Source organism: Vigna unguiculata, chromosome 3 (genome assembly GCF_004118075.2).
Source record: "Vigna unguiculata cultivar IT97K-499-35 chromosome 3, ASM411807v1, whole genome shotgun sequence".
Taxonomy (NCBI): Eukaryota; Viridiplantae; Streptophyta; class Magnoliopsida; order Fabales; family Fabaceae; genus Vigna; species Vigna unguiculata.
The window spans coordinates 13,781,000-13,853,088 of record NC_040281.1 but is presented as its reverse complement, the minus strand read 5'-3'; the positions used below and the strand labels follow the sequence as shown (position 1 = coordinate 13,853,088).

At 35.4% G+C, this 72,089-nt stretch overlaps 3 protein-coding genes and 2 long non-coding RNA genes across 7 annotated transcripts; 2 read left to right on the top strand and 3 right to left on the bottom strand.

Moving 5' to 3' along the window:
* Window positions 1-1,329: 1,329 nt before the first annotated feature.
* Window positions 1,330-1,702, bottom strand: LOC114176881. Its single transcript, XR_003603083.1, has 3 exons — window positions 1,668-1,702; window positions 1,489-1,568; window positions 1,330-1,366 (listed from the first exon to the last, which is right to left on the bottom strand). It is a non-coding gene; the product is annotated as an uncharacterized LOC114176881 (long non-coding RNA).
* Window positions 1,703-17,371: 15,669 nt separating this feature from the next.
* Window positions 17,372-18,595, bottom strand: LOC114175051. The gene has a single exon (XM_028059805.1). It carries the CDS (start codon window positions 18,593-18,595, stop codon window positions 17,372-17,374), a length of 1,224 nt encoding a protein of 407 aa, XP_027915606.1.
* Window positions 18,596-27,589: 8,994 nt separating this feature from the next.
* LOC114175288 lies at window positions 27,590-30,418 on the top strand. Of its 3 annotated transcripts, none has more exons than XR_003602810.1 (3): window positions 27,590-27,664; window positions 27,749-27,926; window positions 27,993-30,418. It is a non-coding gene; the product is annotated as an uncharacterized LOC114175288 (long non-coding RNA). The 3 variants fall into 3 exon arrangements; XR_003602811.1 differs by lacking the exon at window positions 27,590-27,664 and having other exon boundaries at window positions 27,690-27,926; window positions 27,993-28,126; window positions 29,880-30,418; XR_003602809.1 differs by lacking the exon at window positions 27,590-27,664 and having other exon boundaries at window positions 27,690-27,926.
* A 1,966-nt stretch (window positions 30,419-32,384) lies between these two features.
* On the bottom strand, window positions 32,385-34,591 carry LOC114176388 (tetrahydrocannabinolic acid synthase-like). Its single transcript, XM_028061429.1, has one exon. It carries the CDS (start codon window positions 34,014-34,016, stop codon window positions 32,400-32,402), a length of 1,617 nt encoding a protein of 538 aa, XP_027917230.1. The 5' UTR covers window positions 34,017-34,591; the 3' UTR covers window positions 32,385-32,399.
* Window positions 34,592-46,238: 11,647 nt separating this feature from the next.
* On the top strand, window positions 46,239-49,143 carry LOC114175049 (ankyrin-3-like). Its single transcript, XM_028059802.1, has 3 exons — window positions 46,239-47,019; window positions 48,040-48,542; window positions 48,616-49,143. Exons 1-3 carry the CDS (start codon window positions 46,239-46,241, stop codon window positions 49,114-49,116), a joined length of 1,785 nt encoding a protein of 594 aa, XP_027915603.1. The 3' UTR covers window positions 49,117-49,143.
* The last annotated feature ends 22,946 nt before the right edge of the window (window positions 49,144-72,089 follow it).

Here is a 72,089-nt window from a genome sequence, read left to right as displayed (position 1 = left end):
AAGCATGAAATGCACTACACCAATTCTACTTCATGTAAATTCAAGAACAATGTTCCTCACTGTTTCGACTTTTTTGTGTTACTTTCACCTCACAGCCATGATTCTGCTGGGAAAGCAACTCTCACTATAATAAAACATAAGGAAACAATGATTTGCGTAAAACTTAGTAAATTGAATGAGAAAAGTGAAAGCAAAGAAAGTTGATACTTGTGTGAAAATGTTCAGACCCTTCTGAACAGATGCAGCTAGTACATAGATGTTAACAAAATTGAAATCATGATCTTCTGCATCCAAATTTGACTTCACTTCAAATTCTTTCGAGTCTTGGACTTTTCTTCAGATGGTCTTGTCCTTTCACAATGAGGTTGATCTTCCATGGCCATAGCTTCTTTTCTTTTGGCTTGACTTCTTCTGATGCTTGCCAAAATCTCACTGTCTTCCATGTTGTCCAGTGATGAAAAGAATTGCGGATTCTCTTTTCTTTCTTGTTCAAGAAACGCCCCGATAACCCTTCTCAATATGATATCAGCCGAATCTGTTGCATTTCCATGTTCTTTCATGGCTCTCGCTTCTTGTCTTTTGCTTGACTTCTTCTGATGCTCGCCAAAATCTCACTGTCTTCCATGTTGTCCAATGATGAAAAGAATTGTGGATTCTCTTTTCTTTCCTGTTCAAGAAACGCCTGGAAATTTGAATTTCCATGTTCTTTCTTTCCATTTCCACTTCCACTTGTATCTTTTTCCTCCATTTTCAATTCCACACTAAGTCTCGTAGATATCAGAATGTTTCATTCTACCCTACCTCTATGTATATATACATCATATATACTTCTAATAACACATCAAGTTACACTAAAAATAATTATCTGTAACTCTCTCATATTGTATTTTCACCAGTGCAGTAAGGGCTTTCTGCCCCGGTTATTTTCCACATTTTGTCTCGGGTTTGGAACCGAGACATATTGGGGCGAGGCCAAAAGGTACCTTTTGGCCTCGGTTATCACCCGAAGCCATATATCCAGTTTTATGCCTCGGTTGTTTCAAAACCGGTGCCATATATCCAGTTTTCTGCCTCGGGTCAGATAGGACCGAGGCCATAGGGTAAAAATATTTCTTTTATAATTATCATAGATCTAAACGAAAATCTGAAAATTTTAGAATCCACGGGTCACTCAAGATGCAAGCGACATACATGAACTGAAGCTATTCTATATTGAAATGAACTCAATAATAGATGTACAAGATCATCCAATCTAAACCCACACTTGTCAACGTTGTCTAATTGAGAGACCACAAAATCAAATTGACTCATCCCTCAACGTTCTATCTACTACTTGCAGTCCACCTCTGTCTGCTTCAGCTTTGTTCTGCAACACAAAAACAGAAGATATTAATTAACAAGTTCAAACATTGATATAACATATGACCCGTTTCAGTAATACGAAGATGCATAACATATATAAGGTTTTAATCAATCAAAGATATTTACCTGGCTCTCCGGTTCTGGAACCACACTTCGACTTGTCGAGGCTGAAGACCTAACTGCTTGGCCAAAGCTTGTTTCTGTTTCTGTAACCCCAATCGAACACGACAATATGAGTGATGATATTGAAAGTCATGATATTGATGCATGGAGGAAAATAATATTAAGAGGGAGATTATGATTACAGGATTGAGGGTGTTGTGTTGTTTGAAGCTTTCTTCAAGCAAAGCGGATTGTTCTTTGGTGAGCCTGAGTGGAGAGACGAGAGAGGCACGAGAGAGAGCGCGAGAGAGAGAAAGAGAGCGCGAGAGAGAGAGCGAGAGAGAGAGAGAGAGACACGAAATGGAGGTGCAGCACAGGGGACTCGTTCGCGTGGTGGTTGCAATGGCTGGAGGTGGTCGAAGGTGGTCGGAGGGTGTGGTGGCAGTGGGTGCAGCGGAGAGAGAGAGCGTGCGAGAGAGAGAGAGAGAGCGAGGGGAAGGAGTTGCAGAGGCGCAAGCGCGGGGAAGAAGAAGGGTTCGCGAAATTCAAACCCTAAATAAACCCTATGGCTTCGGTTGTTAGGGGAACCGAAGCCATAGACCCCCTTTTGGCACCGGGTCTACTTGGACCGAGGCCAAATAGCTAATGTCCAGCCACTTTTTGAGTTCCGGTCTTACTAGACTGAGGCCTATACCACTATTTGGCACCGGTTTTGGACGAACCGGGGCCTATACCCCTCTTTGGCTTCAGGTATTTGGAGAACCGAGACCTAAAACTTGGCTCTAATTGCAAAAATGTCACCGCGCCATTATATGCTTCGGTTCCTGGACAACCGAGGCATATAAGGCCAGGTAAAATGAGAATTCTGCACTGGTGTTTATTAAATATACTATGCACATATACGAACATATACATGGTCACACACTCACGTACGTGGATAACAAAAGCCATTCATATATAATATAGGTCTTAGTGATCAAAAGATAGTGCTGCAAAATTCAGATTTTGATAATTGTGAAAATTCAGATTTTATTTTCTTAATAAAATATTCATTTAATAACATTGATGCAGAGCTGCTAAAGGGTAGGGTGGTCATGTTCTACCCAAATTTTTTAAAATTTATTTATAATATATATATATATATATATATATATATATATTGGAAATTTTCAATTTTATTTTAAATTTTTTTAAATTATATATATCATATATTAGAAATTGGTAGAAATTAAATTTGATATTTTTTTAAAGCATAACATTTAATAGTAAATAATAAAACAAAATCAAATATAATTAAACATAAAAATATTTATTAAGATAATTTTAATTTTCTTTTTCATTGACTTTCTGAGTTTTGTATATTGTACTCATCATTCACTCTCACATGTCTTTTTTTTTGTTTTTAAAAAAAAACAGATATCAACTCGATATTGTTTTCATTTTTCATTTATTCTCTTCCATTATTGAAGAAAAAGTGTAATTCTCACATTTTACTTGACACTGAAATATTGGTTGAATAGTTAATATTATTTGTATGTTATGACATTACAAGAAAAGTCTTAAATAATGACTAATTTTGTATAGACCAAAAAGGTTATTAGAGACCAATGTCCTAAATAAAGACAAATTTAGATAAAATTCCTTAGGTAGTTAAAAAACATTGGTAATTAATGTTAATTATCATTGTAGAGACCAATTCATAATACAAACTATTTTTGTTACCAATTTATATAGACCAATTATAAATTTTGAAACTTTTTACTTACCAATAATTTAATTTTAGTTTATAAATTAGTACCTAGATTAGTCACTGTAGTTACTAATAATTTTTGTAATTATATATATATATATATATATATAGTGGCGAATCTTGACTAATAATTTTGAGAAGTCAAAATAATACACTCAAAAATTTATATATTTAATTATTATCACTAAATACATAACTTTTAGTATAATTGTAAGTGTAAAAAAAAATTGCGATCATAGATAGCTTCCTTTTTATTATTTTTAAAAAATGAATGTATTCTTTTATTCTTCAGCCATATACCCTTTAAAAAAAACAAAAATAGTTTAAGATTAAAAATAACATTATTCGAAGGAAGCCTTTTATACCCGTTAAAAAAAGGCATTCTATACCCGTTCCAAAATCAGTATAGATACCGTTGGTATAAAAAGTTTTGGCTTTTTATATCGGTTAAGTTCACACCCGGTATAATAACCTAAGGCTATTCTTTCTTCTCCTCACCTATATATTTTATTTATATAATTTTATTATATAAAATTATTATTCTCTATTTTGTTATTGGATTAACATTAATCAATAAATTATTTATTTGTTAATATCAATTATATTGCACATTGTTATTAATTTTATGGACAATACATAATTTTGGATTTCTGATGAATGGTTTGTGATGGGTTGGATTGCTCAGTGAAAGGTCTGTGACGAACTTAACTATTTAGTAACCTGTTGAGATGTCTCTGGTCTCTATTGCTAAGGATATAAAATTGATACCCCAATAATCCATTTTGAAGAGAGTAAGAAGACAAATAGTCAAATACATTCTTTATTTGAGCATTCAATCTTTTGACATACCCTACTAGGAAGAGAGTAGTATCCTTTCACACGCGCTTCAAGAACGACAGATAGATGAATCCTTTATTGATACCTGGTACACAATTCTTTTTGAACACATACTTGAATATACTGTATTTTGTATCTTAGATTAATATTTCCTTCAATTGGTATCAAAGCCTAATTAAGATAAAGATTATAGTTATTCAAACTTTTTTCAAGAATGTGTATCCTAAATTTCATAATTGTTCATTGTCTATGCATGAAAAATTGGAGATCTTAAATTTATCGTTTGGATTCAAAATTGATAGAGGGGTTTTCTTTCTAGATGTAATGGGATTGTACAATCAAATTTGTTGTGCGAATTTTTCTGTATTGCAAACAGTTTTTCGATCTTGTTTTCTTCCCTTTTTCGATCGATCTTTGTCAAAATTAGTTTGGGGGCTTTTGTGAACCGCATCACGTCGGTTTTGTGGCTAGAAAATTGGATCTTTCCGTTGATTATATCACTAGAAACAAACTGGGTCGGAAAACTGGTCTGGGTCACAATTTTGACTAGTCTCCATGAAGGCGATGATGTGCGGTGTGTGTTTCGCATGCCCACTCGTAGTGTTATGCGCATGGGACACATGAGGCAACATTTATTAGACAATTTTTTTTTTTTAAATAATGGAATTTCTACTCATTTGGTATATTTTTCTTTTTGCAATTTTGGGTACTTATAGGTATTTTATTTTAATTATTTTGTGAATTAAACTTAATTTTATATAACATATTGTTGGCTTTTTTGTGTAAAATTTTTTGTACTAGTTTTTGTAAGGCCACTTTTTTCTGTCCTTAATATCTAAGGGCCTAGCCTCATCTGTTGGGCCTAAGGGGTAGCCCGCACTACAAGAAAATTACATATTAGCGAGGGAATAATCCCTAGCGAATCCCTAGCTAATCTCTCGCAAAACGATTCAGCGAGGGATTAGCGAGGAAATAGCGAAGACACTATGTCGTAGCTAAAATATGGGTAGCTAAGTAGCTAGAGAACCACTTTGTCGCTAATCTCTAGCTAATCCCTAGCAAATCGGTTGTAGCTAGACCCTAGCTAATCCCTAGCAAATTAATTGTAGCTAATCCCTAGCTAATCCTTAGCAAATCGGTTGTAGCTAAATCCTAGCTAATCCTTAGCAAATTGGTTGTAGCTAATCCTTGGCTAATCCCTAGCAAATCAATTGTAGCTAATTCCTAGCTAATCCCTAGCAAATTGGTTGTAGCTAAACCTTAGCTAATCCCTAGCAAATTGGTTGTAGCTAAATCTTAGTTAATTCCTAGCAAATTGATTGTAGCTAATTCCTAGCTAATCCCTAGCAAATTGGTTGTAGCTAAACCTTAGCTAATCCCTAGCAAATTTGTTGTAGCTAAATCCTAGCAAATTTGATTGGAGCTAATCCCTAGTTAATCCATAGCAAATCGGTTATAGCTAATTCCTAGTTAATCCCTAGCAAAGTTGTTGTAGCTAATCCCTAGCAAATTGATTGTAGCTATTCCCTTGCTAATCCTTATCAAATAGGTTGTAGCTAATCCCCCGCTAATCCCTAGCAAACTAGTTGTAGTTATTCCCTAGCTAATCCCTAGCAAACTTATCCCTAGCTAATGCCTACCTAAGCCCTCGCTAATTCAACAATTTAATCCCTAGAAAAATAGTAGCGAATTGCATCAATCCAAAATATTCCATTCTTTTACTTGTACCTTATGAAATGCATTTTGACATAAATATAACATTAAGTATAAATCTTGCCAAACATTTTATATGAAACATGTCAAATGTTACTACATTCAAAATAATAAAAGTGATGAACATAATGAAAGTAGTCTTCACAATTGTCAACATACATCATTAAAATACGTCTTTAGAAACAAAAAAAAAAAAAAACATCATCATCTTCATATTTTCTTCTCGCCATGTTTCATGACAGACGGTGGTGAAGATATCTTTAATGCAGGAAATATTTGTGTCTTGAAAAACTCCATCTGTGTTTGCATTTATGTATGCATTTGTTGTTGTAAAAGCTTTTGCATTTCTACTTGTGCTTGCATTTGTGCTTGTATTTGTGCTTGTATTTGTGCTTGGAATTGTGCTTGAAATTGTGCATGCATATCTGCTTGTGCTTTCAACTAAGCTTGTACCTGTTGTGCATGTGCCTCTATTTGTGCTTGTAACTCTATCTGTAGTTGCTTTTGAGATTCAGTTTGTAAATGTAACTGTGTCTGCATTTCTTGTTGCATTTGAGACATTTGTGTAGCTATTGTCATGATTTCTTCTGTTAGAGGAGCATGATTTGGATTTGTGGAAGGACCTACAACTGATGAAGATGAACCATTCACACTGATGATGGCAAGTTCCAAGCTACGACCAATACCGTGAATTCTACCTTTCTTATTTTCACCTCCCATTTTCATCCATACTTCAGAATCAACTTTAGGATGCTTTGATACATCTTCTCCATATTTTTCTACCATAGCACTTTCATATGATTCCTATATATAGTAAATCAATCATTTTGTAATATAAGATTAAATAAGTAAATAAATTATCTTACATGTATACTTACAATGAAATTTTTTGCTTTATTGGAGACATATTGACAGTCTTTTCTTTTATGAACTTTGTTGTATAGTTCACCATAAGAAACAGACCCATTACGTTCCGCCTCCTATAAAATATATATCAAAATCCAAATGTATATCAAAATATATAATAAGTATGTTTATGTATATGATTGATGCACTAATCATATCCACCAAATGTTTACAATATATAAGTATTATTAGAAAGTCATAGATATTTCTACAAAATAAGAAAATGAATACCATCTTTTTCAAGTGTTGTCCAAAGCTTATTGACCCTCCAGTGTGCACCATAGCCTCTGGCTTGGCAGCCCTATTGTTTTTACCAGCAATAGATTTCTTTTTCCAGTCTTGTGTCATCCATATGTCAATTAAAGCATCCCACATCTCAGTCTTTATTCCTCTTGGCCCAAAACCTTTTAAGTCTTCTATATTATCTGAATTTGCTCTTTCTCTTGCCTTTTTTCTTGCCTTAGCTAAAGAGTCAGAATAGTGATCCATGCATGTTAAATTCCAAACCTTTCTTGCCATGCTATGATCATAATCTGATGCAAATCGGTACTTATTCTACACCAATACAAATTTATCAAAATTAATGATAATAAGTAAATGTAATATAAAGATAAAAGATTATAGTAACTTGCCTTAAAATCATTGAATAAGATTTCTTTCATATCAGCAGAATAAGTTTTCCATTTCTCAGCTGGATTAGGCATTCTCATCAATACTTCAGATATGATATCTCGAGTCACAGAATCAGGAACAAACCTTCTTCTGCATGTTCAAATAATCATTTTACAAACCAAAAATTAGCAACATTGAATTGAATATTTGATTGGATGTACTTACGGTCTGCTAACTTTTTGTACAGATATGACAAGTCTCCTATCAACTTCATTATGAGAATATACACTTGAAGGGTCTTGAGTAGGTACGTCATTAGATGTTGGATTGACATTTGATTGACCACCATTAAACACTGGAGTGGTAGGTGGTGATTGATTACCATCAATTGAAGTAGCACCTAAAAAAAACATTGAAACTAGAAATTGTTGACAAAGCTAATTTATTGCCTTTTTTCTTCTTTTTTTTCTCTTAATCTAAACAAAATGAATTGTCATTTGTTTTTCATGAAGATAAATCTTGTTAAATACATAACAAAATTTGATTCTTTTTACATATAAATGGTAGTTAGATTCGCTTAAATACATACAAAAATTTAGAGTGCTTTCAACAATTATACCTGGTGATTGCAAAATAGGATGTAGTTCTGAAGGGCCAACATGACATTGAATAGGCTTAAGTTGACTTAGAGTGTGACTACCTTGACCTCTACCTCTTCCTCGAATAGTCATTTCAGTTCCTGTCATGGATATATAATTGTGACATTATTTATAGCTAAATAATTGATCCACCTGGCCTGAAAACTTATCTACTTCTTATTAAATATATAAAATAAATTTTTATTGTCAACTTAATGATTAAATAAAATCACCATGAGTTCATTACCAACTTGCCTTATTAAGTCTATATACACATTCATATGCGTACGAGCAACCCTTAGAAAAGAGTAATGCCATATTGAAAACTTAAGGAGTAGAGAACCAAATATTGCCAACAAATTCGATGTATTGTAACCACTACAGTTCAAGGTTCAAAGATGTTCCTGCAAAGAACAAATAAGATAAGTTAGGCACAAGCGTCACCTTACCATGCAGTCCGCTATCTCTTCAGTTGGCCTCTTCCCAGTCGATACATGTCGGCTTGGACCCAGGAGGGGTTACCTGCAGAAGAGTCTCCGAAGCTCAAGTTAGTCAAAGCTCTCAGAGAGTCAAACCAGTGATTAATGAATGCGTACCTTTAATTACTGGGGTCCACGCGTATTTATAGAGCATTAAATGACGTTTGACCATTTCATGGGCCGGGTTTTGACTTGGGCTCTAATTTGGGCCATGAATGGGCCTGGGCCCCAAATCAGGCTCTTGAAACTTATTGAAGGCGAGGCATCGATGCTAGCTACCATTCTAGGCAAGTAGTCGGTCTCGACCGGCTACTTGCCTAGATGGCTTGTGCTGGTGGTGTCCGGGTACCAGATACTAGGTGGTTTCGATGTGTATACTGTTTACTTGGTTGAGTTTGGCTAGGTACGGTACACGAATTAACCACGAGTAAAGGGTGTTCGACCCAGGCCGCTTACTTGTGGTAAGGGTGGGGAACTTAAACGAATTAACCACGAGTAAAGCAGTATAGAGTCATAAAGTAGGGAACCACTCATTTTATTTATTCAAATAGGGGTGCCTCGTTAAAACCTCCTTGGCCAAAACCCTCCTTAGGGAAAAAAGACCAAGTGAGGAAAAAGAGTACACCCGTGGTTACAAGTATGGATCCGCTTATGGTGCATGTTCAACTGAAATAGAACTTGAGGTGGGATACATTCCACGTGTTGGGGATTTCTTCCCCAAATAGTTGTTCTAGGCGATAAGCCCCACCTCCTGCGTCTTCTCGTATGCGGTATGGGCCATCCCAATTGGCGGAGAACTTGCCATCCTTTTTTCTAGCACTGCTGGCCATTCTCCATACTAGGTCTCCTATGACAAACGATCGTGGGTGCAGGTTTGCGTTATATTTCCTGGCAGCTCGTTGTTTGGCGGCGAGATTGCGTATTTGGGCTTTTTCTCTGAGTTCGGAAGGAGGTTGAGATGTAAGGCCATGTTTTGGTGGTTGTGAGTTGAGTCGTACAGTTCTCGGCGCAGGGATGGTTCGCCAATTTCTACTGGTATCATGGCGTCTGCGCCGTAGACTAGGCTGAAAGGGGATTCATTTGTTGACGATTGAGGGGTGCATCTGTAGGCCCATAGCACTTCAATTAATTCTTCTGGCCATCGGCCTTTAGCGGTATCCAATCTTTTACGCAGCTCCACGAGGATAACTTTGTTTGCCGCTTCCGCCTGCCCATTGGTCTGTGGGTGTTCTACAGAACTTGTGATATGTTTGATGCCTAAGCCAGTGTAGAATTTTGCTAACTCCTTGTCAATGAATTGTCGGCCGTTATCTGTTATGATGGTATGCGGTATACCATATCTGCATATGATGTCCTTCCACACAAACTGCTGGACTTGCTGGGCCGTGATAGTTGTCAATGGCTTGGCTTCAATCCATTTGGTGAAGTAGTCAACGGCTATGATTAGGAACTTAACCTGTCCTTTGCCGGGTGTGAAGGGGCCTAGGATGTCCATTCCCCATTTAGCGAATGGCCAGGGGGACAATATGTGGTGTAGCTGTTCTTGTTTTTTATGTATAAGGTTGCCGTGCTTCTGGCATGGTTTGCATTTCTTGACGTAGTCTTGGCAGTCCGCCTCTATTGTGGGCCAGAAGTACCCGGCTCTGAGAATTCTTGTGGCCATGGTGCGCGCGCCTGAATGATAACCACAGATCCCTTCGTGTAGTTCCTTAATGACGTACTGGGCTTGTTCTGGCGTGACACATTTAAGTAGGGGCTGGCCGTATCCGCGTTTGTAGAGGTCGTCGCCTACCATAGTGTACCTGGCGGCCTTGGCCAGCCAAGTTTTGTCCGCTTCGGCAGGGGGGTTGCCAGTCTTGAGGTACTGAATGTAAGGGGTGGTCCAGTTTGGGTTTTGGGTGGGGGTGATACTGTTTGATGGGGTATGGGTTAACGTTTGGCAAGTGTGTGTGACGGAGGGTGTGGATAGTGTTTGCTGTAGCAAGGACCGGTTACGGTTTTTGAGTTTGGTACTGGCTAATTTGGAAAGGATGTCGGCTCTGACATTGTCGGTTCTGGGTATGTGTTCGACGCGGACCTGTTCAAAGGCGGATTGAATGATTGCGCGGACCAAATGGTAATATTGTTGGAGGATGGGGTCTTTGATTTGGAACTCGTCGTTTAGATGACCTATGGTGAGTTTGGAGTCGGTTTTGCATGTTAACTTTTTGACGCCGACTTCACGGGCTAGAGAGAGCCCGGCGAGGATAGCTTCGTATTCGGCTTGATTATTCGACGTTTTGAAAGCGAAGTGAAGAGATTTCTCGATGAGGATATCGTTGGGGCCTTCCAGTACGATGCCGGCACCGGCACCCCTTAGGTTCGAGGAGCCATCTACATGAAGCGTCCATTGGTCCTCAACAGGTGCTTGCTGTAGGTCATTGACGAAGTCTAAGAGACATTGGACTTTGATGGGGCCGTGTGGTTCATAGCGGATGCTGAATTCGGAGAGCTCCACGGCCCATGATGACATGCGTCCGGCTAAATCTGGTTTTTGTAGTATTTTTTGAATTGGGTAATCGGTCTTGACGGTTATGGTGTGGTTTTGAAAATACGGGCGTAAGCGGCGTGCAGCGTGGACCAAGGACATGGCTAGTTTTTCTACCATTTGGTATCTGGTTTCAGGATCTTGTAGTGTTCTGCTTACAAAGTAAACAGGATGCTGCGTGCCTTCTGCTTCTTGGACAAGGGCAGCACTGACGGCGTGATCAGTGGCCGTGATGTATACTAGCAGGGGTTGGCTGATGTCGGGTTTGCGAAGGATGGGGGGTGAGGTTAGGGATGTTTTGAGCTTAAGGAAGATTTGTTCACAATCTTCAGTCCACGTGAACCGGGCGGATTTCTTTAGGAGCTGAATTATGGGCTGAGTTTGTTCTGCTAGTTTTGGTAGAAAGCGAGATATAGCCGTGAGACGGCCAATTAGTCGTTGGACTTCCTTGATGGTGGTGGGGCTACGCATCTCGATGATGGCCTTGCATTTTTCGGGGTTAACTTCTATGTCGCGCTGGGTTAACATGAAACCGAGGAATTTACCCCGGTCGACGCCGAATACGCACTTTTCGGGGTTTAGGCGGAGGTTGTACTGGTGCAGGGCGGAGAAAACTGCCTCTAAATCTTTAGCGTGCTGATGATGGCTTGGGGACTTGACGACCATGTCATCGACGTAGACTTCGACACAGTGTCCTGTGAGGTGGCTGAAGACTTTGTCCATTAGCCGCTGGTAGGTTGCCCCAGCATTTTTGAGGCCAAAGGGCATGACTCTATAGAAGTAGTTGGCATCATCTGTGATGAAGGCGGTTTTGTGCATGTCTGCTGTGGCCATGGGTATTTGGTTATAACCTGAGTATGCGTCTAAAAAGCTAAGTACTTTATTTCCTGCCGCGCCGTCTACGAGGCGGTCGATGTTGGGTAGTGGGTAGGCGTCGCGTGGGCATGCTTTGTTCAGGTCTGTGTAGTCGACGCACATCCGCCATTTGCCATTGGCTTTCTTCACCAAGACAACGTTAGAAAGCCAGGTGGTGTACTGTGCTTCGTCTATAAATCCTGCGCTCAGCAACTTCTCAGCCTCTACCTTGGCTGCCTGTCTGCGTTCTTCCCCAAGTTTGCGTTTTTTCTGAGATACGTAGCGGGCTTCTTTGTATATTGAGAGCTTGTGGGATGCGACCTTAGGGTCTACCCCGGGGAGGTCAGAGGCTGACCAGACGAAGAGATCCGTGTTGTTTGTGAGGATGGGTGTAATTGTGGCACGCTCATCAAGATTCAAACCAGTGCCCAAGTTGATGGAATGGCCGTTGGGAAGTTCCAGGGGGGTTGTGTCCTCGACTGGTTCGAGGCAGGCATCTCGGCCTATTCTGGGGTCAAGGTCCTCGCCGGATAGGGCTATGCGGGAATTAGGTGGTCTCTCGATGTGGTTCGTCTGTTGGATTGGGAGTTGCGGCCTTAAGCTTGCCATGTAGCATTCGCGTGCCAAACGTTGGTCACAGTGGACGGTTAGGATGTCACCGGATGGTGCTGGGAACTTCATGGCCAAATGCGGGGTGGAGACGACTGCACCAAGGGTATTAAGGGAAGGACGGCCCAGGAGTATGTTGTAGGATGTGGGTGCGTCAACTATAAGGAAGCGGATTGGGATTGTTTTTGTTTGGGTTCCTTCCCGAAAGACGGTATGGAGGTCTATGTAGCCTCGGGTGGATACTTGTTCGCCAGAAAAGCCGTATATGGGCTCATCATATGGGATCATAGCGGTGTCGGGGAGCTGTAACTTTTGGTAGGTGGTCCAGTAAAGGATGTCAACGGAGCTGCCTTGATCTACCAGGACTTTCTTAACGGCGTAATTTTCGATTTCAATTGTGATGACCATGGGGTCATCTTGCTGGTGGTCGAGGCCATGGAAGTCGTCGTCTGTGAATACGATGGGGGGCATACGTCGTCTGTGATGGGATTGGGTGATGTGGTTGATGGATTGTATGTGGCGGAGGTGTTTCTTTCTGGCGGAAGAGGTGGAACCTCCGCTTGCGAAGCCACCAGAGATGGTGTTAATGGTGCCTCGTAAGGGGGGGTCAGCAGGGGTAACGTTGGTGTGAGCGGGCTGTGGTTGTTGGTCGTCGGGTTGGGTGGGGTGGTTATTGTGGTGGGTACCGCTTGGATGTCTTCTGTGGTCGTGTCGTGGAGGGTGGCGGGTTCGGGAGGAGGAGGCGTGGTCATCCCTGCGGATGAAGCGGCGAAAATGGCCGACGCGTACCAGTTCTTCGATCTTATCCTGGAGCGCTTTGCACTCTTCTGTGGTATGACCGTGGTTGCGGTGGTACCGACAATACTTGGTCATGTCGGCGTTAGGAGGGGTGGTTGTCTTTCGTGGTGGGGGGAGGAGGTCAGCTTGGAGGGCCTCGTCTAGGATGCAGGAGCAGGCTACTGTGAGTGGGGCGTATCTGGTGAAACGAGGTTGGCGGGGTTCACGTGGACGGGTGTCAGGGCGCGGGTGGGGCTGTGGGGTAGGATTGGAGGTGGGGTTGGAGGTGTTGGTGGCATAGTCGTTACAGAATTTGGTGTGAAGAGTTTGCATTTCTTCCATGTGAATGTAGTCAGCTGCGCGCAGCTTGAGTTCGTGCATGGATGTGGGTGGGTGGAGGTAGACATTGTTGGCGAAGGGTCCGGGTTGTAGGGTGAGGGTCATACATTGGAGTATCATTTCCTGATTAAGGTGTGGTGTACGAAGGGCTGCTTTACTGAAGCGATCGATGAATTTTTTGAGGGGTTCATTGGGCTCCTGTCTGATGCCTAGTAGGGATATGGTGGTGGTTTGATGTGGGCGGCTTCGGCGAAATGTGTGGAAAACATGTGGGAAAGGGTGTCGAAATTATCAATTGAGTAGGGTGGGAGGGTGGTAAACCATTCTAGGGCGGGGCCTTTGAGGGTTGTGGGGAAAGCTTTGCAGAAGACTACGTCTTGGGATGTATATAGGGCAACGTGTGTGATGTAAACTTTAAGGTGTTCATCGGGGTCAGTTTCGCCAGTATAGCGATCGAGGTTGAATGGTTCCCACTGGGCCGGGAGAGGGGTGTTAGCGATAAAATCTGTGAATGGGTGGCGGTGGGGGTGGGTGGTTGATCATAGTAGGAAAGGTGGAGGTGATGTTATGAGGAGGGATGTGGGTTGTGGGAAGATACTGCGGATTGTAGGGTGGGACGTATGCTGTGTGGAGAGCAGTGGGTATGTTGTGGGGAGCTTGGGTGGTTGCGGGAGCTGTGGGCCCCGGGTGACCGGATGGGAAGTGTTGGGGGTGTGTGGAGGTAAGGGGGTTTGTTGGGTGGTGGTGAAGGTATGGGGGGTGGGATTATATTCACTTTCTTCCTCTGTAGGCTGGAAGGCCGGAGACTTCACGGCTTCAAAGGTCTCTTTGGCTTTCCCTTTCAGGTTGGCGTCTGCCTCGATCTTCCTTCTGAGGCGGGAATTCTCTTGTTTCAGCGCTTCCATTTCTTCAGCGTTGCGCTTCTTCAGGTCTGCGAGCTCCTGTTGCATCTTCACCTGGCCGTCTAAGATGGCGGCCAAGTCAGGGGTGATGCCGGAAGGTCCAGAGGGACCATCGTCCACTTGCTTGTTAGCTTCAGCTTTGCTACGGGTAGAAACCATCTTCAGAGAAAAACGGGTACTAAAGGTGTTCGTCTCGTGCCCCACGGTGGGCGCCAATTGTTCCTGCAGAGAACAAATAAGATAAGTTAGGCACAAGCGTCACCTTACCATGCAGTCCGCTATCTCTTCAGTTGGCCTCTTCCCAGTCGATACATGTCGGCTTGGACCCAGGAGGGGTTACCTGCAGAAGAGTCTCCGAAGCTCAAGTTAGTCAAAGCTCTCAGAGAGTCAAACCAGTGATTAATGAATGCGTACCTTTAATTACCGGGGTCCACGCGTATTTATAGAGCATTAAATGACGTTTGACCATTTCATGGACCGGGTTTTGACTTGGGCTCTAATTTGGGCCATGAATGGGCCTGGGCCCCAAATCAGGCTCTTGAAACTTATTGAAGGCGAGGCATCGATGCTAGCTACCATTCTAGGCAAGTAGTCGGTCTCGACCGGCTACTTGCCTAGATGGCTTGTGCTGGTGGTGTCCGGGTACCAGATACTAGGTGGTTTCGATGTGTATACTGTTTACTTGGTTGAGTTTGGCTAGGTACGGTACAAAAGATTTAATACAGTAGCATGTTATATATTTATCTAATAGTAATGATTTAATACAATAACATGTTATATATTTATCTAATAGTAGGTTGCTAGAAAATTTGGATACCTACTAGAGAGTGCACTCAATCCAATTCTCACTGCTCAAGATGAAGCTTTAAATTTAGGTAACTAACAAATGCTTCAAATTTGGGTTAAAATTGTGAATGGGAAAAAGAGAGGATAAAAGCAATCCATGATCAAAGTCAAGTGTAACGTAACAAAATAAATGTCGAAACTGACAATGACTAATGAAAGAGTATAATTCCACAATCTTCTTACAAGGCTTGAAAAATATAAAAGAAATATAGCAGGTTCCAGAATCTAAATTACTAGGAAGAATATTAAGGTAATGAAATGGAAAAGAATCAATCATAACCATTCTTCATCAGATTCATCTAACTCCATATTTGAATCATCTAAATCATCTAACTTCTCATCTTCATCCATGAAACCATCATCCTCATTGAGTTCATCGTTGACCTCATCATGATTTACATTTTCAATTGAACTTTGTATATCATCCATATTTACTTCTTCCATTGGAGCATGTGCGTCAAATAGTTGTATGATCTCATTGTCAATAAGAATAGTACTCATTCTCGTGGACTCTTCATCTTGAAAATAATCAATAGCAATTTGCTCATTTGAAAAATCTTCTTCATTATTCAGTGTCTCAACTATAAACAATTTTGCTCTAACCTTGCAAGCTGCCCACCAATCACTAGTATTTTTACTCCCACTTTGAGGATATTTTGTATAATAAACTTGTTGAGCTTGTCCAGCTAATACAAACGGCTCATTTATTTGAAGCTTTGATTTATGATTGATATCAACCAACCCATAGACATTATCAACTTTAACACCATTGACAGGGTCAAACCAGTGACAATGTAGAATAACCACTTTGTTTTCGAATCCAACATATGATAATTCTAATATCTCCTCAACAATACCATAATAGTCCAAATCATTTTCACCATATATGTTTCCTCGAACACATATCCCACTATTCATGGTGGACTTATTATGTCCATAATCCTTCGTATGGAATCTATATCCATTAACAATCAAACCATTATAAGAAGTCACAACCTTCAATGGACCATAACTTATCTCTCGAATCTTTTGATCTTGGACATGACCTGTACTAACCTATGAATTATTGGAAAAGTGAAAACACATAATTATATCATTATTATAATTAATAAATATTAAATTGTACATTATAAAGAGTATGAGAGAGACTACTTACTTGTTGTTTCAACCATCTACTAAAATCTCTATCTCGAGCTATGAGTATTTCATCCTCAGATATATTAGGATTTCTTTCCTTTAGTGAATCATCGAATTGTCTAACAATACGGTAATTAATAACATAACTAATATAATTATAAAATGCATAAACATATAAATTAAAAAGAAAACTTACTGAAGATAAGATTCTGATTCTTAACAATTCACCAAGATATATGTCTCAGCAATATGAAGTTCTTCATCAGTTAAGAATCTATGTTGACCTTTGCCAATAGGGCGACATGGATGTTTAAAAATAGACAATTTATCATCCAGTTTTTGTTCACCACCATCATCATTACGAGGAACATTAGTGTACCTTGTTTGAATGCTTGGATCAAAATATAAAGAAGCAAAGTTAGAAATTTCTTCCAAAATATATGCTTCACAAATAGATCCTTCAACTTTTTCCTTATTTCGAACCTTCCTTTTTAAGTACAACATACATCTCTCAAATGGATACATCCATCTATATTGCACAGGTCCTTCAACCTTAACTTCATATGGGAGATGTATTACCAAATGTTCCATTGAGTCAAAAAATGCTGGTGGAAAAATCTTCTCAAGCTTGCAAATTGTTTCAATGATGGAAAGTATGGCATTGTCCATGATAGAAACACGTATTCCAATTGCGCAAATCTCTTTGAAGAACAAACTCAGTTCAGTTAAAACTTTCCATATTGGCTTGGCAACATGTCACGAAATGCCAAAGGAATAAGTCTTTGCATAAAAACATGACAATTGTGACTCTTCATTCCGTATATTTTTCCTTCATCTAGATTAATGCAACGTGATAGGTTAGATGAGTACCCATCTGGAAACTTCAATTGTTTTATCCATTCACACACCTTCTTTCTTTGATCCAAATTCAAGGCATATGTTGCCTTTGGTTTTTTATACTTTTCATTCTCAACTACTAACTATAACCTAGGACGTCTGCATATCAACTTCAAATCTTGTCTTGCATTTGCATTGTCTTTTGTCTTGTCCTTTATGTCCATAACAGTGTTGAACACATTGTCAAACACATTCTTTTCAACATGCATAACATCCAAATTATGTCGAATTAGATTGGTGGACCAATAAGGCAATTCCCAAAATATGCTTTTCTTTACCCAGTTATGAGTTCTACCAAAGCCGGGCTGCTTTATCTTGGTTGATTTCAAGCCAAAGTTAATTTCTTGAAGTTGATTCACTCTGTTTAAGATATCTATACCACTCAAGTGTTTTGGAGGTAAAGAGTTTTCTACTACAGACTTCTTAAAAGAGTATCGATCATGACGAAAAGGATGATCAATAGGCAAATGTTGATGATGACAATCAAACCAACAAGGCTTCCTACCATACTTCAAACCAAATGATTTACTATTCTCCATACAATATGGACAAGCAAGTCTTCCATGAGTGCTCCACCCGGACAACATTTCATATGCTGGAAAATCACTTATTGTCCACAACAATGCTGCTTTCATAATAAAATTTTGTTTTTTCCATGTATCAAAAGTGTTTACCCCAATATCCCATAACACCTTTAATTCATCAACTAGAGGTCGGAGATTCACATCTAAACTTTTACCAGGTGACTTTGGTCCAGGAATCACAAGTGTAAGAAATATGTATTCCTTTTTCATACACATACTTGGTGGAAGATTATACGGTGTGACAAAAACAGGCCAACATGAATATGGGGTACCTGTATTGCTAAATGGATTAAAACCATCTGTGCAAAGACCAAGCCTAACATTCTGAGAATCTTGTGAGAATGTAGGATGTGTATGATTAAATTGCTTCCAAGCCTCTGCATCAGATGGATGTGTCATCACTGATTCATCTTGACGTACTCCATCTGCATGCCAACGCATGTACTTTGAAGTATTCTTAGACATGTATAGGCGTTGAAGTCTTGGAACAAGGGGAAAATATCTCAATATCGAGCAAGGAACATCCTTCTTATTTGTAGATGTCTTCGGCTTAAATCGTGGTTCTTTACAGACCGAACAAACATTCTTGTCACTATTTTCCTTGTAATACAACATGCAATGATTAGGACATGCATCTATCTTCTCATATCCTAATCCCAACTCACTAACCATTTTCTTCCATCTATACAAATTTTCAGGCAACCTTTCTGACTCTGGAAGCATGCTTTTAATTATGGAAATCATTCAATCATAACAATTTACACTCATGCTAAACTCTGACTTCAAGTTTAGGAGTTGTGTTGTAGCTGACAATTTTGAATGTTTTTTGCAACCATCCCATAAAGGTTCATCAACGTCCCTTAATAAGTTGTAAAACTTTGCAGCTGAAGGATTTGGATCTTCTTCCACTTCAGAATTGATTCTACCCAAAGAAGCATCAATAATCATATCTACATATGGCCTTTTGCTCTCATCAATAGAATCTTGGATGACAGATGTTGATGAGTTATCTTCCCATTTCTTCTCACCATGAAGAGTCCAATTTATATAACCATCAACAAATCCATGATGATATAAATGTTTCTCCACATTAAATGATGTCTCCCAATAACGATTTCTACACCTTGTACAAGGACAAGGAATGCGTCCTGTTACATCTGGAATTGTTGGGTCTCTAGTAGCTATTCGAATGAAATCATCAACTCCATCTCTAAATTCTCCACTTATCATGCCAAATTGATCCTTTCTTTGTAACATCCATGTTCTATTAGGTCTCATGACTTGTCACTGGTGTGATACATTAAAACAATAATTATTTCTATTAAGCTAGCAATTAAAACAAATTAAATACATAACCCCTCCCACGTTTAAATCTTACACGAAAATGGTACCACATTCTAGAAATGATAAAGAAGAAGTGAAACTAACTATGGATGGAATACCATCAACCAAATCAGAAATATATAAATGTAGAGTATGCATATTTTGGTACTAAAAACAACTTATCTTTAGGCATAATAAGTTTCATAGAGGAATTATGCAAACCAATAGAAGAGTAAGTGTGAAAGTTGAATTTCGAAACCCTATTCATTTTATGGAGAACAACAAATTGATTTTAAAGGTTACTTTTGGTAATAGTCAATAAGTCATGAACATTTTCTATTTATTAAATTTTGAAAATATAATAGTTTAGAATTATTGCATTTCACATATTACAAGCACACCCTATGAATGCAGCTTATAGTACATGATACACTATGCAGAATTTCCTAAATAGACTGGTTGAAGAACATGGAAGCATTGACCTTGAATGGCTGAGAGACGTTCCACCAGACAAAGCAAAGTAAGTCCAATGGTTAATTAAACTTCCTAATGAAGTACTATTTCTTATACAATAAATTTAGCATTTATTTAATCTTGTTGGTGAAACCAACATCTTGAACTCTCTCATTTCACTAGTAAAACACACACATGTGATGATACTTTTTTTCCAGTAAGGCAATATATCCATAATAAAATTGATTTACACATACAGAGAATACTTGCTCAGTGTAAAAGGATTGGGATTGAAAAGTGTGGAATGTGTGCGACTTTTAACACTGCATCATCTTGCCTTCCCGGTAAGTTGAAAGAAATTTGTGCAATTACTGGAATATGGAATAAATCTAATAAATTATTGACATATAACACATGTAGACACAAATGTAGACATCTCTCAGCTTGTGCTCAACTGTACTGACAGTAGCTTACAAGCTGCAGAAAAATGATAATGTTTCCTCTAAGCATTTACTACAAGTCTGATAAATCATGAATTGTCTGAACCATACTAACCTACTATATCACTGCAATTTGAACTACCGATGAAACTGAACTTGAACTTGATAATATTGCTGCAACCTCCCAAACCTGGTTCTCTTCAAAATAGTTAATCGATTAGAAAACTTTTTTTCTCCAAACCAACTTCGAAGAAGGTGAACGAGAAATGACAGAGGTCGAGATAATAAACCTGATTTAGGAACCAAACTCGACGTCGTTGCAACCTCTTCGAGTTCTCATCCGAGCTTCTCGGTACTATCTTCACTTTTGAGCTTCTCGGTACTATCTCCAAGCTGAAATCAAAACCCTAATGTTTGCACTTCTTCATTATACGAAATCCGACAGCCTTCGATGTGAAAGCTTCCAGTGCCTGCGAGTCACTATACGAAATCCGACAGCCTTCGATCTGAGCTTCTTATGCGAGCTTCTGATGCTTGCAAGTCTCCGACCGTTCAACCAAAAGGACATGAATGTTTGAACAGTGACATAAATGTCTCGAGAAGCAACTGTGTAAAGTTTCAACCAAATAGGATTAAGTTTTAAGTTGTATGCTTTATGTTTTTTATGTTTTTAAAGTTTCATACGGATAGATTCATTCTATATTTTGTATCATTTTCATTTATTTATCGTATTTATATTATATATATATATATAATATTATATAAAATATATATTTTTTAAAGTTAAGTGTTTAATTAAATCAAGTTAAATATTCATATTTTATAAATAAAATAGATACATACAATTTATTTTTATTTATAATATATCCTAAATAATTTATTTCATATTTAAAATTTTTTAAACAATAAAATAAACTGTACCATAAATATAATAATATATAATAATATGTGACAATATAAATTAATTATTAATTTAATAATTCTTTTATTCAAATAAATTAATATAAAATATATAAATAGCATAAAAGATAATAAATAATTATCAAAATAATAGCTAATCATTTAATTTTTCATATAATTAATAAGAATTGTTTTAATACCTTTTGTAATAATATTTAAATGGAAAAAAAATATTGTGTTAGTTAAATGGTAGTTATTATTTAAATATATATATATATATATATATATATATATATATATATATATATAAAATAAAAATAATTTACAAATAAGGGATTAATTTATATAATAATAAAATATATTTTTGAAGATTTTTAAATACATTGATAGTTTTTAAAAATTTCTTTAATAAATTCATTTTTTATAAAATAATTTGTATATTATTTTTTTTAATTAGAAATTCTATTTACTAGTTTTGGATTAGCAATAAAATCATTTTATAATTAAAATCATAGCTAATTAGCTTCAACTTAATTATCATATTATGTTGTATCTAATCCCAACTATTAGCTACAACTTAGCTGCTATATTATGTTGTGTCTTATCCCTAACTAATTAGCTTCAGTTTAACTACCATATTATGTCGTGTCTAATCCCTAACTAATTAGCTACAACTTAGCTACAATATCTATGTTGTGTATAATCTCTAACTAATTAGTTACAATTTAGCTACCATATTTATGTTGTGTTTAATCCCTAACTAATTAGCTACAACTTAGCTACCATATTTATGTTATGTTTAATTCCTAACTAATTAGCTACAACTTAGTTACCATATATATGTTATGTCTAAGCCCTAACTTGTTAAAAACATATTTGTCAAATTATCTTAACCACAAAGGGATCTGAATTGATTAAAAGGCTTTTATCTGGTTTAAGATGAATCTTGAATAAATCTTTAGGTTTTACAGCTCAATTAATCAATTTCGCAGTTTTGGGTTAATGGACTGTTTAAATCAATCAAGAAAGATTATGAGAGAGAAGGAAGAAGCAAGACACACAATTTATACTGGTTCGATTCAGGGTGAATCTACATCCAGTCTTCTCCTAAGTAACACACTTAGGAGGATTCCACTAAACAGATAGGATTCAAGAATTACAAGCACACCTATATAATTCTAGAACCTAAAACCCAAGAACTTGATCTACCAATCAAGAACTCCCCCTAGGAGCAATGCATCCACACAATTGCACCTAGGCCTACACTTCAAACACTGAAGCAACTGTAATCAGAAATACAGTAAACAAAATCAAGAAACGAATACACCTATGCTGTGCAGATTTGACAAGATGATCCTTGATTCAAGCAAGACCCATCGTAGTAGAATCAACTATCAATCTTCTTGGATCTGCACTTGAGTGATCTTCCATAATGTTCAGAAACTCGGTGACTCTCAAAGGGCTCTCTTTCAGATGGAAAACTGCGTGATCTATCAATTTTCTCCTCTTACAAAATAGATTCTAAAAACAGCTTTTATACAAAGATTTCTGTTGTCACTAATTGATTAGCAATTTACCTAATCGATTATCGTGAGTATATTTTCACTTCCTTTGTGTCATACTCACAGCTAATCCATTAGTTAAAAAACTAATCATATACAAGATTACACAATAGGCCTAAAATACATTTGATAAAGAGAAGTTATTTGCCTAATGCATATCCTAGCTAGACCAAGCTATGTTTTATTTTAAACCAGTAGACATCATCAAAATCATTCTTCATTCATAAGTGAAGTAACTCCCCCTACCAACATAACTAATTAGTTACAACTTAGCTACCATATTTATGTTGTATTTAATCCCTAACTAATTAGCTATAACTTAACTACCATATTTATGTTATGTTTAATTCCTAACTAATTAGCTACAACTTAGTTACCATATATATGTTATGTCTAATCCCTAACTAATTAGCTACAACTTAGCTACCATATTTATGTTGTGTTTAATCCCTAACTAATTAGCTACAACTTAACTACCATATTTATGTTATGTTTAATTCCTAACTAATTAGCTACAACTTAGTTACCATATATATGTTATGTCTAATCCCTAACTAATTAGCTACAACTTAGCTACCATATTTATGTTGTGTTTAATCCCTAACTAATTAGCTACAACTTAGCTACCATATTATGTTGTATCTAGTCCCTCACTAATTAGCTACAACTTTGCTACAATATTTGTTTGTCGCTAATTTGTCTCTAATTAGCGAGGGATTAGCGAGTAAAATTTTCCCTCGCTAATTTCCCTCGCAAATTAGTAAATTTCTTGTAGTGCCGTAGGGTGTCCCAAAGACTTCATTTCAGCCTCTCCGTTTTCCATTCTGTTCACTTTGCAAAAACAACCCTTTTCTCACTTCTCCTTTCCTCAACAGAGCTCTGCTAGGATTTGGATCTCGTTCTTCGTCAAGCTAGCAAAACTCCATTTCTATTCCATGTAAGTTGCTCCTCAACTCATACTTTGTCTTCTCTAGCTTAATTTTCGTGATTCCAACTAGGGTTCCTCTTGGTAACCTAGTTTTTGTTTTGGTGTTAGTATTTTCAGCTCGCTAAACTGTTCTTGGAGCTGTGGTGCTCCTCTGTAAGGTGCTTGTGTTGTTAGTTATCATCTATTCAAGTAAGGAAAGCTAGGGTTTCATGTTTTTAATGTATCTTGCTTGTTGTTCAGTTCTGTTTCATGTTATTGATGATTGTATGGTGCTTGTGATGGTATGAAAATACACTGTGCATTGGGTAAACTCATGTTTTTACATGCATGAACAGTGGAGAGAATCTAGTATTCTCGCCTAAGCGAGTGGGTCTCGCCTAAGCGAGAGTATTAGAAACCCTTGCAGGTTTTGGCTCGAATTGTCGCTTAGACGACGAGCTCCAATTTTGAGCGAGAAGTCATCTCGCTCAAGCGAGGAGGTCTCGCCTAAGGGAGAAAACACAAAAACCTCACTGTTCCACTGCTCGTGCTCAAGCTCTCGCCTAGGCGAAAAGGGCTCGCCTAAGCGAGAGAATCTCTCTTGCCTGAGCAAGTGCTTCCAGCTTAAGCGAGATTTGTGTAGGGACGTGCTCTAGTGCTATTTTCTTCTATGTTTTTGGTTGTTGGTTACATGATTGATTGGATTATCTTATTTAAAGCAGGAAGTGTGTGAATATGCATGTATTAAATGATTAATGGACTAGAATTGATGAGCTTGGCATGAATAAATTCATGAATCATGATTGGGTGGTTGGTTGGACATTTGTATGAGTTTGTTATGCATGATAAATCTATGGTTGGTTGGTGAGACATGGTTATGGTATGAGTTGGACATAATTCCGTGGACCTCTTGGTGAGATCTCATGGTGGTGCCGTATGTGATGGACATAATTCCATGAACCTCTTGGTGAGATCTCATGGTGGTGCCTTATGTGATGAACATAATTTCATGAACCTCTTATTAAGGTTTCGTGGTGGTGTCATACTGTATATAATTAGGTAAGGATTCAAGTAAGGATTGCATCCTGAAACTCTAAAAAGTTAGTTAGTCTCACGTAGAGCGGACTGACACAAGTGGTGAGATTAGCAGGACACTCTAGTCTTTGGTAGGATAATGGCCTTAGATGTTTGAAGGCTAACCTTGTGCATGGTAGGGTGAAACCCATTGGCAATGACTCTGCAGAGTAGTAGAGGCCACCACAAGTACAAGCATCCAGTGAATCTGACTGATTATATGTATCTGGATAATTGAGTCTTAGAGTCTTGTTGTTTGCTATCACATGCTTGATTGATTGATGTGTTCTTGAATTTTGAATTGTATGCTTAATTGTATGATGAAAACATTTTTACTCTAGCTTACCTTCTTGTTTGTATTATCTTTTTGTGCGGTTTTCCTTTTTGCAATGATCACCAATCCTTTGGTGTGAGCAGATATGGGAACTCATGGTGATCGCAGTGATGACGGAAATGCTGCAGCTTAGTTGGACATGGTTTGGTGTTTGGCTCAGTGTTGAGCCCAAGTTTGAAGAGTTTTCATTATTTTGTAATCTCTTGCTATATGAGCAAGCTTTTGGGCAACTATTAAACTTTTATATTTTGTTATTGGCAATGTAGTGCCTCTGTTCCTGGTTGGTATATTTGGATGACTATAAAATCTTGTATACTTTAAACCTCGTGCTCATTATATTATTTTATGTGTGATATTTCATTTAATTAAGTTCATCTATTAAATGGGATGTTACAGTTTTTGTTATTTTGATGACTTATTAGTGTGATGTACTCTCTCTAGTAGCAAGTTTTATACGAATTAAATTTTTGACCTTATTTATAAGTTTACATGTTTTATGGTTATTTAATATGTTGTTCATGCATAATAATTTTATTATATTTTGTTAAGTATGAGTAATATAATTTTATATGATTATGATCTTATATATCATGGACACAGTTTATGAAATTTTGTGTGAATGATATAATTTAATTATTTCGTTAATTAAATTTATGTTACATAATTACCATCATTAATTCTTAATATTTTTTTATTTTTTTATAAATGTTGTGTTAATTAATAATTTATTCATTTAAATTTATTTATAAAAATAATTTTAGTTATATAAAAAACATTTATCCCAATTTTTATTTTTATAATATAAATATTTTATCACTTTTAACTATTGATATTTTACTATTCTTTTAAATTTCATGTAAATTAATTAATTAAATGATTTAAATTTTATTGATAAAAATAATTTTATTTATATGAATATATTATTTTAAATTTTTTTCTTTTATATATAATATTTTTTTATCAATAAATAACTTATTGATAAAATAAATTTGGTTATAAGAGAATATTGATCCAATTTTCTTTTCTTTTATAATATAACATTTTTGTCACTATTAATTATTGATATTTTTTTAACTTTTGTGTTAATTAATTAATTTATTCATTTAGGTGTTATTGATAAAAATAGATTTAATTTGTAGGAATATATTTATTCCAAATTTTCTTTCTTTTATAATATTATATTTGTATTAATATTAATTACTGATATTTTATTATTTTTATAAATTTTGCGTTAATTAATAATTTATTCATTTGGTGAAAGTTATCGCTACCACACTAGGTTTTTCAAAAGCCCATTTCAAAAACACATAGAGTTTCTTTTGCAAACACAACACTAAATTTTTGAATGAAAAAGTTCATTTCGAAATAGGTTTTACCAAACATATATAGACTTACTCTTTTGAAAATTAGATCAAGAACTTGAAGAATCAAGTCACAACTGTCGCTGATAATCAATTATTGCAAGTGATAAATTATTGTCATATAAGCTTTTCTAAAAACATTTTCTCCATTAAATCTTTGATGCTATATTCCTTCGGTGGTGAACTCAATCACAGGGACGAAGGATAATTCCAATACAACACAATCGCAATTTTCTCCATTAACCTAAACCTTCAATTTCGTAAATGTATTTCTAAAATATAAAAATAACGAAGCACGTAATAATACTTAAAATTCTTGCACAACAAGAAATTTTGTATTTTGTTAGAGAAATTAGCGAGAAAAATTTTCTGTAGCTAATCCCTCACTATTTTGTGAGGGAATAGCGAAAAAATAAAATTGTAGCGGATTCCTAGCAAAATAGCTACAAATTTACCAAAACATATATTTGTAACTAATCTCTCACTAATTTGCGAGAAAATAGCGAATGAATACAATTGTAGCTGATCCACAGCAAAATAGCTACAAATTTACCATAACATATATTAGTAGCTAATACCTAGCTAATTTGCGAGAAATTAGCGATGAAAAAAAAATTATAACTTGTTCGTAGCAAAATAGTTACAAATTTACCATAATATATATTTGTAGTTGTTCCTTCTTAATTAAAATTATATTAAATTCAAAAATAAAAACAATTTTTAATTTAAATATATATTTTTTAAAATTTAAAAATTTAAAATTATTGTTAATTTAAATATTTAAAATTATTATTTTTAAATATAATTGTATATATTAAAATATAAAATATCAATATCAATATCAATATCAATAAATAAATTATAACATATTTTTTTTATTTAAATTGATAATTTAGGAATTTTATTTTTATTTTTTAATTAATAAAGTAAAATATTATTAGTTACCTTTGTAACTATCTTTTACACACTGAAATATTATAAATTTAAAAGAAATAAAAGTTCAAGTTATATTAGAAAGTTAAAATTAAAAATAATTTAAATATATGTAAGATAATTAACTATAAGTTTTAAAATTATCTTAATTAATAAAATCAAAAGAAATATGAATATTAATATAATTTTTTTTACTTAATAAGTAACACAAATATAAATTTTATTAAATGATATGGAATTATATTATGTAATATGGAAATTTCATTAAGATAGTGAAATAAAAGTAAACTTTAATTACTTATAATGTAAAAATAAAATATTTCTGAATGTTAAAAGAAAATATATATATATATATATATATATATATATATATATAATATTTTATCTACGGAGACAAGACAAAAACAGTCATCACCAGTCGTCTACAATTTTTTAAATTTTCAAATCTTTCAGTGTCTTCTTTCTACCCTCTCCTGTCACTTTACCAAACTTTTATTTTTTTAAGGTTTTCATATTTTCGTTTTGCAAATCTGAATACATTAATTCAGCCAATCTTTAGTAACTTATAATTTTCGTTTTCTTCGTCTAGGAAATTTTTCCCCACTTGCGTATTCGAAAGCAACATCTTCAACTTCTACACCATCTTCAACCTCATAGATGCTCTTACGCTCTCATTCGGCATTCTCAAATGGTTTTTGTCAAGGTTAGACTCATGGTTGGATTCACATGACTGACCGCAATCGGAATCGGTTGGCTTCTCAGGGAAGGTAAGTTTAATCCAAAAATTTTTATATTAGGGTTTAATTTTTTTGTTAAAACTCTTGAATTTGCAGAACGTGAAGGTGACTCGAAGCTGATGCTGATAGCAAGAGCAAGGTTAATCGAAAAATCGACGGAAGAGGAGACAGAGTATCATTTGTTTCAAGTTGGCTAATCCAGAGTCTCCCTTACATCGATTTGTTTTTAGGTGTGCGATTTCACTTATTCATGCTTCACAATGTTTTGTTGAAATGTTCTTCTGCTAGATAGATAAAATCTACCTTTTTATTTGTTTGAACTAGATGAATATTTTTACATTAGTTTATTACAGTGAATTTATGTTAATGTTTTTATTTCATAAACTTTTATGAGATGATCGAATATGTGAAATTTATAATTGTTGCGTGAGTGTAATAATTTTGGGCACACGATTTTGTCTGAGGATTCACGTGAGCAATTGAGCTTTTGAGTTTCAAATAATTGTGTCTTTGACCTATGATCCTTATTGAATGAATCCGAAAGACATTCGTAAGTTATAAGCTTGGTTGCTTTTTTAGCTCGTGTACTTGAGTCTATGTGCAGTTTTAGTCCTCTTAGTTTTGGTTTTCTTGCATTTAGTCATCATATTTTCCTAATTGTTCAAAGTGATTCCCCCGCCCCAAATTTCATCCATTAATTAACAGAATTTGTACATAGATGGTCATCTATCATTGCTATGTTTAGATTTTAGTCCTCTTGGTTTTAGAGTCTTGCATTTAGTAATCATATTTTCCTAATTGTTTAAATTAATTCCCCCACCTCAAATTTCATCCATTAAGTAACAAATTTTTTGCAGAGGTGTAATCTCTCATTGATATGTATAGATCCACAACCGAAAAAATATAAAATAATTAAATAAAATATATTTATTTTATTTGATACATTCTTTATTATTTATATATTTTATAATTTTTTCTTTGCTAATTTATACAAAATAATTATATGCCACCCCATTATTTAATTTTTATTAATCATTGGATAACTTTTTTAGCTGAGTTGCTTTGAACAATTAAGAAACTGATAATGGGGAGAGAAAAAAAAGCCCAGAGTATAAAATAATACTACTATATCACTTGGGTTAATGATACCATGTAAAACACCAATCAATAGTATCCCAAATAACCATTCAACTTTTAATTATAATTACTAGTGCTCTTGAACCCTTCTACTGCTTGTAAATAGATACGTTGAGTACCTAAAGTTCTAAAGATTATGCCATGCTCCAAGTTCCTCCACAAATTTGAGCAATTACTCTTACTCATTTTTCTTGTGCATTACATGATTTGCTACGATAACTAATTTCTCCAAGTATCTTTGTGCAATGAGTGTTGATAATTTATTATCTTATCACAACTTTATTCTTTTGAAACCTTAATGTGAAGGGTAAATACAAAGTATACGATCTTTGTTTATAAAGTTTATATGATGGATCATTATTTCAAGGAAAGGTGTGATTTTCATCTTTATCTTCACTTTAACTTTAGTAATCAAATTGATGTACTGGTATTGATGTGTAATAATTTTGACTGTTACTTATCATTATTTATCTCTCTAGTGTGGTGCACCTGCTCTTTAAGTGCATTTGTTCTTTATGTTCTACTTAAGGTTGAAAATTTAAGCCAACTTGTCAAGAGCTTCTGATTGTTAATGTAACTATCTAGAGTTTGATATTTTTACTTGTTTTAAATGTCTGATCGTAGGAGAAAGAAAAATATTTGTAACAATAAAAACGAATTGGATTGCATAATGTTTATGAAGCCTTTTCATAGGTGCTTCACAAACTACATGTTAGGTGCCAAAAGTTTGAACTCACACAAGAAAGGAAATTACAAAGTCATTTCTAGAGTGGTATAAATATAAGCTTGAATAAGGATATTTTTTCTATTAGAGAAGGAAGAGTAAATGTTTCTTCCAAAAATTAGGGCTCAACTGCAATTGGATTGAAGTGGATGCTTAATCAGGTAAAAAGTGCTCACTATTTAGTCATGTTCTTGAGTATTGTTTTTTTTTATCGGCATTCTAGAGTGTAGTGAATCTGGTTTGTTTCATAAACATATTAAACATTTGTGTTTGTGTTTCAGGAAACGTTATTTCTTTTGTAGGATTAATACCTTCATAGAAACATTAATGCAAGCACAAATGAAAGCACAAGCAGAAATGCAAGCAATTATGCAACAACAGATGCAATAGCAAATGCAATCTTTATTGTCTGCTTTAAAGAAACAAGAATGAAGACATGTCTCAAAGAATCCAAAACTTTGTGTTTTAATTGTGTTGATGCATTACTTTTTTTTTTATACCCTTTGATGCTTTTGTGTCCTAAAACTATTATACATTGGTGGAAACTTTTATGTTGTTTTGTATTGTTTGATGGATATACTTTGATCATTGTAGGATTGATTATCTATCCTTTTTAAACATGTATTGAAAATATTGGAGGTATTTAGACATTTTTTGTGAATCATTTATTTTCTTTGTCTTCTTTTTTTATTATGGACATAGGTTCATGGACATAACTCATAATAGAGAGTGAATAACAGTGAAGTAATTGCAAATAACAAATAATATTTGAATATGATTAATAGAATTGAAATAAATTAGCGAATCAATTGTGATACAGATTAGTGATAGAAGAATTGCGACAAATTAACTAAATAACAGAGAGAATAAAATTGTGACAAATTAGCTACGGATTAGCGAGAAAAGAATTGCGACAGATTAGCTACAAATTAGCAAGAAAGAAATTGCGACAGATTAGCTACGGATTAGCGAGAAGAGATAGGCCACAAATTAGCTACGAATTAGCGAGAATAAAATTGCGACATATTAGCGAGAACAAAATTGCGACAGATTAGCTACGATTTAGCGAGAACAAAATTGCGACAGATTAGCTACGATTTAGCGAGAACAAAATTGCGACAGATTAGCTACGGATTAGCGACAACAGAATTGTGACAAATTAGCTACGGATTAGCTAGAAATTTTAAAACTTTTTTGCTTCAATTAGAGAGGGAATAGAGAGGGATTAACTATGAATTAGCTACGGATTATATCCCTCTCTAATTAGCTACCTGTATTTAGCTACGAAAAATTCCCTAACAATTTAATAGGTAATCTGTCACAAAACGTTTTAGCTATGGATTTGCTACGGATCAGCTACGAAATATTTCGTAACTAATATATAAAATTTTTGTAGTGTTGTTTTCTGATTTAAAAATAATTTCCTTTTGATTTAAAAATAAAAAGTGGATCACGTAAGATAAAAACCTTCTACGTAACACGAAAATGTAAATTGTACATTGTATTGTTAAGAATTTAAACGATGTTATCTCAAAAGAATTTAATTAAATAAAATTAACAAAAATCAAAACCTAATTGAAAAAAAAAAAAACTGAACAAAAATATGGATTAAATTTATATTTTAATCTTTATTTAATAAACGCTTGAACTCTACGTTAGCTAACCTATGCTTAAATATATGGTGGAGAAGTTGAGCACGCAAAATAACTTATATAATCTTCTTCAATAATGCAGGCCATGTGTTGATCATTGAGTTTTTATAATATAATTGGTCCATTTTCATTACAATACTCATTTTAGAGAATCGTCTTTCTTGTTAGCATGTCTTTCTCATAATCGTTTGTGTTGTTATTCAAATTTGACAAACGGGAATACTATTTATAAGCAATACATATATGCTAAGATTAGTTATTCTATAGTCAAACGTATAAAACATTCCATAAACACCTTATGTAGGTAGAAGATGTTTTCAACTTTATTATTTTTTGAATTTAAATGAAACAAATTATAGTCATATCGACTTATTGTATGCAAAAATATATGATAAAAAAATGTCTTAATAATAATTAATTTTAATAATAAGAAATTGTTAGCGATTATAGTGATCGATTAAGATACCAATTTATAAAATAAAAAATATTAATTACTAAAATAGTTACTACTATTATGAATAAAAAATTATAATTAATCTCTTAAATTTTACACGAGACAAAAATTTAGAATATCAAAATTTTCAATTTTTTTGTGTAATTATAAACATTTGAATTCCTTTAAAAACATAACTATAAAAAAAAAATGTAAATATCAACCAATTTTAAAGACAGAAAATAATTAGTTATTATAGTGACTAATTTTGATATCAATTTATGACCTTCTAAAATAATTTCTATTATGAATACAAAATTATAATTGAGTATTGAATTGGTCTCTAAATTTATTATTAATATTAACTGATTATAAAAAGAATTAGTATATAAGTTGATCATTAATTATAATTTTTATTCATAATTTAGATTATTTTAAATACTAATAATCTTTAGTTTAAAAATTAAGCACAATTATTTTTTTCTAAAATTTATTACTATTTAAAATTTTTTTAGTAACATTTAATTTTTTTTAATATTAGATGTTTAAGAGTTAATTTATTTTCCTTCTTCGAATAGCGTAGGAATGCTTTGTTCGTTTCTGAAAAAATTGTGAGGATCTACCTTGGTCTTTACCATAGCCAATCTCTTGAAATTGTTTCTGAAATACTTGAGACCCCAAATGCTGGCTTGGTCGTAGCTGGTGTAGCCATTGTTATTCACCCCAATGTCAAGATCTCTGTAATTCACATATGCAGCTCTTGGAGACTTTGAAACATAAGGTTCCATATATTTATACACTCTTCTTATCCAATTCATATGCCTTTGTGCAGCCTCGTCCCCTTCCTCTCTCCAATCGACCGCATAGTGAATATGAAATATGTATCCAGATCTGTGTGCGAATGGAATTTCAGATTCCGAAATCTCATCCATTCTGCCTCCATAAGGGGCGAATTCAACCTGAGCTATTTCAATCTCATCGTCATAAAGCAAGCGCCATAACCCTCGTAATCCAGCAACGGGAATGGGTTTCCTCACATAATCAGATTTTCCTTTGTATTTCATTAAATAAATTTGAGTTCTGTTCAGCAAAACTTCAGGGGCTTCATGGCCACTAGATCCACTCAACACACCATTCGTGAAGACAGCGGAGCCGATCCAACTCGTCTCAGTACAGTCCTTTCTGTCCAAACCCAACTCTGGTAAGCTCTTTTGCATCAATGGAATAAGTTCTTCTACACCTCCTTGAAACATGGACACAAAATTCGCTTCTATTGTTTGCTTTCCATGTTCACCTGAATTTACCTTTCTCACGTCCACCCTAATGAATATGCGCTCGTCCATTTTATTCGCCACAAGCTGCCACTTCTGAATGATCTCGGTTGCATTCTCTTCCAATGTCCTTGCAACATTGAACACTGTCACAGTTGATGGAACTGGAACTAGTTTTATCTTCCACGCCACGATGACTCCGAAGCTTGCTCCCCCACCTCCCCTAATGGCCCAAAACAGATCCTCACCCATGGCTTCTCTGTCAAGAAGATTACCATTCACGTCTATTATGTGAGCATCAATGACATTATCTGCGGCAAGACCATACTTACGCATCAAGAATCCATAGCCACCTCCACTGATGTGGCCACCAGTGCCCACAGTGGAACACACACCACCTGGGAACCCAAGTGTTTTGCTTTTCTGACTAATCGTGTAGTAAAGTTCACCGAGAGTTGCCCCAGCTTGAACCCATGCAGTTCGGCTTTCTATTTCAACCGTGATTTGTCGAAGGTTTAAGAGGTCAACGATGACAAAGGGGACCTCGGCAACGTAGGAGAGACCCTCGTAATCATGGCCTCCACTTCGGGTTCGAATCTGCAGGCCATGGCGTTGGGAGCACATTACGGTGGCTCGAATGTGGGAAACGTCGAGTGGCGTGACAATGACTTGGGGTTTGGAGTTTGGGTTGGAGAACCTACGATTTTGAATGATAGCATCTAAGACAGTGAAGTATGAAGAGTTTGTTTGGGTGTAAACAGCATCGGAGATTGAGTTGGTGATATGGGGATAATTGTAAAGACATTGAACAAACTTTTCATGAGTATCAAAAGAAAGAGGTTCAAATGAAAATAAAATAGCAATGGCAGTAGCGAAGGTAAAATATGAGCTTAAATGCTTCATTTATGTGGATGGTTTGTTGCTGACATGAGAAAGAGCGGAGCCTCTAATTTATATAGTTCCGGAGTTTAATGTTAAGGATTGTGTTCCACTGTTTCACTTTCTCTGAGCATGAAAAGGCAATGGAAATAAAAGAGCAATAATATATAGCAGTGAAGAAGGTGCAGGTGGAATAGGAGCTGACGAGATATGGATGGTTGGTTGTGTAGAATAAACATGAAATGGTGGAGGGTCCCACATATTTTCAATAATATCATGGATGATAGCCGGATACATTGAAGCTTTCTGCAACACCACATGGTTTTTGCGTCATGAAGAAAGTTTTTTATTTGTAAGGAGAAACTTTCCACAAGTGAACCAACCACAAGGAAGGTGAAAGAAGTGAAGCACAAATTGTTTATAGGAAAATGGTAGTTTGACACTACCATCTTATTTACCTCCCTCTTGACGCTGCTCAGTTGAAGTTTGAAATAATATTTTATTTGATAAAGAGTCTTTCTTCTCATAAAAGATTAAGGGTATTATCGAAAAAGATTAAGGGTATTATTGAAATATTTTATCAAGTATATCAGCAATGTTATCTTTCCTTTAATGTTTCCTTATAAAAGAAGAAATGAAGTAACCCTCATCATTAATTTTTATCAGAGAAGCTTTGTCTACATTTTTCATTGCACTTTCCCTTCTTTTTCAACAAAGCATTAAACATTCAGTTCCTTTTAATGTTTGAACGACAACAACAAAGGATCAATATCGGTACTCGACGGAAAGTTTATCATTCACAAATAAATAGTGTCTAAGGAACATCCTTTTAAAAGTTTTGTTGAAAAACTAAATATTCATGTGCATGGATTCTAGTTTCAATTTTTATTGCTCAATACTTTATTATTTTAGATTTTTATCGGCATATGATACCAAAATACATACTAATTCAAGACTTGAAATTATTGACCAGAAAAGAGAAAGAAATTATAAACGTTACTTTAATTAATTATTTTTTTTAAAATAACAAATAAATTCAATATAATGCTATTATAAAAGATACACTAATTACAAAAACACAACATTCAATTCTCTTTAAAAAATGAAAGCACGAAATTCAAAATTTGCACCATTTACATCTTTAACCTTATTCCATCCAAATAAGTGAGACCCACATTTTATTAAACAAATTGGTTTTTTATACATATTGAGTGTCAAATAGACGTTATATTATAACCGGTGTCAAGGTACCAGTACCCTTGTTTCTAACTACTCCCTGTACCCGTGCAATGCATGGACCATTTTAATAAATTTTGAAATAAAATTATTAGATGTTAATTATTTTGTTTAATATTTTATTAGCGGATGTGACAAAAGATGTAAATTAAATTACGTTATTAAATTATTAAAGAAAGATATTAAATATCAATTCATTAATACAAATTGCACAACATTGGGACGTGTAAACCAAGATATTAAGTATATTGAAGTTTCATTCATTAATAAAAGCAATGAAGTTTTGATTCTTGTCAAACTTGTCGAAATTCGATTAAATTATGTCCGTTTCCTTTCATTTATGGATCGCACTAAACTCCTTCCCACCTTTAAAATATATTCAAAAGTTTTATCTTATATGATAACTAATTAAAAAAATTATATTCAAACACCAAAGAAAATCTTTGAATAATGATTATTTTAGTTAAAAAAATAATCTATAACTATTATGACTAATTAATATATTAATTTACAAATTAAAAATTATTGATAATTAAAATAGTTTCTATTATAAATTAATCAAATTAGTTACCAAAATTTTTGCTACCAAAAAATTAATCTTTAAATTAATTTCTAATTAAAAAATTATTTTCTAAAGTTATTTTTGTTCATTAAAAATAATCATTATTTAAGAGTTTTCTTATAATGATATATCATACAAATATGTTTACATTAAAAGAAAAAACTATATATTTTATTTTGTTATAAAAATACATAAAGACTTTAATTTATAAAAAAATAATTTTTTTATATATTCAAAATTTATTGATAAACATCATTAAAGAAATATTAATATGAATGTTTCCTGGAGAAAATTATTATTTGTAGTTATTAATAAACATTTACATATTATATTTTTGAAAACAATATTGTATAATCTCTGGTTAAAACAATTTCACATCACAATAATTAAAAAATTAATTTAATATTTAAAAAAATCGTGTAAAAAAAGTAATAAAGTGTAATAAACTTTTTACACAATAAGTCCTAATGCAAAATTCGTAACTAAAGATAATAATAAGATGAATAAGTTAAAACAAAATATAATTATTAATTCAAATATAATGATAATATTAAATAATATTAATATTAACTAATAATGATAATTAAAGAAAAAAGTTACAATATAATTGTTGATTAAAATAATAATAGCAACTATAATAATAACTAAATTAATTAATTAATAATTAAATAAATAAATGAAGGGTTAAATATGTTTTTTGTCCTTCAACTTTTAGTGAAAATTAGAATTAGCTTCTCTTAGAAACCTTGAACCAATTTAGTTTATTTTCTTTAGAAATGCGTGAATTTAATCATTTAAACCAAATTGTTTTAAATTTATTTGAGATTTCAAACGCATTTCTCAACTAACATTGAAGCAAACATGTGTCAAACGGTGTAAACAAACTAAAACATTATAATGAAATGTGTTTGAAACATCAAATAAACTTAATAAAATTTAGTTAAAATGACTATATTCACGCATTTACAAAGCTAAAAGACTAAATTAATTCAAGGTTTTCAAGAGAGACTAATTCCAATTTCAAATAAATTATAATAGTATTTATAATTATGAATTTTGGATTATTATTGAGGTAATAAAGGTTTTAAAATTTCCCATGTTTTTGGGAAATGACATTTCATTAAATGCAGTTTTATATTTCTCTATTTTATTTATTTAAATTAGTAATATTCGATCGAGATGTTACACCGAGTATAACCAAATTTTGACTAAGGCCGACTTGACCTAATTTGGCGAGAGATGGCTCGACCAAAATTCCATCAACATTGACTCAACCAAATTTGGTCAAATTTGACCGAGTTGATCTGACCAAAATTCAGCCAAATTAGGGCAAGTCGACTTCATCCAAAATTGGGTTGCTTTCATCCAAGTGGACCCCAGATGAAATTCAGCTGAATTCAACCAAGTCGTCCCCAACAAAAACTTGGTTGAATGCAGTCCAAGTTGGACTTGGCCGGTTGAATTTCGCCGAGTCAAACATGTATGAAATTTGGCAAAATTTTCTCGAGTTGACCCTGGCCGGAATGTGGTCAAATTAGGTAGAGTCAGCCTTAGAGAATTCGACTAATAAGCCTCGACCGAAATTTTGGTCAGATAGACCTAGTCAACCTTGAGATAAATTCGGTCGAGACGACTCCGTCTGAAATTTAGCCCAATTTGACTAGTTGGTCACGACCGAAATTTGACAAAATTTGGTCGAGTCAACACCGACAGAAATTGAGTCGAATGTGACCAAGTTGGCCCTGGCCGAAATCAGTCGAGTAGACCCCAACCAAAATTTGGCCAAATTCGGCCGAAACGACGCCATCTGAAATTCGACTGAATTCTCCCTAGTCAAAATTTGGCAAAATTTAGCTGAGTCATCCTTAGTAAAAGTTTGGTCAAGTCGACTTCGACCGAAATTCAGCCAAGTAGACCTTGCACGAAATTTGACTAAGTCGAACTGTCTGGATTCCAACAAGTCGTGATAGCCAAAATTGGTCGAATGCAGTGGAGTTGGTCTAACCAAATTTGGCCAAATCGACCTTGACCGAATTGGGCCGAGTCGGCTTCGACCTAAATTTGGCCAAATTGGATTGAGTTTACGCCAACCAAAATTTTGCCGAATTTGGTTTAGTCGGTTCGATAAAAATTTGACTGAATGTAAATATTTTAAGTTGACTATTATATTTTTAAAATTTAATTTAAAAATTTTATATATTAAAATAAATATTGTTAAAATGAAATTTTATTTTCAGAAGAGAAATTCAATTATTTTATCCAAACAAGAAATTGAAATGTATGATATTGTAATAACTTTATCTAAACAAATTATTTAGAAAATGAAAGGAATTCAATTGCAAGAATTTCAAATGCAATGCATTTCAATGTCTTGGAAATTGAAATGTATGATATTGTAATAACTTTATCTAAACAAATTATTTAGAAAATGAAAGGAATTCAATTGCAAGAATTTCAAATGCAATGCATTTCAATGTCTTAGAATTGTTGAAGTGCTTTATCCAAACACAAGGTAATGGTGTGTTTTGATGAGACAATTTAAGAGAGTAATTCATTTATTTGGAGAATTTAAAATTCTTTAAAGGAAAATGATGTGTTTGGGTAAGGAAATTAAAAGGAAAATGAAATTAAAGAATTTTAAGAAGGTATTTCAAAAAATAAAATAGTAGAATTTGAAATTCTCTATAAAAAGAAGAAAATTGAAACTCCCCAAGATGTGGAATTACTGGTTGGCTAGGACAAAAAAAAGTCCAAAAAGTCAAGTTGGGCTGGACTGCGCTGAAGATCAACTTAAACTAAAAGTCAAGATGAGTCCTACCAAATTGAAGGTCAAATTAAGTTACGTTAAACTTAAAAATAGAGTTAGTTTACCGTAAAATAAAAATTAATTTGATTTATCTAAAAAAATTAAAAGTTAAAATATTTTAATTACTTTATCTAAACTAATTATTTAATTATTTAAGAAATGAAGAAATTCAATCGCAAATAATTTAATTATTAAGTATTTTAATTTATTGAGATTGTTAAAATTCCTTTGTCCAAGGTAAGTTTAATGAAGAAATTTGACATTGCAATGCAACGATGAGGAAATCTTGATTAAATGTTAAGCCTGTTAAAACTGTAAACAATAAAACCTAAAATATGTAAAACAAACATTGACAAGTAAAACTGGAACTAAATGTAACATAAAGCAATTAACTATAAAGAAAACTAAAAGTTGTAAACCGAAATTGAAACAATAAAAGTTAAAATTAAAATTCGAAGAAAGCATGGCAATAAACTAAAATGGAAAACTGAATTAAGGCAAAACATAAATTGGAAACATGAACTGAAATTGTAGTTGCAAGATTGAGACTAAAAATATGTGAGTAGTGGACTACAAGACTACTCTCCCTCTTTTCTATTTATAATGAAACAAGTACATAGAATATGAAAAGACTGCTCTAAGATCCTAGGCATGATTAGATACAGCAGTAGATACGGTAGTAGATAGTTTCCCACACTCAACACCCTATACATAGGGTTAATGATACAATAGAGGTAATAATTCTAACACTCCCCCTCAAGCTGGAGCATACAAATTGTATGAACCAAGCTTGGAATAAACGAACTCAATCTGAGGTCCTCTTAATGACTTGGTCAACACATCTGCAAGTTGGTCATTTGACCCAACGAACTCAGTACAAATTTCCTTGGTCATCAATTTTTCTCAAACAAAGTGGCAGTCAATTTCTATGTGTTTAGTTCTCTCATGAAACACTGGATTTGATGCAATGTGGAGAGCAGCCTGGTTGTCACAGTACATCTTTATGGTCTGAATTTCACAGAAGTTAAGCTCTCGAAGAAATTGCTTTACCCTTATAAGTTCATACGTGAGAGACGCCATTGCCCGATATTCAACTTCAGTGGTGGATCGAGCCACTACATTTTGCTTCTTATTTTTCCAAGAGATAACATTTCTTCCAAGGAGGACACAATATCCCGTAGTAGAGCGTTTGTCAATAGGAGAGCCTGCCTAATCAGCATCACAGTACCCAAAGATTTGAATATTTCCTTTATCTTCATATAGCAAACATTGTCCTGGAGCCTTCTTGAGGTACCTTAAAATATGGATGATGGCATTCCAATGTCCAAGACATGGAGTCTGCATAAACTGGCTAACAATTCCAACTGCAAAAGATAGATCAGTCCTCGTAATAGTCAGATAAATTAACTTTCCAACAAGCCTCCTATATCTCTCTAGATCGGAGAATAATTCGCCTTCTTCTTTTGTTAACTTCTGATTTGGGTGCATAGGACTCTCTACTGGTCTGCAGTCAATCATACCTGTTTCTTGTAATATATCAAGAGCATCCATCTTTTGACTGAGCTACTTCAATGCCCAAAAAGTATTTGAGGCTTCCGAGATCCTTGGTTTGAAAATGTCTACACAAGTGCTCCTTCAGTTGAGATATTCGAGTAGTATCATTTCTGTAATAACAATATCATCAATATATATTATTAGGAAGACACATTTCCCAGAAGAGGTATGTTTGTAAAAGACTGAGTGATCTGCCTCACAGTGTCTTAACCCAAATTTCTGAACAATGGAGCTGAATTTTCCAAACAAGCTCGTGGTGATTGTTTGAGGCCATATAAAGAGTGATGCAATTTGCATACCATACCAGACTCCCCCTGAGCAACAAACCCAAGAGGTTGCTCCATGTAAACTTCCTCCTCAAGATCACCATGAAGGAAGGCATTTTTTATATCCAATTGATGAAGCGGCCAGTGACGAATTGCTGCCATTGCAAAGAAGAGGCGAATAATAGTCATCTTGGCCACGGGAGAGAAAATGTCACAATAGTCAAGGCCATAAACCTGAGTGTACCCTTTTGCAACCAATCGGGCTTTGAGTTGATCAACATGACCATCGGGGCCAACTTTAATTGCATACACCCATCGACAACCAACAGCCTTCTTGCCCAAAGGGAGGGGCACGAGCTCCCAAGTATGATTGCTTTCAAGAGCCTACATCTTTGCAATCATGGCTTGTTGCCATCCAGGATGATCAAGTGCTTCATTCACATTTTTGGGAATAACAACAGAAGACACTGAGGATAAAAGTGAACAATAGGAAGGCGATAATCGATGATAGCTAAGAAAATTATAAATGGGATGTGGATTTCGAGAGGAACGAGTACCTTTTCTGAGAGCAATGGGCCAACCTGAATCACCTTCACCAGGAGTCGTGGGATTAAGAGACGAGGGAGAAGAATCTGAAGTAAAGGATTCACCATGTTCTTGAACAATTGGACTATTCGTCGGCGTCCTGTATTGGAAAGAATCAATAGGTGGAGATGATGGCTCAGGAGGACTTTGGTCGAGACTTGGAGTGATAGGGACATTAGAAATATTGTACTCAACCACGGGAATAGGAAGGACCTGCTGTATGACATGAGCATCTTGAACAGATGGAGAGAAGTAAGGGGTCTGTTCAAAAAATGTGACATTAGCAGACATGTAATATTTATTGGTTTCAGGAGAGTAACATCGATACCCTTTTTGAAGTCGTGAATAGCCCAAGAAAACACATTTGAGAGAGCAAGCAGAAAGCTTGTCTAACCCGGGAGACATGTCATGAATAAAACATACACAACCAAAAACTTTAGGAGAAGTGTGAAAGAGAGGATTTTCTGGAAACAGAATGGAGAAAGGGACCTTATGATTGAGAGAGGAAGATGACATCCGATTAATAAGAAAACCTGCAGTTAAGATGGCATCTCCCCAGTGATGGACAGGAACGTTGGCACTAAGCAAAAAGGTATGAACAGTTTCAACTAAGTGTCTATTTTTTCTTTCTGCTATACCATTTTGTTGTGGCGTATGAGGACAAGTAGACTAGTGTAGGATACCATGAGAACTCAAAACATTAGAAAAAGCAGACGAAGAGTACTCTTTGGTATTGTCACTTCTTAAGATTTTGATTACTTGACCAAATTGATTCTTGATTTCATTAAAAAAGGATGTGAAGAGGGATAATAATTCAGAACGGTCTTTCATAAGATAAACCCAAGTACATCTCGAATATTCATCAATGAAAGTAACAAAATACCTAAAGCCAAAAGATGAGACACGACTAGGTCCCTAGATATTGGAATGGATGACAGAAAAACTAGAAATACACTTTGATTGAGACCTTTTAGGAAAGGTAGATCTAACAAGTTTTCCTAGTTGACATGACTCACATTCTAAAGTCTGGAGACTACTAAGTTCAGGAAATATTTTCTTTAACTTGGACAGGTGAGGGTGACCAAGCCGATCATGTAAGATTTTAGGATTGGGAGTTGCAACACATGACACCCATGGACGAGATCCAAAATGGTATAATCCGTCCGTTTCATATCCTTCTCCAATCTGTCTCCCCGAGCCACGCTCTTGTATAACAAAAGATTTATTATCGAAGGTTACAGAGCAATTCAATGTTTTGGTTAACTGACTTAAGGAAATTAAATTGAAAGGACAATTAGGGACAAAAAGGACAGATTTTAGATTTAAGGAGGGAGATAGGATGGCTTGACCAACTCCCTTTGAGGATGTTTTAGAACCATTCGCAAGGGTTATAAAATGAGATTTTTCTTGGAATGAAATGGTTGAGAACAAGGAGGTATTACCAGAAATGTGATCAGAAGCACCAAAGTCAATCACCCATGAATTGTGACCTTCCATAGATTGAGAGATGCAAACAGTTGATGTACTTGGAGCTTGAGATGACTGTGCCAAGCTGTTGGACTTGAGTCGTAGGTACTCTAGATACTCGTCCTCAGTGAACTTGGAGTCAGTAGTCTCTGCTTGGGAGACATTGATTGTTTTGGCAGGAAAACCATGTAAAGTGTAGCAGTTTTCTTGGGTATGACCCATGCTTTTACAATACGTACACTGAGGACGCCCACGACCTCCACGTCCACCTCCTCTAGTTTCACGACCTCCTCTTCCTCGGGTAGCGACCATGACAGATGGTTCCATTATAGTAAGAGTTTCTGGAGTTTGAAGAGTTGGAACACGTATCATGCGGGAGATCAAAGTTTCCATGGAAGGAACCTTATGAGAGGTCAAAAGCTGATCTCGGATATGACTAAAGTCTGGGTGTATAGCGTAGAGGATCATCGCCATATAGTACTTGTCAAGCTTTTTCTTCATTTCATCTAGAAAGTCAACTTCCAAGAACATTCGAAGTTCTTCCACAGTAGCTTGAGCGTCATTCATGAAGGAAATCATATCATGGTTAGTCATTTTCATAGATGCCAACTTGTTCGCCGAATCATAGAGGCGCTAGATATCATTTGCATAGATATTCTAAGTTCGCTTCCAAAACGAGTGGCATGTTTTGAAGGCCCATAGGGACATCAAAAATCGTGGTTCCACCGACTGCCACAATAGAGCACATAGTTGAAAATCTGCTTGTTTCCACTGTTCAGTTTTTTCAGAAGGTATGTGACTGTCATCTTTCTCAAGGTGGTTGTGATGTCCTTGACCGAGAAACCACATCTCGACGGCAGCGGACCAAGATAAGTAATTTTGGCCATTTAGTTTCTCGAAAGTAATGCAGGGGCTTCTAGAGAATGAAATAACACTCCCAGTACCTCCAGTGGCCATATCTGATCAAGAGAATAAACAAAAACAGAGAGGATCTCGGAAAACAGTGAAACAGTGATGATTTTCGAATACCTTAGGGAGATTTCAACAAGGGGTGCTACTGGACTTTACCGAAACAGAGGTTTGAAGGTCAAAACGGGTAGAGGAGGCTCCGGCAAAGACTATGGAGGTGGCGCGACGATGAACCGGTGACTGGACGGTGGCGCGTGGGCGGCACGTGCCTGACTGCAGCGAACAGAGATGACGCGTATGGAGGCACGTGATGACGACTCTGCCTGCAGCACCGGCGAGGTTGGCTGTCGCGCAGAGAGGCAGTCAAGATCCGGTGGTTTCTGGACGGAACTACGACGATGGACGGCGACGGACAGCGGCGGAGTACTGCAAACGATGGTGGATAGTGTTGATATGTTGTTTGACAGTGTTGGGTAGTTCAAAAACGAGGTTAAAAGAACTTGGACAGCTGCGGACAGCGGCGGTGACTAACGGCGGTCAACCGCGGACAGCGGTGACGGATGGTGCCAGACCAGATGAGATAGAAACCAGAGCGAGATCGACCCTCTCTCATACCAACTTAAGATTGAGACTAAAAATATATGAGTAGTGGACTACAAGACCACTCTTCCTCTCTTCTATTTATAGTGAAACAAGTACATAGAATATGAAAAGACTGCTCTAAGATCCTAGGCACGATTAGATACAACAGTAGATACGACAGTATATAGTTTCCCACACTCAACACCCTATACATAGGGTTAATGATACAATAGAGGTAATAAAGGAAAATTCAACAAACATTAATTGAGAATGAAAAGCAGAGATAGTTGTGAACGTAAACAATGAACAAGATTTCAGAACTACCCTTTCAGTAAATTGCCTTTGAATTCAAATTGAATTAACAAAAACAAAATGTACTGTATGGCCCATTGGTAGATCGGCCAAGCGGACCAAAGACCAGCGGTCGCAGGCCGCCCGCTACAGGCGAACCTCACAGTGGACGCTGAGGCGTCTGGCCCATCGGAGTCTTAGCTCTGAACACACTAAATCGGCTATCTGTCGACCAGACGAACTAAACACCCCCCCGGCCTTCATCTCCATTTGAACTTTGTTTCCATCTTCATGGAGACCCTCACCTCTAAGGGCAACCAGTCAGGCCGACGATTCTCGGTCGGTCGGCCAAACTATAACCTTGATCAATCAGTCAGACATTAATTATGATAAAACAAGTCATTAATCAAAATTAAAAAGCAATTGGGCCATGATTAAGGAGCCCTAATCATAAGCCCACACCAAAAACTATAAATAGGGGCCCAAGGTAGGTTGGTGAGGATCTTTAATTCGCATTTATTACAGCAGTTACAATTATCTACCAATCGGCCTTAACTGACTTAAGCATTAGAGCCTTTTAGACAGATACACTTCGCCCGCCTAACCGATCGAGAAAGAATAAAGATCGTGTGGAACGGAAAATAAGACGAGCCATTTGAGGAGAGCAAAGTGAAGATAAAAAGAGTAATTTAAGTGTTGATTATAGGTGCTTGGTCTCTACTCCCGAAACACAAAAGTTTAATAAAAAATTTCCCTTGCGTTGTTGGGCAAAACATTAACAAATCGGTTGACTTTTCAGCAATTATGTTACTTAAAAATTTGCGGTTGATTCACAGATTTTAGTTTAGAGAATAGTTTAAAACGAAATGATTATAAATGTGTCCTAAAGGAATCAAACAGTAAAACTCAAATCGTCGAACAAATAAACTAAAATAAAATTTAATAGACAAATAGTAAAGCCACGCAATGAATTCCGGACGCACACGATTAAATTCTGCACAAGTCGTTGAGAAATACTACTTAAATGGGAATTGGAGGTTCCCACGTTGTTTCAGAAAAGAAATTATTTAAATGAAGAATAAGACAATAACTCTATTTTGTACGTGGTAATCGTTAATAACTCCGAATTTCAACTATTTTGACTTAAGCATATATTTTAGATTTCTTTATAATTAGTTTTAATTAGTCGAATCATACCAATTTTTATTTATTTGGATGTGTCAGATTAGTACATATTTTTAAGAAGTGTCAATTAAGTTCTAACTTTTGAGAAGATGTCTTAATTAGGTCTCTTTTAGAATTTTTTTTATTAACGTCGATAACGGTATTGATATTTAAAATAAGTTACAAAATTAAGTATTGATATTTATATTAAAATTTAGTGGTAAAAATCATGAATAAAATTAACATTGTTAATAATTTTGTTCTGAAAATGACCTAATTGAGAAAAATTTTTAAAAATTAGGACTCGATTGACACATTTTTAAAAATGAGTATCAAACTGACACGTCTGAACGAAAGTGGATACCATCCGACTAATTAAACATTATAATTACTTTAAATAAATTAAAATTTTTATTTAAGTTTTCTTTATAATATTGTCTCTATAAGCTTAAGTTTTCCAAAATATAAAATAATAACATACATCAATAATTGAGTTTTGAGTTTGACTTTAACTAATTCTTATAGGACAATCAGAATTGTCTTATTTATATTATAAATTAGTTTTAGTTTTACGCGATCGTTAAAACGAAAAGAAAAAATAGATTAAAAAATCGAAAAAATATAATATTAGGAACTTGGGGAAATTATAAATATATTAGACTTAAAAAATAAAATTGAAATTTAACATTTAATAAATGTCGAATTATATATATATAAGGAAATATTTATTTTCAAAACTAAAAGGTGTGTATGGCCCATCTCGGTAAATTGTTAAAATTGATGCAAATTTGTCGTCTTCTACTTTCTTTTATCTTAAATACGCTATGACCGGAAGCAGAATGGTGAAGATAATGGCAGCAACTAACCAAGTAGCAGCAGTTTCTTCGGCGTCACCGCAAGACACCGATGGCACAAACAACAATATCACGCGCATTCATCCTACTCTATACTTTGCTGCACTGAAAGGAAACTTCCAAGAATTCATAAAAGTTCAGAATTTGGAGACTCTGGTGACCCCCAACAAAAACACCATCCTCCATATACACTTGACTTCTACAACAACACAAAAAATCGGAATCCCTTCATCTGCATCATTTCTTCTGCAAACAATTCAGGGAAAGCGTCCAGATCTCAGATTCAAAGTAGGTGTTTCAGAAGAATTTGTGAAACAGATTCTTGAGAAGTGTGGAGGTCTAGTTCTAATCCCTAACGCCAAAGGGGAAACACCCCTTCATATTGCTGCAAAGAATGGACACTCCGGTGTCGCAAAATTACTGGTTGAACATGTGAAGGCTTTTCCACCAGACATCGAGCATGGTGTTGGAGCAGAACAAAAGTTTATAAGGGCAACAAATAATGAGAAGGACACTGCATTGCATGAGGCTGTGCGCTATAATCACATCCAAGTAGTGAAGACCTTGTTAAAATTGGATCCTCATTACTCCTATCATGCAAATAAAGCTGATGAGACTCCTCTTTATCTCGCATCAAAAGGACGATATCAGAAAGTGGCGTATGAGATATTATCCAACATCAAATCGCCTGCATATGAAGGCCCCAATAATCAAACAGCATTGCACGCTGCAGTGATTAATCAAGATATAGGTAACAAACCTTCCTGTCTTTCATTTGAAGTTTTGATGGTTGTTTCTCATACCTTTTATTCCATAACTATATAAATAATCTGAAACATTACATCTTTACTTGAGGTTTAACTACTATTTTGTTTTCTATATTTTGTGTTTTACTTCATGTCTCGATATTTATTTTTGGTTTAATTAATTTTCATTAAATGTTAAATTGTTTTGGTTTAATTAATTTTTTTTAAATGTTAAATTGATTGAACGGAGTCTCTTCTATTAAATCAATTCAATGTTGTCCTACATGTCAATTGAATAAAACATTTAATTAATAATTTGATCCTTATTTTTATATGAAGACAATGTAATCCATTATTTGTCATTCTTCACATATCCTGAGAATGAATATAAAAAGTCACAACTAAGTTCATATTTCCATCTTTGACAATGTCATAGACAAAAATAAAAATTTTGGATAAATAATTCTAAATCTAAAGAAGTTAACCTTAAATCTAAAGGAAACGATATTGATGATGTGTCCTAAAAAAGGATTAGAGAGAGAAGAGAATTTACATTGACACATGATCACAACAGTAATGTGATCTTATGAAAAGTGACCGTTTCTATTTAATAACAAACCTTTTATTAAATTAACATGTAGTTACCTTCGAATGACGTCAATTTAATAAAAGGAATTACATTGAATTGAACCGATTTAATATATAGAACTTAATTAAATATAAAAAGTATCGAAACCATAATGAATCAAAGTTTAAAAGATATATAAATATTGAAATAGTAATTAAACTTTTGACTTTAATTTCTTCTGTAGAAATTTTCTTCAAATGTCGGTGATAGTTTTGTTTTTTTTTTTTTTTTTTAAGTTTTCTAGTGACACCAAATGGGGTGTATGGGCAGATCAGTGACAAATAGAAGGGGTATAGAACTAAGATAAATCAAGAATAAGAATTGAAAAATATTTATGGAACCGATAGTTTTGAGTGTTAATACAAAAGGAACGATAACGATTTTACCAGACATACAGAAATGGCAAGAGAACTTCTGAAGAACGAACATGTGAAACCGGCAGTGAAACCTGCGGATAAGAAAGGTCGGAATCCTCTTCATTATGCGGTGAAAAAGAGGAACAAAGTTTTGACGGAGTTGCTGCTTCAACAAAATGCGAGCATTGCATACATGCAAGATAACGGCGGCATGACGGCACTTCACATCGCTGCTGCCGATGGAAGTTGGCAAATTATAGAAACCATCATAAAACGCTTTCCAGATTGTTCGGAGCTAGTTGATAAAAAAGGCCAGAATTTTCTTCATTATGCTATGAATAAGGGGAGGCTGTTTACAGTTTTTAGAATCACGCGCAACCTATCCATGCTTCATCTTTTCAATGAGCAAGACGTTGACGGAAACACACCCTTCCAAAATTGCTTCATGCATTTTGTCCCTGTTATCAGTTACCTCAGACGCAAAGCCACAGTTAAGTTTGTGTATGATAAGACAGAAGATTCAAATGCAGTGTTGACGACACAGGTATTAATATTAACTCCACTTACCAAACACTCTTTGCATTAAGTATATTAACTACAACTTTACCTAAATGCAGGAACCAACAGAGCAATTAAAATTTGGAGAAGAAAAACAAAAAGAGCAAGAAAAGAGTGCGGGACGATTTTTTACGAAGGAAGCAAAAGAGACTCATCTATTAGTGGCCACACTCATTGCAACGGTGAGTTTTGCAGCTGGAATAACCCTACCAGGAGGTACCATACAAGATGGAGAAGATAAGGGTAGCCCAATTATGAGAGAAAAAGCCTCTTTCAAAGCATTCATTGTATCAAACACAATAGCTATGGTTCTGGCAACTACTGCAGCACATATACATCTTTTCACGTTTCTCGTCGCCAAAGCCAATTGGAAGGAACAATATGTCTCAGAATTAGCACTCAACTTCACTTTATTCGCCTTATTAGCAATGATTGTTGCATTCGCTACGGCCACCTATGCCGTACTGGGATCTTCCTTGCTTGGTATAGCAGTTATCACTCTTGCATTACTATATTTCTGTATGATACCTTTGATAAAGGCATCCATGGCAGGGAATTAATCCATGTAATGAATCTTTTTTTTTTCTTTCTTTAACCAACTCAAATATCTATTTATTTATTTTTTTTAATTTTATGATTAATTCATTATAGACTTTATAACTTTAAATTTCAAAAATGAATGAGTTGAATAAAAAATAAATAAGTTTATCATGATTTTTTTTTAATTGGACTATCATCATTATTGACCATTGATTTGATGGCAAATATGAGATATATACAGCAAGTATTATTTTATTACTAACGGATAAATCTTTTTTACTAGATTAAAGTAGTCTTTGATGGCTAAATCGATCACAAAAATTGAAGAATTTAGCAACCAATATATTTTATTTGGCACGCCGGGGAGTAGATTTAGGATGTATATTATGCGTCTGCACACAAAAGGAAGAGTTTACAACACATTTATTCTTCTACTGTGAAATACCTAAAAGTGGTTGGGAGCACTGTGATAGGTAGGTAGGAGTGATATTACTAAACCATAATAAAGCCCAATTACACTTCCAACAATTCCGATTTTTTTTCCCTTATACGCAATTTACTTTGATTATTACGGAATTAGCGTTTTTACATGAAATCGTGCAGGGGTTAACGTTTTTCATACAGTAATCGATTACCGTATGTTCTAATCGATTACTGCATGCGTTGCAATTTTTTGAGTGTAATGTAATTGATTATGAATGAACTGTAATCGATTACATGCATAATTTTTTGAAAAAAAACGTTAACAAACATTTTACTGGATAGGAAAGCAATGACATATGATATAGTTGAATATGAAACTAAAAATAGTGATAATAATGAAAAAAAAAACATTATAATCAATTAAAGTACTAACATAATAATGTCAATGTGAAAGTGCATTAAACAAATACAAAGTTTTTGAATGAAATAAACATCAAAATGCATCTAAAAAGGAGGAAATTGGCGTCGCACATAAGCCATGTCTTCCTCAAGTTGACCAACCCGAGCATCTATACTGTCAAATCTTGAACCAACAAAAGCCCGGAGATCGCGAATTTCGTGGATAATATCATTAAGCATAGCAGCAGATGCATCTTGGGTAGGCTGAGGCGGTGGAGATGGTGTGCGATCATCATGAATAGGTGCATCCTGCATATCACGTTTATGAATCCATTCACCATTTTGGTTTTTTACAAAACCAAAGGAATGAATAACTTCAGCACCAATTGGACCTGTTCTCCAATTAACCTCCTCAAATGGTTCATCTTCTAGAGGAACATTAAACTTAATTAAAATGTCAGTAATGTGATTTGCATATGGTAAAGGGGCATGGTCTCTTAATGTCTTTTTCATGCGATATCTAACCTGATGACCCCAGTTAAGCTGTCTTCCGGTCAGCATTGCCCACATTAAGATAATGTCTTCTTCAGTAGCTTGGGCAAGGTTAGTTGATCGGGGCACCAAGCATCGACATAAGATGTAGTGCAGGATACGTGTTTCCACTTTCATTTGGCTTGCCAGTATTCTTCCTCCAATATTTACATTGTCACGACAAATCATTACTTTTGCATTGTGACTCGAATAATCATCTCTCCATTCCTCCACCATGTTTTCCTCAAAACAGACATCTTGAGTGCCCAACTGGGTTATACAATAAAACATATTTATATCCATTCTAATCTTGACATGCTTAACTTCACTAAGAATAACCCATTCATCAGTAATTTGTAAGTTAGAATAAAATACTCTAACTAACTCCGGATAATAACATTGACGATTAGTCAAAAAAGGTAATAATCCCAAGTTGTGCAGTATATCATAACACTCAAAGTTTTGCTCAGCAATAAAATCATTAGGATATCTGGGTTCAATAATATCTTTGCTGAAAAATTTTGAAGTATATCTTTCATATTGTGCTACGGAAGAGAAAAGTCTTTGTGGCTGTGAAGGTGCAATTATTTCTTCAGGTTCGTTGATGGCGGCACCACGACGGCAACGAGCACCGGTTTGAGTCTTGCGTTTCCTTGAAGATTCAGCCATTTTTAGGTGTTTCTGATGATTTTAATCGGTGGATTTTGTAGAGAATTGAAAATGAGAAAGATTGCAACGAACGAGAGGTGATTTGGTTAAGAAATGAAGGCACAATGGTGAAAACACGAAGGAGGTAAAGGGGGCGCAAGTTGGGTTTCTGGTGTGCAGTGGCAGAGAGAAAATGTTGTATTTATAGTGGAAGACGAGGTGTAATCGATTACAGGGTTTCTGAATCGATTACCAAGTTAGAAGTTATTTTCCAGGGGCTCCTGTTAGAGGTGTAATCGATTATAGGGTTTCTGTAATCGATTACGAAGCTAGAAATTATTTTCCAGGGGCTCCTATTAGTTCATTAATCGATTACAGCGCTTTTGTAATCGATTACCAAATTAGTAATTATTTTCCAGGGGCTCCTATTAGTTCGTTAATCGATTACAAGCTTTGTGTAATCGATTACATTTTACAATTTTAGACTTGTGTAATCGATTGTTTAATCGATTAAGGTAACACATAATCGATTAACTTACTCTGTAATCGATTACCTTCACATCAGATGTCAAAAATTTGATGATGGTAATCGATTACACTTTGAAGGTAATCGATTACAGTACGTATTTTTGCACCAAATTAATTATGGTGATGGATAACATGGTCCATATAATTGATTACAGCATAACATATTTTTGTGATAGCATTTCTACTCCATCAATAAAAAGTTTAAAATATTCCACTAATTAATGAAAAATAAAATGATTAACAAGTTGCACATAACTTAAAATGGAAAGCAAAGAAAATAAACTAAATGAATTACGGCAACCATCTGTATCTTCTTCTCCCCCGGTGATCCACAAATTATCCAGAATTGATATCTTCCTATTTTTCGGTAGGTGTTGGTGGTCTGATGTCTCTAGTTTGGATGAAAAGCTCGATATAGGAAGAGATACGCGGTTTTTTGACAGATTGGTCTAGACTTTGTACGTGTTTCCAACGACTGATCATTTGTGACACATCAAAGTCATATTTGATTTCCGCGGTGTCATGAAATAGTCGCCTGTTGCGTATTATTGAAAGGCGACGATAGTTAATTTGTTTGACAACTCTACGATCACCACACTCGACTAATTGAGTTACGGTTTGTAATAATTCATTGTAGGTGCAATCATGTCTGATGGAGAAGGTTTTCATGGCATCCGAACCAAACTCAAGACCAAAACCAGATGGACTCTCTATGATACTAGCACCCCTTAATGGTCTACCATACATAAATCAATCAATATAACAATGTATTAGTCATTGGAGTTTTACAAGTAGTCATTGTATTATACATGGGAGTCTTATGGATAATTATTGTGTTAACTGTTTTTATTTATTTTGAATACAACGAAATATGGAATTTATAAATTGTATCGTTGATTGTATGAGTAATATAACAACAACAAAGGTCAGAATTCGACTCTTTGGATTAAGACCTGCAACAAAAGTGTGCTATTGCTGTAAATGAGTGGTGTCCAGGTAAATTTGTTTGAAAACCTTACTATTGCAGAAAAAGAAAAAGTCTCCATGGTGGTTCCGAATATCGATGAAGATAGTTCTTTATCCAAGATTTTGGATCTCATCAGTTCCAGCTCCATGATTGACTCGGTTGAGTTACCTCAAACCCTCACCGAGTTAAACCTCACCGTAAATCGCTTGTCCATGTTGGACCTCGCATATACAAAAACCTCACCAAAACCAATGAAACTCCAACAGACTCTCGATTTGTGCTAAAAATCTAGTTGTGCTTTGTAGCTTGGGTAACGGTCATAGGTATCGCACTTTGTCATCTGATGGGTTTATGCATATATAATTTTTCAGATATGGGTTATGGTTATAATTATATTGAGAGACTGTGGTTCCATATAGTTATATGACATTAGTATTATATATATAAGACATTTGACACCAGTTTTATATCAAAACTTTAAGATAATCGTGTTATAGATTTTTATTTTTATATAGTGCTTAACTTTGTCTATTCTATTCAATGTGGGACTTTGACTCACACTTATTGCCAATAATTCTATAGCATAAAAAGGAGGTACCTTCATGAACATTGCAAAGCATGTCATTTTCGTCATTAACAAAGGTTTTAAGTAAAATTATTAATTTTATTTTCTCCAATTGTGACCCATTTGTCTTTTTTATCGATAATTGCGTTTTTTTTTGTTTTTTTTTTCTGTTGTTAAGTTACACATGCTCCTTTTTCATGCAAAGGTCAATGAATGCAAAGGTCAACGAAATCTCATACTGTTGTTATAAACTGGAGTTGTGAACATAATGTTGTTAGATGTGAATCGTAGTCGCGGGTTTTATATCGCAACTCGGATTCTCCACCACACCTAGCTGAATGGAACCCATTGGAACAACAACGTTGAGAAGAGCTTGAGCCCTTTGGTTATGGTTATGCGGTCAGTCACTCCGAACCATCGGCTCTGATACCACTGATAGGTTATATATATTTTTTCATATATGCATTTATAGTCATAGTCATGGTCATTGAGAGATTGTGGTTCTATATGGTTATATGACATTAGTCTTACACATATAAGACCTTAGACACCACTTTTACACCAAAACCTTAAGGCAATGTTGTTATGGGTCTTTATTCTTATACAGTGTTCAACTTTGTCTTTTCTATCCAATGTGGAACTTTTGACTCACACTTGGACTATTCCCAACACTTTTGTTCCCTTCTAAATCAGGTATGAACTTCAAGTCTTTCTTTGAAAAATGATTGATTTTTATTTAAGGGTGGACATGGACGGGATCTTTACATATCCAATCCAGATTCATTATGAATCTATGAATCTATATATTCACTATGAATCTATATATATGGACCAGATTTTTAATCTAGATTCATTTTTGGTGAAAATATAATTTGGATTTTTTAAAATTATTTGAATATTTTAAAATTCAGATCTAAAAATTAGAATCAACTTAGATATTTAGATTCAAATATTTGAATCAATTGAAAATCTATATCCATTTTAAATCCATTTTTAATGAAACTTAATTTTTTATAAATTTAATTTTAATTTTAAAAATGAAATAATTATTTCAATGCATAAATATTTTTAAAAAAATTAAAATAATATATCAAATAATAAAATATTATAATATTATAAATTTAATAATATAAAAGATTAAGATAATATATTATTTAAATTCTTAACATAAAAATAAAATAAATGACACTTCATCTACACAAAAAAAATGAAGAAAAATTGATGGATCACGTGTAAATATACTATACTGTAATACATAAACCTTCTATTTTTTCCCTTTAACTAGTTATAATGTCGAAGTTATATGTAAGGTCTTGAACATAAGTCATTAGCTGGGAATCAAATCAAAACTCAAGAAGTAATAAAACAAAATCAGAAGAAGGAAATTTTCATACGCCACAATTTAAACTGCTACATCAAAGGAATGAAGAACTCTCTAAAATCATTCTCTAATGCAAGTCAAGAGGACTCTCTAGATTATCAGACTGAGCAATATTTAGAAAATAGAGTTTCGTTACAACCTCCACGAGTATTATCCACCTTGTATTCAAATTCATAAATTTGCAACCCTCCCTCACAGATCTTTCTGCTATTATTATCAATTCAGCCTCCTTTGTACTTTCCTGAATGTCAAGGCAATAACAACAAAAGTTAATGCATCACACGATCATTTTGTCTCTACCCACCAATTCTAATAAAACCAATACATTTTTTGTGTGATCTATATCCTATCTCAAGTTGTTTGACTTCCATTCCGAAGAAGTATTTCATGTCTCCCAAGTCAATCATTTGAAATTCCTTCTCCATGACTCTTTTGAACTCCTTAATCATCTCTGCTTTATTTCCCATGAAAATAAGATCATCAACATAAAGAGCAATGAACATCACATTACCTTCCTGTTTCTTTATGTATAGGGCACGTTCATATGGACATTGTTCATATATATTTTTTTCTTGAAGTAAGTGTCAATGCGGTCATTCCATGCCCGAGGAGCTTGTTTCAACCCATATAGTACCTTCTTCAACCTTAAAACTTTCTTTTCTCCTTTGCTTGATTCTCGACACTTCTCATAAACGATGTCCTCGATTGTTTGCCAAGTAAGCATTCTTCACAAAACTTTCCATTGAACTCAATGCTCGACAATCCATGAATCATGCCTTCCCTCACCAACTCTATCAGTCCACCAAAATGTAGGAGTCTAAACCGAAAATGTCACATCATTGCTTTATCTTGCATATTAACTTTAAAGCATCTCTTTCAAAAATCTTCAAATCTAGTTTGTACATCTAGTTTTTCCTTATTTGTACTCAAACTATCAAATGTCTGAGTTTGTCCTTCAACTGTAATACTCAATCTTGCATTAAAATCGAGTGACCTTTCTCCATCAGCCGCCTCATGCTAAGAATATTGATTTTGAGATTGAGTACATGATACACTTCTCAAATCTCCCCAACTCGGTCATCCTTAATAAATACCAAATTATTCTTATACCTTTTAATGCAACCTTTGAATCATCTCTAAAAAACACATGCCCGACATTAACTTTAGTAAGTTCTTCCAAATATTGCTCGTCTTTGCATATATGGTTGCTCGCTCTTATGTCAAGGTACCACACCGAGTTGATTGAATGTTTGAGTTGTACTACTGAGTTTAATAACTTAGTCATTTTTCCTGAGATACTAGTCAACACATCGACCTCATTCTCTTTGACTTCCTCTGTGAGAAAGTTGGTTGGCTCATCCCTCCTATTTTGAAAGTGATCGACCTTGCCACACCTGTAACAACTGTTTGATTTACAATCATTTACATAGTGATCGTGCTTGCCACATTTGAAGCACTCAATGTTTAAGGTGCTCGATCGACCTCTTCTCCATCGACCTCTTCGTTCATACCAATTTTGTTGGCCAGATTGACTTCTCTTTTCTTCATGTCTTCCTCCACCTCTACCACCACAACCATCTCCTTTACCTCCTCAACCTCTTCCTCTACTTCAAGTGTTTTGAGTGTAACATGTTTTCTCCTCTGTAATTGTTGCTTTTGATTGGAGTGCATGTTCAAGTGACTCCACCTTTCTCTTCTTTTTTCGTTGCTTGTGTGCCTAAAGAGACCAACAAGTTGTACAACCGTGAGCGTGTATAGGTCCTTATACTCCTCAATCGTACACACCACATTATCGAAGTCATCAATCAATAACCTCGAAATCTTCTCCACCACGCAATTATCGGGTAACGCCTCTTTATTTCTGCCGAGTTGGTTTGCCACGGTTTCAACCCGAGTAATGTACTCGACTACTCCCTCTGTCTCTTTCATTCTCATGCTCTCCAACTCTCCTCTGAGTGTTTGAAGCTTCACTTCCTTCACCCAGTCATCTCCCTTATATGCCTTATCTAGAATGCCTCACGCTTCTTTTGAAGCTTTTGCACTTTTAATCTTGTCATAGTCAAACTCGTCAACAACTTGATATAGGATGTACAAAATTACCTTGTCTTTTGTACACGATTTTTGCAACGCAATCATCTGGGCATTCGACCATTGGTGGTGTTTTTTTATTCTACGTGACCATTTTCCACCATCTCTCAATTTTCTTGGGAGCCAAGGAGAACTTTCATCTTGAGGCTCCAATTGTCATAGTTGACTGCCTTTGTCAACTTGGACAGGGGCACAATGTTTGTAAGACTCATCTCTTACTCTCTTTTTTCACTCAAACACTCAAGCTAACTAATTTTTGATACCATTTTTTTAGCAAAGCACTCTTTTGTGAATAATCTGATTTCTTTCACTGAATCTCATATCAATAAAACACTACAATTTATATGACTTACATTTAACTTTTTATCTCCATGATGTCTCCAATTATTGTAAAACATAATATTATAATGACCATTAATAAAACATAACACACAAAACTCCTTCACTTTGCTTTCCTAAAACATCAAAATATAACTGTCATAAAATCTACTCAATAACCCCTAGTTTAAGTTTACTCCAACAGTGTATAGATTAAATCCTTGCCATGGATGCCTTTAGACAAGGTACCATACAGAAATATAGTGATACAAGAGTGACAAGTGCTATACCAAGCAAGGAAGATTCGAGTACGGCATAGGTGGCCACAGCGAATGCAACAATCATTGCTAATAAGGCGCGCAAAGTGAACCTGAGGGCTAATTCACAGAGAAAATGCACCTTCCATTTGGCTTTGGTGATGAGTGGCGTGAAAAGATGTATATGAGCTGCAGCAGTTGCCAGAACCATAGCTAGTGTGTTTGATACAGTGAATACTATGAAAGAGGCTTTGTCTCTCATAATTGGGGTACTTTTATGTTCTCCATCTTGTATGGTACCTCCTGGTAGGGTTATTCCAGCTGCAAAACTCACCGTTGCAATGAGTGTGGCAACTAATAGATGCGTCTCTTTTGCTTCCTTCGTGAAAAATCGCCCCACACTCTTTTCTAGCTCATTCTTTGGCTTTTTGTCAAATTGCTCATTTTGTTTTTCTTCCCCCAATTTTAATTGCTCTATTGGGTCCTGCATTTAGGTAAAGTTTTAGTGAACTGAAGGACCGTGGTTACATCTAACTCAAAATGATTAGTATCTACTTAATGCGAAGAATGTTTTAATTTTAAGAGGAGATAATATTAAAAGTGCTAACTTCTATACCTGTGTCGTCAACAAGGCATTTAAATCTTCTCTGCTAGCGTACGCCAACTTAAGAACAATGGCTCTGCGTCTGAGCGCACTAATAATAGGAAAAAAGATCAAGAAGCCACTTTGGGGATGAAGGGGTGTGTTTCCGTACACATCTTTCTCATTGAAAAGATGATCCATAGATAGGTTGCGCTTGATTCTAATAACTGTAAACAGCCTCCCCTCAGGGCCGGGCATAATTTACTAAACTATACTAAACTATAGTTAATTGTACTATATTAAACTAAAATATACTAAACTATTCATAATAATAATTGAACTGTACTATAAAATAGTTCAGTTTTAAGAAACTAAATTTATGTTAAGTTAACTAAGTTAACTATTGAACTATAATAGATTGAAAGAGCAAAATACCTCAAAAAAAAATATTAGTATTAGGATAAGAATTAGACTTATGTGTTTTATATCTTACGTTCTATTCTTTCTCTTTCATATTGAAATATTTATTTTATTTTGTCTTAATTTTTTTCTTCACTCTTTCTTTGAGAAAATTATAAAATATTTATAATTAATTTATTAAAAAAAATTATAAATTAATTCAATATCTTATTTTATTTTTGAATGAATTTTACTATGTAATGTTATTTTTATGTTATGATTTTACAGAAATTATTTTTAAAAATTAAATTATGTGACAACTAACATTTTTATAATTTTTTATTTATATTAAAGTTTTTTGTAACTTAAATATTGAAATTAGTATAATAAATATAAATATTGGTACTAATGTATTTTTTATTTTAAAATCTTATATAATATTATTTTTTTAGTTTTAAAATATTCATTATGTGGCATCAACTTTTTTAAAGAGAATTTATTTTAAAAAATTCTTAAAATATTAATTTTAGAACGCCATAAAATTTCTATAACATTTTTCACACAAATATTAATGAATACAAATGTTAAAAAAAAATATTAATTTTGAGAATTTTCTAAAATAAATCCTTTTAAAAAATTTTACACAACATAATAAACATTGTAAAACTAAAAAGTAATATTACATAAGATTTTAGAATATAAAAAATAAGTTAATACCGATATTTATATTTATTATATTAATTTTAATATTTTAATTACATTTTAAGTTACAAAAAACTTAAATATAAATAAAAAAATTATAAAAATGTTAATTGGTGTATTGAAGTATGATGCATATTTCAAGTATTATTTTCTAAGCATTTTCAAATTATAAACTTTAGATTATTATTGCGTAGTACAATCATATGTAATTAGTGTAATTCGATTCAAAATAGTATAATTCAGTTCAAAAATAGTGCAATTCAATTCAAAATCAATGCAATCCGGTTCAAAAATAGTATAATTCAGTTTAAAAAGAGTGAAGTTTATTCAAAATCAGTGCAATTCGGTTCAAAAACAGTATAGTTAAGTTAAAAATTAGTGTAGTTCAGTCCAAAAATAGTGCAGTTTAGTTCTGACGTAGTGCAGTTCATAAAACAGTTCAGTTTATAACAGTTCAGTTCAGTTTATATTATAGTGCAGTGCAGTTCAGTGCAGTGCAGTTTAGTCTAGTTTATTTTTAAGAATAACAGTTCAGTGCAGTTCATCTGAATTGTTTTCCAGTTCAGTGCAGTTCATGCGAACAGTTTTTTAGTTCAGTGCAGTTTTTGGTAGTGCAGTGCAGTTTGGTTTATTTTGCCCAGCCCTACCTCCCCTTATTCACAGCATAATGAATAAAATTCTGGCCTTTGTTATCAACTATCTCCGAACATTCTGGATAGCGTTTTATAATGGTTTCTACAATTTGCCAACTTCCATAAGCAGCAGCGATGTGAAGCGCCGTCATGCCATTGTTATCTTGCATGTATGCAATACTCGTATTTTGTTCAAGCAGCAACTCCGTTAAAACTTTGTTCCCCTTCTTCACCGCATAATGGAGAGGATTCCGACCTTCCTTATCTGCATGTTTCCCCGCCAGTTTCACGTATTCATTCTTCAAAAGTTCTCTTGCCATTTCTGCATGTTAGGTGAAATCATTATCGTTTCTTTTGTATTAAACCTATTGGTTCAATAAATATTCTTCAATTCTTATTCTTAATTTATCTGACTTATATATATATCCCCATCTCTCGTTTACTTATCTGTCCCTATAAATATTCTTAAATTTAAAATTTCCATACTCTTTATCTTTTTTGTGTAAGAAGTTATTAATAATATTCCTAGATTACTTACATCGATTTTCTGCAATATAAATACTTTTCATATTTAAATATTTTTTACTTATTGTCTTTTCTCTTTGTATGTCTCTTACACCACTTGTATCCTAAAAATGAATTCTAGGTTTAGCTTTTCTTCTTACATTATATCATACTTTACTTCTCTGTCATGAATAGATATTTTATTTGAGATAACTAAAAACAAATAGACAAAACAAATGACGCAATATTTAGATGAAAAGAGAGTATATATAATGGTTTCAGCACCGTCCAGGGAATGGTCGACCTCAACATGTCCGACTCGATAAATATTTATCATAAAACAACGAGTTTTAGTCACAGGCCGAGGTGACGAGCATTTGGGCCGAGATGGCCGAGGTGACGAGCTTTTGGGCCGAGGTGGCCGAGGTGACCATCATTTAGGCCGATGTGGCCGAGGTGACGATCATTTAGGCCTATGTGGCCGAGGTGACGATCATTTAGGCCGATGTGGCCGAGGTGACGATCATTTGGCCCGATGTGGCCGAACTGACAAGCATTTGGGTCGAGGTGGCCGAGGTGACGAGCAAATATCCCTGGATTTTAGGAATAACTGCGAGATTTCAGGAGAAAATAGTGGAGAAGTGGGTATGTTGGTTAGCTAAAGATCTGGCAGTAAGATAGCAGTTTTAAGACTGAAAGATCCTATATATACAAGAGGGATTAAGGAAAGAGAGGAGTTTTTCAGACGGGTGAAAGAGAAGAAATTCTTTACGGCGGAGTTGATTCTCAATTCTGGTTCGGTCACTAAGTCTAGACCGGAACATTGGCGCCCACCGTGGGGCCTGGTAAAACGAGGTCCCAACCAATATAATGTGAAAAAATCACGATGATAAAGTACTCCACGAAGAAAGCATCTATGGCGGAGTTGACAACATAGAAGAGACGACAAAGGTCTTTTGATTCTCGACGATAAGGGCTTGCAATGATCCCTTATGACGTTTCAGCGGTAGCAGTCTTGACGAAGCTGAATGGAGAGGTGAGCTCTAGGCCGACCTCAAAGAAAGAAGGGATTCGACGACAGTCAGCTCTGCACAAGCACGATGCTGGACAGAGAGTTAGGGTCGGTACTGACCTCGTAGCAAGAAGTGGGCCGACGTCAATCAGCCAAAAATATCCCCTAAAGCACGAAGCTGAATGGAGATGTATGCTCTTTGCCGATCTCAATTGTATCCTTTTGATAAACTTTTTATTTGTATTATTTTACGTAACATTAAGAGCTCATGAATTACCAATTTTACAAAGCACCAAAAGACACTCAAAGTCGACTAAAAAAGCAGGTTCGCCCGTGCAAAACAAAAAATGTATGACAACTCGGATCCGACCACGCTACGTGCGAGAGAATACCTCAGTACGCTGAGGACTAAGCTCGGATCAGACCACGCTACGTGCGAGAGAATACCTCAGTACGCTGAGGACTAAACTTGGATCCGACCTCGCTACGTTCAAGAGAATACCTCAGTACGCTTAGGACTAAACTCGGATCTGACCTCGCTACGTGCGAGAGAATACCTCAGTACGCTGAGGACTTCACTCGGATCCGACCTCGCTACGTGCGAGAGAATACAACATTACGTTGAGGACTAAACTAGGATCCGACCTCGCTACATGCGAGAAAATATCTCAGTACGCTGAGGACTAAAGTCAAATTTGACCTCGCTACGTGCGAGAGAATACCTCAGTACGCTGAGGACTAAACTTTGATTCGACCTCGCTACGTGCGAGAGAATACCTCAGTACGCTGAGGACTAAACTCGGATCTGACCTCGCTACGTGCGAGAGAATACCTCAATACGCTGAGGACTAAACTCGAATCTGACCTCGCTAGAAGCGAGAGAATACCTTAGTACATTGAGGGCTAAATTCGGATCCGACCTCGCTACGTACGACAAAATATCTCAGTAACCTAAGGACTAAACTCGGATCCAACCTCGCTATGTGCGAGAGAATACCTCAGTACGCTAAGGACTAAACTCGTATCCGACCTCACTACATGTGAGAGAATACCTAAGTACGCTGAGGACTAAACTCGGATTCGACCTCGTTACGTGCGAGAAAATATCTCAGTAAGTTGAGGACTAAACTCGGATCCGACCTCGCTACGTGCGAGAAAATATCATAGTATGCTCAGGACTAAATTTGGATCCAACCTCGCTATGTGCGAGTGAATACCTCAGTACGCTGAGGACTAAACTCGGATCCAACCTCGCTACGTGCGAGAGAATACCTCAGTACGCTGAGGACTAAACTCGGATTCGACCTCGCTACGTGTGAGAGAATACCTCAGTACGCATAGAACTAAACTCGGATCCGACCTCGCTACGTGCGAGAGAATACCTCAGTACGCTGAGGACTAAACTCGGATCCGACCTCGCTACAAGCGAGAGAATACCTTAGTACATTGAGGGCTAAATTCGGGTTCGTCTTCGCTACGAGCGAGGGAATACCACAGTACATTGAGAGCTTTAGTAGACTGAGCTCAACTTAATCAGTTTATCTTTTGTATGTCAAGGTCTCCCTCGGACCGACCTCATATGTTGAGGTCTCCCTCTGGCCAATCTCATATGGTGAGGTCTCCCTCGGGCCAACCTCATATGTTGAGGTCTCCCTCAGGCCGACCTCAGCTTGATCGTTTTACTTATCTTATGTTGAGGTCTCCCTTGGGCCGACCTCATATGTTGAGGTCTCCCTTAAGCCGACCTCAGCTTGATCGTTTTACTTATCTTATGTCGAGGTCTCCCTCGGACTGACCTCAGCTTTATCATGTTATATATTTAGTTGTCCTATACTAGAATGTGTGGACGATTTATGACAACCTTTCATCCGAGCAAGTTGAGGACTCAAAGTTGGAGGAATGTGTACCCTCCAGGGAATGGCCGACCTCAACATTCTCATTTGGATTACGACTCGATAAATATTTATCATAAGACAAGGAGTTTCAGTCACAGGCCGAGGTGACGAGCATTTGGGCCGAGGTGGGCCAGGTGATGAGCTTTTGGGCCGAGGTGGCCGAGGTGACGATCATTTAGGCCGATGTGGCCGAGGTGATGATCATTAGGGTCGATGTGGCCGAGGTGACAAGCATTTGGGTCGAGGTGGCCGAGGTAACGAGCAAATATCCCTAGATTTTAGGAATAACCACCCCTTATGCGAGATTTCAGGAGAAAATAGTGGAGAAGTGGGTATGTTGGTTAGCTAAAGATCTGGCAGTAAGATAGCAGTTTTAAGACTGAAAGATCCTATATATACAAGAGGGATTAAGGAAAGAGAGGAGTTTTTCATACGGGTGAAAGAGAAGAAATTCTTTACGGCGGAGTTGATTCTCAATTCTGGTTCGGTCACTAAGTCTAGACCGGAACATTGGCGCCCACCGTGGGGCCTGGTAAAACGAGGTCCCAACCAATATAATGTGAAAAAATCACGATGATAAAGTACTCCACGAAGAAAGCATCTATGGCGGAGTTGACAACATAGAAGAGACGACAAAGGTCTTTTGATTCTCGACGATAAGGGCTTGCAATGATCCCTTATGACGTTTCAGCGGTAGCAGTCTTGACGAAGCTGAATGGAGAGGTGAGCTCTAGGCCGACCTCAAAGAAAGAAGGGATTCAGCGACAGTCAGCTCTGCACAAGCACGATGCTGGACAGAGAGTTAGGGTCGGTACTGACCTCGTAGCAAGAAGTGGGCCGACGTCAATCAGCCAAAAATATCCGCTAAAGCACGAAGCTGAACAGAGATGTATGCTCTTTGCCGATCTCAATTGTATCCTTTTGATAAACTTTTTATTTGTATTATTTTACGTAACATTAAGAGCTCATGAATTACCAATTTTACAAAGCACCAAAAGACACTCAAAGTCGACTAAAAAAGCAGGTTCGCCCGTGCAAAACAAAAAATGTATGACAACTCGGATCCGCCCTCGCTACGTGCGAGAGAATACCTCAGTACGCTGAGGACTAAACTCGAATCCGACCACGCTACGTGCGAGAGAATACCTCAGTACGCTGAGGACTAAACTTGGATCTGACCTTGCTACGTGCGAGAGAATACCTCAGTACACTGAGGACTAAACTCGGATCTGACCTCGCTACGTGCCAGAGAATACCTCAGTACACTGAGGACTAAACTCGGATCCGACCTCGCTACGTGCGAGAGAATACAACAGTACGTTGAGGACTAAACCAGGATCCAACCTCGCTACGTGCGAGAAAATATCTCAGTACGCTGAGGACTAAACTCAAATCTGACCTCGCTACGTGCGAGAGAATACCTCAGTACGTTGAGGACTAAACTCGGATTCGACCTCGCTACGTGCGAGAGAATACATCAGTACGCTGAGGACTAAACTCGAATCCGACCTCGCTAGAAGCGAGAGAATACCTTAGTACATTGAGGGCTAAATTCGGATCCGACCTCGCTACGTATGAGAACATATCTCAGTAACCTAAGGACTAAACTCGGATCTGACCTCGCTATGTGCGAGAGAATACCTCAGTACACTAAGGACTAAACTCGTATCCGACATCACTACGTGCGAGAGAATACCTAAGTACGCTGAGGACTAAACTCGGATTCGACCTCGCTACGTGCGAGAAAATATCTCAGTAAGTTGAGGACTAAACTCGGATCCGACCTCGCTACGTGCGAGAAAATATCTTAGTATGCTCAGGACTAAATTTGGATCCAACCTCGCTACGTGCGAGTGAATACCTCAGTACGCTGAGGACTAAACTCGGATCCAACCTCGCTACGTGCGAGAGAATACCTCAGTACGCTGAGGAATAAACTCGGATCCGACCTCGCTATGTGTGAGAGAATACCTCAGTACGCATAGAACTAAACTCGGATCCGACCTCGCTACGTGCGAGAGAATACCTCAGTACGCTAAGGACTAAACTCGGATCCGACCTCGCTACAAGCGAGAGAATACCTTAGTACATTGAGGGCTAAATTCGGGTTCGTCCTCGCTAGGAGCGAGGGAATACCACAGTACATTGAGAGCTTTAGTAGACTGAGCTCAACTTAATCAGTTTATCTTTTGTATTTCAAGGTCTCCCTCGGACCGACCTCATATGTTGAGGTCTCCCTCAGGCCAACCTCATATGGTGAGGTCTCCCTCGGGCCAACCTCATATGTTGAGGTCTCCCTCAGGCCGACCTCAGCTTGATCGTTTTACTTATCTTATGTTGAGGTCTCCCTCGGGCCGACCTCATATGTTGAGGTTTCCCTTAAGCCGACCTCAGCTTGATCGTTTTACTTATCTTATGTCGAGGTCTCCCTTGGGCCGACCTCATATGTTGAGGTCTCCCTCGGGCCGACCTAATAGGTTGAGGTCTCCCTCGGGCCGATCTCATATGTTGAGGTCTCCCTCAGGCCGATATTAGCTTGATCATTTTACTTATCTTATGTCGAGGTCTCCCTCGGACTGACCTCAGCTTTATCATGTTATATATTTACTTGTCCTATACTAGAATGTGTGGACGATTTATGACAACCTTTCATCCGAGCAAGTTGAGGACTCAAGGTTGGAGGAATGTGTACCCTCCAGGGAATGGCCGATCTCAACATTCTCATTTGGATTACGACTCGATAAATATTTATCATAAGACAAGGAGTTTCAGTCACAGGCCGAGGTGACGAGCATTTGGGCCGAGGTAGCCCAGGTGACGAGCTTTTGGGCCGAGGTGGCCGAGGTGACGATCATTTAGGCCGATGTGGCCGAGGTGACGATCATTAGGGTCGATGTGGGCGAGGTGACAAGCATTTGGGTCGAGGTGGCCGAGGTGACGAGTAAATATCCCTAGATTTTAGGAATAACCACCCCCTATGCGAGATTTCAGGAGAAAATAGTGGAGAAATGGGTATGTTGGTTAGCTAAAGATCTGGCAATAAGATAGCAGTTTTAAGACTGAAAGACCCTATATATATATATATATATATATATATATATATATATATATATATATATATATATATATATATATATATATATATATAGGAGGGATTAAGGAAAGAGAGGAGTTTTTCGGACGGGTGAAAGAGAAGAAATTCTTTACGGCAGAGTTGATTCTCATTTTTGATTCAGTCCCTGATTCCAGACCAGAACAGTTTCTTATTACATGAATAAGATTAAAATAGAAAATGTATGTAAAATAACTCAGCTTTCTTGATATTCTATTATTTCTAATCACTTTGGAAGCAAAATGAGTTTAGATGTTACTATTAGTATTTTGAAGATAGATAAGGAATAGTTGATAAGATAAACAAAATATATAAGAATAGTAATAATGTGAAAGTATCAGTTGGAAGAAGTTTATTTGGTAGCTGGAATGTGTTGTCTTAATATTGTTTTAATTGCATCAAATGTTAGTGTAAATGAATATTTATAAACTCTTATTCTAGATAGAAAGTGTCAGTACAACTTAAGTTGAATATTCTAAATTTTTGTCAATGTAAAATGTTCTTAATATTTATCTTCTATATTGGACTTTTCTATATTATTCTAAAACTCGTTTCTTCTTGTCGTAAGAACTACTGGTTCCCCTATGCTCGCAGATTCTTCTTCCCATTTTCCACGTTTTTTCCACCCTACCTAATAAAAGAAAGGTGCTTCTACCTCTTTTCTTTCATTTTTTTTTCTGTCACTGTTTTTCATTTCATTGGTCTCACTGAAAGATTTTAAAACAAAAAAAAAAGGTACCACCACACCGACATTTGAAGAAAAATTATAGAAAAAACTGAAAGTAAATATATGATGTTTCAGATTATATACACCTCACAAAAAATAATAAAAACAATAAAACACATGCAAAACTACCATGAAAACTAAAAATGTAAAATAAGAAGGTTTGTTACCTATATCTTGATTAATCACTGCAGCGTGCAATGCTGTTTGATTATTGGGGCCTTCATATGCGGGTGATTTGATGTTGGATAATATCTCACACGCCACTTTCTGATATCGTCCTTTTGATGCGAGATAAAGAGGAGTCTCATCGGCTTTATTTGCATGATAGGAGTAATCAGGATCCATCTCTAACAAGATCTTCACTACTTGGATGTGATTATAGCGCACAGCCTTATGCAATGCAGTGTCCTTCTCATTATTTGTTGCCCTCATAAACTTTTGTTCTGCTCCAACACCATGCTCGATGTCTGGTGGAAAAGCCTTCACATGTTCAACCAGTAATTTTGCGACACCGGAGTGTCCATTCTTTGCAGCAATATGAAGGGGCGTTTCACCTTTGGCGTTAGGTAGTAGAACTAGACCTCTACACTTCTCAAGAATCTGTCTCACAAATTCTTCTGAAACACCTACTTTGACTGTGAGATCTGGACGCTTTCCCTGAATTGTTTGCAGAAGAAATGATGCAGATGAATGGATTCCGGTTTTTTGTGTTGTTGTAGAAGTCAAGTGTATATGGAGGATGGTGTTTTTGTTAGGGGTCACCAGAGTCTCCAAATTCTGGACTTTTATGAATTCTTGGAAGTTTCCTTTCACTGCAGCAAAGTATAGAGAAGGATGAATGCGCGTGATATTGTTGTTACTCCCTTCAGTTTCTTGCGGTGACGCCGGGGAAACTGCTGCTACTTGGTTAGTTGCTTCCATTATCTCCTCCACCATTCTGCTTCCAGTCGTACGGGTATTTAAGATAAAGAAAGGAAGAAGACGACAAATTTACCACTGCAATTTTAACACTCTATTACCGAGATGGGACTCACTTTTTAGTTTTGAAACTAAATATTTCATTTAATATAATTTTTTTCTTTAAATTAAATATTTAATACATGTTAAATTTCAATTTCATTCCGTAAATACAATATTATTTATAACTTTTCCAAGTCCCTAATTCTAATTTTTTTTTTTGTTTTTTAATCTGTTTTTTTCTTTAAATTCACGTAAAAAGAATAATAATTTATAATATAAATAAAACAATTATGATGGTCCAAGTCAACTCATATGTAAGAATCGGTTAAAATCAAAATCAATTCCTAATGTATGCTATTATTTTATATTCTAGAAAACTTAACTTATAGTAGAGAAAATATGATAAAGAAACTTAAATAAAAAGTTTAATATATTAAATATTTAATTTCAAAACTATTTAATATTCGAAACATAAGGTAATTATAAAGTGTAATCTAATACAAAATAGAGTTCTTCTCTTATTCTTTATTTAAATAATTTATTTTGAGAAACAACCTGAGAAGCTCCATTTCCCAGTTAAATAGTATTACTCAACTACTTGTGACTAATTTAAAATTTTGAGTCGTCTTTTTCTATTAAATTTTATTTATTTGATTTGATCGACATATTTAACTTTTACTGTCTGATTTTCTTAGGATATATTTATAATCATTTCTTTTCATAAAGTAGTTAGAAAAAATCTAAAATATGCTTAAGTAAAAATAATGAATTCCGAGTAGTGATTAACAATTACCGATAGAGTTATTGTCTTATTATTCATTTATATAATTTCTTTTGTGACACTATGCCAAAATAAGCAATAGACAACGGTATTTACATAGCGCTTATTTAATTAAGCGCTATAAATTAAAAATAAAATCAAAAGACAACGCTTTGTAAAATAAGCGCTATAAAATATATACACATAGATAACGCTTCATAAAAAATATGCTATCTATGATTGATTTATATTTTAAAAAAATAGAATAGATAAGTAAATAGCATTTTTATATTTAAGCGCCATGTACTGTATCATCATAGACAGCGTTTTAGAAAATAAGCATTGTCCATGGTTAATTAAAAAAATTCTAAAACGCACACATTGCCTTCTCCTATGAAAAAATCATTCTCAACTGTCACAAAATTCATTCTCAACCTCACTCCTACTCACATCCTGTTATCAGCATCGTTCGCGTCATTACCAGCATCCCTTATTTTGAACCTTCCACCTTAACCTAAACCTTCCATCACTATATTCCAACACACCAACGACGAAGAAGATGCAGACAAGCATGGCCAAAAGAGTCTCAGGGATCTATTTTTTAGTGTTGATAGCGCAAATGTGCAAACACTAACAGGTTGTGTTGTGTTGTCGGCGTCACTTGGTTGTTGAGGTTGTTCTATTGTGTTTCCACAAAAGTAATTCTCACTCCATTAGGTTAGATTAGTTGCCCTTCCTCTTCCCTTTTATTTCACTTTCACTCTTTGTTCTGTTCATCCAACTTTTTGTTGCGCACATTTTCTCATCTTCTTTCAACCCATTATTTTTTTCAACAAAAAAATAGATAGAAATTCCACCGTTCTCTTCTCTTCTCTCTCCTCGCCTACGCCGTTTCCTTTCTATTTCTTCTCATCACAACCTCTCTGACTTTGATCACTACTCTTTCCCCAATTTTAAGAAATGCATAAATCCTTCTCTTGTTTGTGTACCCTTTCTATTCTTTCTCTTTACTACTTAACGATGTGCATTTGATACAGGAGATTGTGATGGCATTGGAATTTCATGCCGAGTTCGAAGACGCTTCTCAAATGCGTGACTTACCCTAATCTTGAAGTATGTTTTTACTGTCTATATAAAAAGTTTGTACATGTTTATAATATTTAGATTGGTTGAACATGATAAGATTGGTGCATAAACACTAGCAGTAGTATTAAAGCTGTAATTTACTATCACCATTAATGGTATTAAGATCTTGAAATGTAATTTAGTATGTCATTACCTCTCTTTTTACATCGCACATTTGTTTTATTTTTGTTCCTAAAGCTCTTAGGTTCGTTTTAAATTGTCATTTGGTCTTTAGTCCTAGCATTGAATAAGATTTCAAGAAAATGCTGAATGAAAATGACAGAGTTCAAGGTGCTTGTTCTGAAAGAAATTCGTACGGCAATTGATGGAACAAAAAAGGTTAAATTGATCTTTCTCTTTTTTATTTTCATATATTTCACCATTCAATTAATCTAGATAGAAAATTTTATGAAACCTGAAAGCTATTATTTTTTATGGTTGTAGCTTCATAATTAGTTGCACGACTTGCTTATATTTAATTGTTTCTGGAGAGTATTCTTATTAACTTTAAACTCACAAGATAATGCATATTTTATTCATATTGGACGATAGGTTGGTCATAGAAACAATTTTCATACCTTGAGACAAAGGTAGGACTACTGTACGCGTTTCAAGTTCAATTAGATGTGCAACAAATTGTCAATTTTCCCATACTGGAAGGTTAGTGTTATTTTACCTTGAAGATGGAATTTTGATGGTTGTGTTTTACTTTTTATGCATTATTATTCATGTAGAATGGGTGTTTGCAGACATCTTACTATTGTAGAAATTGTCATTGCCATGTTGACAAGTCGATATAAGGATAGCTATGTCATTGGAGCAGATAAGGTTAAATTTGTTTATATTTTCATTCAATCATGATATTCATAAATTATAAAATTGTTGATGTGGTTTAATTACATGTTTGCTTTCTGTAATTATAAAATCTTGATTTTTTTAAGTTTCAATATTCAAAATTCTCGTTTTTGTTTAGACACGTGTAACTTTTAGAATTAGACTATTCTTCTTAACGTATGTTGGATATTGATTTTTGATTCTGTTATAATATATTTCTTTGTAAGGAAGTTACTTTTGTGATATCTTATTGTAGGATATTGACTTTTGGTTCTAATATAATATATTTCAAGGTGTATTTCCATTTGATAGATAGTAACTCTTTTATTGGTGGCTTAAAATCTTTTATCCAATTTGGATAGGAAATACGTGTAATAAGAAACCTAATTTAATAGAAATTTAAAAAGCTTGGGATATTAGCGTAATTGATAGTGTGTGCGTCAATTAGTAGGTATACCCACTAGCATAAGCCATAAAAATCTGATAAAAAGTACTACGCTAATTTTCATGAAAAATATGAAAAAAATAAATGAAAAATAAAACATGAAAAACATGAAAGAACTTTTAACTATTGAAAGAACTTGGTTGGATTAATTTGAATATGGTGGAACAAGGGTCGTGGAGTAGTTATTCTCGTGTTGTCATGGATAATTAATTTGTACACTGTTGCAAATGGTTGATATGCATGAGATGGTGGCTGGGAAAATGTTGATAGGTACCATGAGCTAGGAAAGCATGTTTTGGGAAAAAGTTGGGATTGTGGATTGTGGTGCCTCAACAACTGATATGAGATTATTGTGGACATTGTGTACATAGTCACTGGAGGAAAATCACTACAGAAAAGTCATGACCTTGTGTGCAAAAATAATTGCCATAACATGAGGACCACTTACTTCATCATCATCTTTGATTCTCTTCATTTTGTTCTCTTTCACATTTCCTACTTCAATGGTATCTCTTTGGCTGCATTAGTCATGTCTCTCAAGTAATCATGCATTTTCTTTTTCATGCCAATTAGTCATAAACTTAAGTCAATAAATCAACTCAACCAACCCTCTCATTAATTTTTTTTTCTTTTTCATGTCTTTTTCAGTAATACATCCAAAAGCCTTGTTGCCTATGTTGGAGACAATGTTGTGGAGACTCAAGCAATCATCTCTTCCTCCCAAGAGAAGTCCTCAAAGCGTCCCATGTGACAAGGGTGGTGGGGTCCTAGGATGTCCCATGGGTTGAGTTCAGTGAACAACAAATCCATGTTGTTGAGGAGCCAAACTCAAGATTTTGATCACAACCAATGGTTGTTTGAGACCAAAGGGACTTATGGCAGAGTGAATGCTTTTTGGCAGGGAGATCAGAACACTTTTGAAGGAGTTAGCATAGCAGATTTCATGGACAAACCTTGGAAACCACTAATTAGGAAGATTAGAATCCCAAAGGCTATACTTAGCCCTTACAAGTGTATGTATATACATGAATCATTATCAGTTTTCATAGTACCAGTAGACTGTGTCTTTATATTTGTTGACTACTTGGGCCATTTTGGGTTAGAAGCTTGATATATATAGGCTGCCAAGCTCTTTTTTTTTATAAGTGTTCATTTAAAGTAGTTTGTTTACTATTTTTAATTTTTATTTTATAAGTGT

Excerpts from the sequence above, each read along its gene's own strand:
- LOC114175049 (XM_028059802.1), top strand. The coding sequence starts at position 46,239 with ATGACCGGAAGCAGAATGGTGAAGATAATGGCAGCAACTAACCAAGTA. Across the intron at positions 47,020-48,039 it reads AGTGATTAATCAAGATATAG|AAATGGCAAGAGAACTTCTG; the intron begins GTAACAAACCTT and ends CCAGACATACAG. Across the intron at positions 48,543-48,615 it reads ATGCAGTGTTGACGACACAG|GAACCAACAGAGCAATTAAA; the intron begins GTATTAATATTA and ends ACCTAAATGCAG.
- LOC114175051 (XM_028059805.1), bottom strand. The coding sequence starts at position 18,595 with ATGCTTCCAGAGTCAGAAAGGTTGCCTGAAAATTTGTATAGATGGAAG.
- LOC114176388 (XM_028061429.1), bottom strand. The coding sequence starts at position 34,016 with ATGAAGCATTTAAGCTCATATTTTACCTTCGCTACTGCCATTGCTATT.